The sequence below is a fragment of the Miniopterus schreibersii genome (genome assembly GCF_964146895.1).
Source record: "Miniopterus schreibersii genome assembly, chromosome: 4".
In the NCBI taxonomy this organism is placed as follows: Eukaryota; Metazoa; Chordata; class Mammalia; order Chiroptera; family Miniopteridae; genus Miniopterus; species Miniopterus schreibersii.
The window spans coordinates 64526933-64581028 of record NC_138105.1 but is presented as its reverse complement, the minus strand read 5'-3'; the positions used below and the strand labels follow the sequence as shown (position 1 = coordinate 64581028).

The following is a 54096-nucleotide window of genomic DNA, read 5'->3' as shown; positions in this document are numbered from 1 at the left end:
GGGAGATGGTGGCCTCTTCCCAGGCCTGAAAGCAGTGTAGCTTTCTCTCTGGGGGTACAGGGAGCCATGAAAGAGAATGTTATTTAATTTATAATAATTATTCCCATTCTATACGGTCTGTGGTCTTCAAAAGCTAAGGAGCCCTGGCTGTGGGGGGAGCTTTGGACCTACAAAGAGACAGATCGCTGAGAATCAAAAGGCCTGGTCTGGCCTTAGTCCTGTTCAAACTCAGGGTCAACGTTACAGATGAGGAAACTGAGACCTAGCGAGTCAGAGGTACTGCGCAGGTCCCACGCGGGGCTCTCTGAGGCTGAAACAGAGCTGGCCTTGGCTTCCCTGCCCATGAAATGGGTCTGATTCGTCCCCTCCGAGACTGGGAAGCCCGCTCCAAACACCCAGCACCTGGGCCAGTCCCAGGAACGCATACACGACGTAGCCCGAGAGGCCGCGCGGGCGCCCACGCAAACCTGAGAATAAAACTGCAAAGCCCACCCCCGCCGTTTCTCTCGGCCTCTCTCCCACTCTCGCTCTCCGAGAGTCCCGCCTCTTTCTTCTCAGTCCGCAGAGAGAGGGCGTGGCCACTTCACGAATGGCCGGTGACACGGCCACTCACGCTCTCGCTCCCTCCGATTGGCCGTCACCGCTCCGCCTTATCTTTCCATCTCAGGGTCCTTTCCCGCTTGCGTCATGCATACTAAGCACTCCACCCACCTGCGCCTCCGCGTTAGAATATAGTCCCTGTCCGCTCACCGCACCGTCTGCTGACCGAGCCGCAGTGCGTCCCCACCCCAAGACTCCGGGCTCCGCAACGCCGCAGCCGCCTCCTGCGAGCGTGCGGGACGGCGAGCCGGGAGAGGCAGCCCGTTCGGGCGGTGGTGGCGGAGGGATTCGCGGCGTTTCGGCACGGGGCGGACCGTAGGCGGGCCCTGGAGTGGGCGTGGTCGGCGCGCGGGCGGGGGACGGAACATGTCTCCCGCCGCAGGAAGATGAGGCAGCGGCGGCGCCCGCAGACGTAGCGGGCCGGGCAGAGCCAACTGGACGCGGCGGCGGGCACCGCGTACTCCACTCACGCCGCCTCCGCTAGTGCCCTGACCGCGCACGGGCACGCGGGGAGGGGCTCAAGCCACGCGCCGCCCACGCGCGACCCTCGGGGCCGGCGGGCGCCCCTTTGTCCGGGGGGGCCGTACGTGCGCCGCTCCCCGTGAGCTGCTGGCCCGGCCGCGCCGAGCAGGTAACAGCGCCGGGACCCGGGCCCGCGCGGCCTCGGGATTCCCGCGTCTTTGTGCAAAGTTGCTTCGGGCCTCCCCGCGCTGCGGGGGCCGAAAAGTTGGGGCGGGAGCGGCGCTCGGGGGTGCGTCCCCCCCCCCTCCGGCCCCTGAGGGCCGGGTGCTGGGCGGCGGCCGGGAGTCATTGTTCTCCAACTTCGCGCGCCGGGGACGTTGGGGCGGACGACGTGGAGGGTCCGACGCACGCGAGGCCCGCGCGCACCCCCTCATCGGCCGGGCTGGCTACTTCGGGAAACTTTGCGGACCCCAGGGAGGGGACGCGGGGAGCGCCCGAAGGGCCGCCCAACTTTGTGGCCAGGGCCCCGGCCCAGATGCGAGGGCTTCAGGGTGCCCCCTCCCCTGGGAGGGGCACGGCGGGGCACTGGAGTTTGGAGGGGGAGCGCGGGAGGGAGGGAGAGTCCTTTTGTCTGAGCGGGGAAGGTGCGGCCTCGCGAACTGAGGCTCCCTCAGGTTGAGGGCCGGGGGGCTGGGGGGTGCGGAGGGAACATCTGCTCCGCGTTAATGCGGGAGAGGCGGCTGCGGCGGCTCCGGGTTGCGAACAGAGGGGCTGTGGCGCCCCAAGCTTCAAAGGGCTCCTGGGCCGCGCCGCCGGCACCGGCTGCCGGGGGTGGGCGGTTGGTTTCCCGGGCTTCCCCCTCGAAGGAAGACGTCGCGTGCCCCCTTTCTTTCGAAGAGGTTCCAAATACTTTCCGAGTCCCTAAAAGTTCTTGTGATACCCAAAAGTCTTAGCTCCCTGTAAAAGCCTGTTTCGGTCCCCTCTCCAGTCTGTCTTAAAATCGGTTTCAGCTATCCCACAAAAAATTGCGGTTTCATACTCAAAAAAGTCAGTTTCACACGGCCTCCCCAAAAGAAAAAAGTTAGCGGCGAAGGGGGTGCGCAGGGGCAGCTGTTTCACACCCTGTCTCTAGTTGACAGACAAAGCGGAGAGTTCACCATCACTGAAATTGGGTCTCCCTCGGCCTGGGAACCCCTTCTCCCCGCAGCTTCCACGGAGTCCCTGTGGCCACCCCGCCCCCACCTGGGGACCCGGGGAGGAAGCCATAGGGGTGTCGTTTGTCTACAGGACAACGAAGACTTGCTCTGCGCCCTTCTGGGGGGGGGGGATGGAGTCTGGCAGGTGGGTCCCCCACCCCCGTTCTAGAATGGAGCCCCTGGGACCATGCGGAGGACCCTGGTCTAGGAACTAGCTTTCCCCAGGGGTAGGAGGCAGGGGATGCTTTCAAAGTTGCTTAAAAATAATTCCCGGATACATCATGACAATAAAACAACCTAGTATTGTTTTTTGTTGGGGGAGGAGGAGGAGGGGAGCTTTGAGGTCCCAGGTCCCTTCAATCATGAAGAGGGCAGGGGGACTTGCCTTGAGGATTTCTTTTTGTTTGAACTTGGGGGTGACTGAGGCTTCAACGTGTTGACAGCTGCTTGGGGGGGGCCTGAGTCACCCCTCCCCCTTCCCTGTCGGGCAGGGTTAACTTGGGGGTGGCAGGAGAGGGGCCCAGTAAGTGGAGAAGGGACTATTCCCCTTCTGCTTCCAGTTTAAAATTTGTGGCTTGAGTCTCTAGTGGTCTTGAGTCCCTGGTGGTCGCTGAGGGAATTAGGAAATCTACATTTGCTTACTCCCCCTCTCCCTCATTGTTCAAACTCCAAGGGCTCTGGGCAGGGGTCTCTCCAGGGGCCAGAATCCTGGCATTCTGGCTGCCCTGCCCCACCCCCCACGGTCAGGAAGGGACTTAGTTTAGGAGGACCCAGACCCTCAGGGTGGTTAGAGGGGCTTTTTGAACAGCTCCCCCATTCCCCATCTGTCTACTTAAGCTACAGTCACTCAAATTTTTTCCCTTCCCTCCCTGTTTCTCCTTATGTGTCTGTCCCTGCTCTGCCCTGCTTTTACCACCACCATCCACTACCACACAGGGCTGTCTCTAGGACTGAGGCACCACCTTTGCCCCTGAGCCCACCATTGCAGCTGGAGAATGAACCAGCCGCAGAGGATGGCGCCCGTGGGCACGGACAAAGAGCTCAGTGACCTCCTGGACTTCAGCATGGTAAGCCAGGCTCTGCCCATCTCAGACACCCCTGGTACCCTCAGGATTCCTGGGAAAGAAGCACCGACTGAAACACCCTCAATAGCCAAGCCTCATACATCTTTGGATGGAGGGGTTCCTAATTGGGCCCGAGGAATTGGGGTGTCCTTCTGATGGGCAGGCTGATACCCCATGGCATTGTACATAATCAGGGCCCTTGTCAGCTTCCAAAGGCACCTGTCGCCCAGGCATTTGCTCAGGCACAGAGTGGGTCCAGTCTACCACTGTACAGGTGGGAAAACAGGCCCAGAGGGGGGGCTGTCCAGAGACTCCAATGTCTCCAAGGGGAGGCTTAGCTGTGGGTACACAGTGGCCTTGGCCTCCTGACCTGTAAAATGGGTGTGACCAAGGTTATTTGCTACATCATAGATTAAAAAAAATAAGTTGGGGGTATCCGTGGTCTAACTAGTTATTTAGCCACATGATGGCTAGTGCAGTCAGGTGACAGGAGGGGAGAACTCATAAAGAGTGTGGCAATCTGTGGGCAGTACTCAACCACCACTACTATTACTGCCGTTGTTACTGTTGGGGAGAGGCAGGCCCCATGGGGGAAGGTGAGGACCCTTATACTTTAGGTGGTTTGATCCACCCTTAACTGTCCATTTCCCTGCCAGGCAGGTGGAGGTTCAGAGAGGGTGCTGGCTTCCAGAGGTCACACAGCTCAGGCCCAGTGAGGTCAGAAGCCAGAGCAGAGCTCCCTTGGGTGCTGGGAGCTGGAGTACACCTTGGACCAGGAGCCTTGACTTACTCATCTGTGCAGTGGGCCACCTGTGGTGGGCCTTGGGGTGATCAGCATTTCCTCAGCAACCCAGTGTGGACAGTTCCCTAAGTCCTGCCCATCCCCCTACCCAGGCACCATTTTGGTTTGAAACAGGTTGGGGGAGGACGCTTTCGGTCTGAATTTAACCCTCCATTGGTACGAGGCCCAAGCCACTGAGGTCTGTCGAAAACAAGTCCCCAAACTGAAATATTAGCCATCCTGTGGAAAAACAGTCCTTGAGACAGTGGGCCACAGCTCAGGAAGGGCCAGGCTTGTATTTTTAAGCCCTGCTTTATTTTTGCCTCCCTGGCTGAGTAAGCAGGGGTACAGCTCACTTGTTTTTTTGTTAAACTGACAAGTCACAGACTACTGGGCCAGAACCGACCTGCTTGGGGATGGGGGAACACAGGTTTAGAGCTGGCCCTTTGCCTCCACCATCTGAGAGCCCTGAACCACTTGTCCACCTCCCCCTTCTGTTCAGAGGGTCTGAATGTCCCCCTCCCCAGCTGAAAACCAGCAATCCATTTCACAGATGAGGAAACAGCCTGAGAGGGTGAGGTCTCTCTTCTCTCAGAGAAACTCAGAGCTTGATTTTTCATTTTCCCTCCTTGTTACAGGAGAGTGGCCTGGCCAAGTCACTGAGCACAGAGGCAGCCTCCCATTTTAGCTCACATTCTTCCTTTTGTCCCTGCATAGCACCCCGTCTCACCTGCCCCAGAGAAACTGAGTTCATTTGTTTCTTTGGAACACCTTGTTTTTAGACTGAAACAAATGTAAAGGGAAGCAGCATAGGGTTCTCAAAAGTAGGAAAAGCAGCGGTCAAAATTAAATACAAAGAAACAAAGGAAACCAGAGTTAAATTGGCTCTGAGCTCCTTGGGTTAGAAAAGGAAGGTGTTGAAGGCATTTCGGCTCTGAGCCATGTTCCCTGCATGGGCCGGAGATGGTTCCTTTGCCTGATGAGGGGCTGGGAGGACAAGGGGGTCTGGTAGCACTTGCCCTGTGACCTGACTGAGTGCTCCTCTGAGCCAGGCATGTGTACTGAGGCTCCCGTGTGCCCAAGACACCCGTGTGCTTTGGGGTTTCATAACATCCCATGTGGTCAGAGCCCCAAGTCCATTTCCCAGAAGAGAATACCAAGGCTCTGGGGGTGTGGGGCCTATCTGGGCTGACGATGAGGCCTACAGCACCCAAAGGACACGGCCCATTGCCCTCTGGCGAGTGCCACGTCAGAGCCTCTAGTACTCTAGGGAACAAAACAAAGACAAGTCCCAGGGGCTTGGCTGCTAACCTTCAGGCATGGGAATCCTGTTGGTTCTGGTCTTAGCTCAAGCCAGCTCCTCCCCCAATGTAGGCCTCAGTTTCCCCAATAGGAGAGGGGCCCATCTTGGAGAATAGGGCTCTGGGGAGGCTCGCTCAGTTGAGGGAGCGCAGCCACACACACACATCCCCCTCAAGAGGGGTGCAGACCCCATGAGAACCCATTGCCATCTCTCCCATGAGCCTATGCTCTTAACTTCTGCCAGGACCAGTTGAGCATGTGGCCTTAGTTTCTCCTGTAGGATGGGGCATGGGAGGCAGGACTTCACTTCCTGGGCCCTTCCCAGGGTTCATGGTGCCCACTGGAGAATCATACCTAAAGGTGGGAGCTGCACGCCCACATTCTGCCTGGCCTGTGAAGGTTTAGGGAAGCCATCAGCCACTCCTCAACAAGCCACTGGCCTCAATTCCAGCTACTTTTAATCACTTGAGCCCCAAACAGAATTTGTAAAACCCAGATCTATGGGGCATGGCAGAGAGGTGTTTTGTTTTCTGTGGCAAAGAGTTTGTTGATGTTGGATTTTCCCGTTAATACTGCTAAACTGTTTAGCCTGTAGGGACTTAACATCCACGGTTTGGGTGCTGAGGGTGGTGCCCAGGGAACCACCCAACCACGGGAGGTACAGCCTTTCCTTGATCCTTCCAGCTTCCCACCTCTCTGAGCCTCAGTTTCCTCCTCTGAAGGGTAGGCATCAGTGGTCACCGTGTGGTGAGGGCTGTCCAGGCAGCTGCTGAGCACAGAGCCCAGAATGTGGCGGACACTTCACCTAGGTCATGCTCTCTGTCCCTGTGTCGGGGCCTGGCTGTCCTTCCCATGTCCCTGCCACTCAAGTCAGGGATGCCCACAGGTGACTACAGGCTTGTCAGGAAAGGTCCGTGCACATGGTGACCAGCGAGACTGGAATGGCTAGGCGGGATCTACCCATTAGATGTAAATGGTCTTTTCAAAGCCGAAACTTAAAACTTTGTATCACGTGTAAGAGCAGATAAATTGTATCAAGTACCCAAATAGTCCATCCAAAAAGTTATAAACCTGGAGTCCTGTAAACAGCCAGTTTTAACTTCTAAATATTGTTGCCAGTGGAACAAAAATTGTTGCTTGTGTTGTCAGAGGGGCCTTGGTTGAGGGCTTTGCCAGGAGAGCCTTTCTCTGCTCAGGCTCTGTGCAGTGAGGGGATCCCTGGCTGCCTTTTCCTGCTTGGGCTCTCTGATGGGACAGGACCCGTGGGCAGGGCTGCAGCCCACCTCACTCACCTCTCTTTGCCTCCCCACAGATGTTCCCCCTGCCAGTGACCAATGGGAAAGGCCGGCCCACCTCCCTGGCTGGCGCCCAGTTTGGAAGCTCAGGTAAGACCCCGCTGCCTTGAGGCTGCAACTTTGCACAGAAAGATGAGCTTGTTAGAGGGTGGGCTGGAGCAGAGCAGAACGGGGTACAGCAGCAGACCTGGAAGGTGGAGTGGGACTGAAGCTGAATGTAGGCTCGTGGACAGGGTGCTAGAGGAGGAGGTGTTGGGGAGGGTGGCGCCCAAGTCCAGCAGCTGGATGGGGCCTGGGGGCAGTGAGCCTGAGAACCAGCTGCTGTCATGGTCTCATGACCTGTGTTGAGTGTAACGAAGGGAGCCTGGAGGTCAGCATAGTATTCTCTGTCTGTCCTGCACCTGGAACCTGGGCCCCTGGTCTGGGGATGGGAAGCATCTGTGTCACTCACTAGGGGGTCGTGTGTGAGATAGGGACTTGAGCCTCTGAGGTCTTCTTGGCCCCAATGGGGCCCTGGGTCTCTATTCCATCCCCAAAGGGAAACTGAGGTCCAGAAGGGGCAGGATGTGGAACCTCAGCCCTTGAGAGATCTTGCCCATCCTGCAAGCCTTGGGAGAGGCCCAGCTCCTGGCCCTTACTGTATACAGGAGGATTCAGAGGGTTACTGGGACTTCGGGCATTTAAACTGGGTACATCCAGACAAACCTGTATGAGTTGGTCACTCCACCTGGCACTGAGTGCTGATGACATGACAAAACCAGGCCTGCTGGGGATGGTCTCTAAGGAGAAGTTTGAGCAGAGACAGGCCAGGGGCACAGCATGTGCAAAGGCCCTGGGGCAGGACCTTGCTTGGCATTTAGCATGTGGGAGAAACAGGGAGGAAGTTTGTGTGGCTGGAGCAGAGTGAACATAAGGGGGGGAGAGGGAGGAGGTGAGGACAGGGAGGGTATGGGGGCAAGTGGTGCAGGGCCTTGTATGCTGTGGTGAGGATTTGGGCTTTCACTCGGAGGGAGGTGGGAGCCCTGGAGGGCTGTGAGCAGACGGTTGCCATGTGCATGTTGGGGAGTCCACTCTGGCTATTGGGAGGATTTGGGGGGAGCCTTTGGGGAGGCTGGCTGTTTCAGTCTCCAGCACCTCCGCACTCTGTGTGGACTTTGGCATCTTTCTGGGGTTCTAGGATTAGTGCCGTGCCATTCTGCATCTCTGGGATCCAGGACAGAAGGTTTTGTCTTAGAGTCGTATTTGCATTCCACTGGGATATCCAATGAACTCTGGCTGGAGGAAGAGGGGGTTTTGAGGCGGTGGTTTATGTTCATGCCACCACCCCAGAGGGAGGAACATTGTGTTGCCACCCCCATTGCCCTGTGCTGGCCTTCCTCTCTGCCTGAGGAAGTGGCAGCAGGGCCAGCCAGAGTCCTCCTCGAGGTACGGAAATCCCCACATCCCTTCCTTCTGAAATAGCCCCCAGGAGCTAGGATGCTGCCACTTCCCTACCTCAGGCAGAGGATCAGGCCCTGGGGGCTTCATGGAGGAGGTGGCACAGATGTGCCTTCATCTTCCCCTAGGCCTCTGCCCTGAGCTATCTTCCCTAATTTGGTGTCCACGCACAAGGCCAGCAGCCCTTACTAGCCAGAGCCATAGTCCAGGGTATAAGGGTCCTCTCCGGGAACCGTTGTAAATATTTGCAGATTGATTTTCCATGGTTTCTGCAGCCCCTGCCCTCCCTCTAGCTCTGCCCTGACCGCTTTGGACAGAGAGGGTCTTGTTTACCCCCCTCTTTCATCAGTAAGTGGGTCACCCTCCTTCCAGACAGACCATGTCAGCTTAAGGGGAACACCACCATTTATCAAGACTTTGCAAATGCTAGTGGGTCCCCCATCCACAATCTCCCCCTCACCCCTCTTTCTAAGTCCGGGTGTGGCATTTTCCTGGTGTTGACTAAGTTAACTTGCTTCTGTTAAATTTGTTCCAAAAGGTCACTTCCTGTCAGAAAACCAGCAGCCTGGCCCTAAGTAGGAGGTGTCTCTGAAAGTAACTGAAATAGTAGCTGAGTGGCATGTTGGGGTCTGTGGGCAGCCTTGACCATGGTTGCCTGGGCCATCTTTGCTTTTAAAAAATGGTGTCAGAGAGGCATTAACGACCAACTAATGCCAGGCCAAGGCTTTCTAGTTGTTCTCTGGATTGGAAGACATTTAAAACAAGAATAATTTTTCCAGTCTTTCCCTTTTGGGAAACCCTGAGGCACAGGTCTCTAAGTGGCAGTGCATCCTCTGCCGAAGACTGCAGAGTTCAAGGCTACGTGAGACATCAGGGAATGTTCATTGTTGGACCAAAGGAAGTGACTCTGTTTTTAATATCTCCACAGTTTTCTTGGTTTGTGTAAACCTAACACATGCTCAGGTGAAAAATCTAACACTTAGGAGAGGTGGCTTCCACGTTGCATCTTTGTAAGGACCCTGCACGTGTGTGATTGTCCTCCAGGGAAGTCACTAGGCTGACCATGGACGTGTATTCACAGTGAAATGTCCTCGCCATTTAACCAGCACTGGATCTTCTAAAATCTCTTCCCATTTAAATGTGTGAAAAGGAGCATGTTATTTCAGTGGGTGCTTATTTAATAACTAGTGATACCTTTTCAAAAGCTGATGGGCCATATGAGTTCTTTTTGATGAATTTCCCATTTACTATCTTGAGCCCCCTTTTTCTTTTCTTTTTTTTGGGGGGGTGGGAGTTGATCAACTTCTCAGTTTTGGCTAACGTTTTGTTTTGAAATCATCATGGATTCATAGGATGTTGTGAAGAAATGTTCAGAGAGGTCCCGTGTTCTCCCCCAAGTCCTCCAGACATCCTGCATGTCTTTAATATAATATGGAATTAGGAAGGTGACCTTGGTACAGTACCTCATTTATTCAGGGCTCACCAGTACGTGTGTTTGCATGTGTGTGTATAGTTCTGTGCAATTTGTCCCACATTTAACGCTATTAAGTCAACACCACAGTTGAGACACCAAGCTGTTCCATCACCCCACTCACTCTCTCCTGCTGCCCCTTCATAGTCACTTGCACCCAGCGACCACTGATTTACTGTTCTCCATTTCCACATTTTGTCCTGTTGAGAATGTTATATACACAGACCTACACAGCTTGTCACCTTCCAAAGTTGGCTTTCTCTACTCAGCATAATTTCTTGGAGATCTGTCCCAGGTGTTAGCTGTTTCAATGGTTGGTTCCTTTTTTCGCTGCTTAATAAACATTTTAACAAAAGGGATCATAACACTTACCAACAATTACTTATGTCACCATTTCTTGAGCACTGAATGCCAGGTACCCAAATTGGTTCATTGATTGTGAGTCCTCTGTCCTTGTAGGTCGGTGAAATAGGTTCTATTGTCATCCCCATTTTACTTATGGAAAAGCTAAAACTCGAGTTTAGTAACCATCCCAGCTGCCTCCCCATAGTGTCCTGTAGCCCCACCCTATGCTGATCTTTTTCATTTGCAAGGACTTTTATATAGGAAGGATGCTTATCTTTTGTGATTTATGTTGCAGCTGTTTTTCCCCAACTTATCAACTATTGTTAATAATGGAGGTTTTTCATTTGTCTTGGAGGTTTACTGGCCTGTTTATTTTTATCCTCGTCTGAGGATATGCTTTTATTGATTTTAGAGACAGAGGAAAGGGGGGGAGAGAGAGAGAAACATCAGTCGATTCCTCCCATATGCGCCCCGACCCGCAACCTAGGTATGTGCCCTGGCTAGGAATCAAACCGCAAACCTTTTTGGTGTAGGGGACAATGCTCCAACCAATTGAGCCACCCGGCCAAGTCTGGTTTAATTTTTATGTTATCAAGTCTTTTTCATTTATGATGTGTTCTAGACTTGGTGCAATTTCTGAAAAATCCTTAAGAACTGGATGATAGTCCATTCTGCAGTGCAGATGTGACAGACATGAATGTGTCTACTACTCATTACATCAGGTTGAAGAATATATAGGAAAGATGCTGGAGGGCACGAAAGCATACTTTCACTGTCGTTTGCAGAGCAAAGAGATAAATTAGTGGGGGACAGGAACCTTAACGGTGATCAAGGCTGAGCTAAACCATCTCCGGCCAGTGCACGCATCAGGCTATCCCATGGGTCTGCTCAGAGCACACACATCCCTGTACTCTGGACCCAGAGAAAAAGCTGGGATAGGGCCTGTAAGAGCTTCTGAGCAGTTCTGAGGACACCTCCAGTTAGATGCACTTATCCTTTAAAGCCATACCCTGTACTTAGGGTCCGTGCTCCTTTTATAAATATCAACCACATACTGGGCAGAATGAAAACCCCTAACATTAAAAAGAGAGAGAGAGAGAAAACCCTAGCCAGTTTGGCTCTGTGGTTAGAGTGTTGGCTCGAGGACTGGAGGGTACCAGGTTCGAGTCTAGCCAAGGGCACATACCTCCGTTGCAGGCTCAGTCCCCAGCTCTGGTGGGCCCATGAGTAGGAGGCAACCAATTAATATTATCTCACACTTAATAATAATCTCACACTTTCATCTCTCTCTCTCTCTCTCTCTCTCTTTCTCTTTCTCTTTCCCCCATCCACTCTCTCTCTGAAAAGCAATGGAAAAAAATATCCTTGGGTGAGGATTTTTAAAAAAAATTTAAAAATGCCCCACCAGTGTGGCATATCGAACGGATTCCTGCGATCTTCTGGAGATCGAGGTTCAATTCCCGGTCAGGGCACATGCTCGGGTTTTGGGCTCGATCCCCAGCAGGGGGCGTGCAGGAGGCAGCCTGTCAATGACTCATCATTGATGTTTCTATCTCTCTCTCCCTTCCTCTCTGAAGTCCATAAAGACATATTTTAAGAGAGAGATTGAGATTGGTTGCAGGCTCAATCCCTGGCCCTGGTCCAGGCTCATGCAGGAGGCAACCAATCCACGTGTGTCTCTCACATCAGTATTTCTCCCCCATTCCCTTCCTCTCTCCCACTCTCTCTGAAAAGCAATGGAAAAAAATATCCTCGGGTGAGACCAAAGTATAAGCTATGGTTTTTGAGAACAATGCAGTAAATCTAGAAATAAACACCAAAAAGTAATAAGAAATAAGCCTGACCACTTGGAAAGATAAAAATTCCTTTTTACCCACCTCTTGGGTTAAGGGGGAAATTAAAACAGCTAAGACAGAATAGACAGAAATCAGCAGTAATGAAAACACATTGAAACAGTGAGGCGCAACTGTGCTGTACTTGAGGAAGAAGCATAACCTTTGATGTTCTCGTTAGAGCAGATAGAGTGAAAAGATGGATTAAGCATTTAAGTTAGAAAGTTCTAGAACAGGATAAATTTAAGGAAATCTTTCTTGGTGGTTTGAAATGCCTTAAAGAATTTCCTAAATTCCAATTACCCATGAATTTTTTTTTCATTTTCTTACCTTTCTGTTACTACCACAGCACTACCAAGTGTTAATACTGGAGCTTTATGGTGTTCTTCTAGGCCTATCTCAGATGTTCTTTTTCATGTTATTTTCCCCCATATTTTCAGAGACACTGATTCTTTCCATGATTCCCCCACCCCAAAAAAACCTTTTGGGATTTTGAAGTGTTAAATACATAGATAAGTTTGGGAAGAACCATTTGCCTTCCCATTGTAAGAACCTGGTATCTTCTCCATTTATTTAAGTTTTCTTTTTGATTCTTAGTAAAGATAAACTTTGAAGATTGAAGTATAAAGCACTTAGTAATTTTATATAGTTTTTAAAAATTTTGGTCATGTACTTTTCCAATGAGTGTTATTTCTAGGTATTCTGATGATTTCTGTGCTGTGGTTTGGGATCTTTTTCGTCATGTTTTCCACCTGGTCACCTCCTGCCGTCCCTTAATTATTTGCATTTTCCCCTTGGTTCAGGTCACCCATCCTAAGACACTTAGCCTCCCCCATCCTAGTGCAGATGCCATGTCCCTTCTTGCATTGGCTGGTGTTTCTAGAACCATACAACATGTGCTGGTTGTTCATTGTAAGCAGGACCAAGCATGACATTGGCTGTCAATTAGAGATTGACCTTTCTCTGTTTATCTGGTTAAGGGCGTTTCCTTCCTGTCCAATATGACCACCCACAACAAATGTCTCAGAATGGCCCCCAGTTTTCCTTCTTCACCAGTCATGATGTTATCCTCTAATGAATGGTGGTTGTAACCGCCGGGCACTCCTTGAATTTTGTGCATGGCCTGCGTTCTTGGTTATCTAGATCTATTTTGCATTTTGCTTGTGTTTCTAAGTCTGTTGGCCTGTGACTTGAGGCACTGCTATGTTTCTGAGCTAATCTCCAACAAGTGGTACCTTGTTCTGCACTTGGGAAAACGGCCCTGTTTGCCTCCCATTGCTTACAGTCAGCCTGTTGAAATTTTTTGTTCACTCCTCTTGTTCATGTTACCATTTTCTTAGGCAAAAAAATAATTCACTTCAGGCACATTTAAAAATGGCTAGCATTGCATTCTTTCATCACATATAAAATCACCTGTCCTTGTAGTGTCAGGAGGTAGTGTCTGTGTGTGTGTTTTTCTGTTCTTTTGTCCTTGATTCCACCCCTTATCCTTTATCTGTTATTGATCTTCCAGTCTGCTTCATTGTTGAAGCAATATTTATCAATCAACTGCTTTTTCTCTTACCTCTTCTTCCTTGATTCCTCTTGTTTTTAAAGTTTTTATTTCATTGATTTTTAAGTCAAAGGCCACGTTTGTTTGCTTCTGTTCTCTCTCGTTTAGTAACCAGTCCAGGATGTTACTTTTCCCTTTGAGGACCACTTCATTCGTATCCCATGGTTTCAATAATGCATCTTTTCCTTATGTTTCAGAGATAATTGATAATTTAAAAATGTTTTCTCTTTGATTCTTCATTTTGGACATTTCAGATTTCGCGGTTGGAAGTGGAGTATCTGTCCCTGGATTGGCAAATTTCTGTTCTAGGTCACTAATGCAGAAATTGATGCAGTATGAGTGCTGCAACTGTCCAGATGGTACAGAGCATTCCTGCTCTCACTGAAATGGAGCCACTTTGTCATGAGCACCTGAGGGACAGTTGGACATGGAGCCATGAGGTCTTTGTTTCCACCTGACCATATTTAGGGTTTTAATTTGTTTGACATCAAGAGAGCAGCTTGTCTCCCCTCTTGTGTTTGTTGGTCTCTGAGTGTTCCCTGGGCTCCTTATTTATTTATTTACATGCTGGGTTATCGGCACATGAAACTCGGGTCAGTGGGGCTTTCTTTGTGAGTCTAGCCTGTCACCTGTGAAAAGCCATCATCTCTATTCTAGCGAGTACTTCTTAAAAGTCAAACTTTTAGATGAATATTACAACCTCTTGGTTTCATGCTTTGGTCCATCTTTGTGCAGCTGATTCTCTCTAGTCTTTGGATCTGCTTGTTCCAGAATGTCTTCTGTAGGTGTTGTGGCTTTAGTTTTCAAGAAATTAGTTATGAGGCTTACGTTTTCAGCCCTTCCTCCATACTTTCAGGTTTGGTTTTCCTGTCTTTCTACCTCCTCCTGTAGTTGTGTATGTCTGGCGTGTGCTGTCTGGAATTGGTTTTGAAAGGTCCGTGCTGGTTCGCACCTTGCTGGTAGTTATTTTCATGGCTTTAAAGAGCCTGTTGAAACTTCCCATTTCTGCCACTTTCAACCCCAGAAGTGAGGTCATATGTCCCTTCTGCAGGAAAGTGGAGGAATGAGCATCTGCATCTCTTCCCCGCCCAGATATTTAGTATAAATTGCCACTTTTTAAAAACATTGTTCCTCTTCATCGATGAGTTATATCTGTGTCCTGTTCAGAAAAACATGTTCTTGTATTGACTCTGCTGCTTGTTATGAGACCTTAAGCAAATGACTAAGTGTCTTCATGCCTCAGTTTCTTATCTGTCAAATTGGGATGTTAGCAGCCACTGCAAGGATCCGGTGGGATAAACCATGAGAAATGTCCAGAACAGCGTGGCACCTTCAGGCCCCTGATCCTATTCTTGATTCAATGGCATCTTCACTTCAGGGCTAATGGGATGGGATCACCCTCCCCAGGTCCGCTCATCATATCCTCCTGATTTGCACATTTGTGTTTGGCCCCTCCCAGTGTAGTGCGTGTCTTAAGGGATGATTTCCAGCAAGGGAACATGGTGATATTTGCCTTGCACAGGACAGTTGGGAGTAGAATTCCTCGGCCACCCACCTTCCCACCTCCACCTTGAAGGTTGTGTGCTTTTGTTTGCCCATGACATTGATTGAATGCACATGTTTATCTTAACCTTTTGTACTTTTTCATTCATTTTGGGGGGTTGCCAATGAGCCCTTGCGGTCTCCGACTCAGAAATGCTTGGTCAGCTGTCTTTCACTCTAGTTTTGGGGTGTTTTTTCTGTTCCCTTCGGGGATTCCAGCTCTCCAGTGTCAAGTCCCATGTTGAGTCTCATTTAGATCTTCATGTCCATCATCTTAGAATCCCTTCCTTCTCCCGTGTTTGGGGGCATTTCCAGAACTTCCCCTTCTCTTCATTGATCACCTTTTCTGTACTGTCTGTTCTGCATTTGCTTTCTCTACTGCTGCTTTATTATATTATTTTATTTTACTATATTTTAGAGAGAGGAAGGGAGAGAGACAGAGACATTGATGTGAGAGAAGAACACATACCTCCCGCACATGCCCGCAGCTGGGAATTGAACCTGCCACCTTTTGGTATACGAGACAACGCTCCAACCAACCGAGCCATACCATCCAGGGCTCTGGTGCTTTTTTAAATCTGTGAATTTATTGCATGAACTTCTTTTCTTAGTTTTTCCTGCTTCCTCTCTTTCTCTCTCTGAAATCTCATCTTTCTTCCAGAGAACCACATGCTCTGTAATTTCCTTGGGGTGATGTGGAAGTTGCTATCTTAGATATTCTGTTTCCTGGGATAAATCCTAAATCCATGATTTATCCATGGATTGGGTTCTGTGTTTGTTTCCCTCTCGTATCTGTTTCATGTAGGGAGGTCATAGGTTGGCCTCTGAGCTCATTTGGGGGTGGGGGGTGCAGACCCTCCCATCCCCACCCTTGGATACCTCATGGGCTCCTCTTGAGACTGGAGCAGGAGGTAGTCTTTCTGTTACTACTTTGGCCACAGATCTGAAATTCACAGGAGGAAGGGAGTGGGCCAACTTCTACAGCTGGGGGACCCTGTTTCTCTGTGAATTATTCTGTATTTGTGGGACCCCCTAATCAGAGGGACAGCTCTGCCCACTAGGGAAGCCCCAGGATTGGAGGTTGCTGACCTGGGAGTTCAGGAAAGGTTGGGTTGGGGGCCGCCTTCTCTTAACGGTGGAATGTAGCCTTCACTCACCTTCTCTCCAGCCTCAGATCTGCTTGCCTGGGTGAGGTATCACAGGGCCCCACCTTCCTGCCCCCTATTTCGGGGGCACATACAACGTTATAAACAGAGCAGGTAATAAAAAGGGTGAAATTTAAACAATGAGTGAATTTGGATTTGGGGCACATCCTGGCATTCTCTCTGCAGCTTTCCTCCAAGTATAAAACAGTAAACCACCTCCACAGGCACACCCCACTAACCCCTACCCCACCCACTAGTGGTAAGTGCCCACAGCCCCACCCAAAAGGAAGGGCTGTCCCCAAATTCAAACCCATGTGGCTCTCACCACCACCCCTGTGAGACCCCATGCACCACAGGCCAGACGTAGGCAGGGCAGTCAGTCAAGTGGCCACCATGGATTCTTGGGGATTTTTATTTTAGAGAAAAGCCAGAGGGAGAGCAGATGGGCTCAGGTTGCGTCAGCCACCTGATAAAATCCAAAAAGAAAATAATTACTTGAGCGCTAGCCGAATAGTTGCTCTTAAGGCATTGTTAATTTTTCTCAGATGTGATCATTGTCCATGGTGGTTATTTTTATTACTGTTATTACTATTTTAGGTTATATCTTTCGGGCCCGCCTGTGCCATACAGCAGCCGTTAGCCATATAGGACAATATAAATTTGCATTAATTAAAATCACAGAGTTGGAGTTCTTTACCAGCTGCATGTAGCTACTGAATGGGACAAATGTGATTGTGGCAGAAAGTCCTGTTGGAGGCAGTTAAGCTATTTGTGGGTGCAACGAAGATGTGGAAAACAAATGTGGAGGCTGTTTTGGGGGGCCAGTCCTGTTCAGGGAATTCTGGGGTCGCAGAGAGGGCCCTGGGCTGGGAGGAGACCTGCAGGGTGACTTCCCTGAAGGTTCTGAAGAACCAGCAGGTATGGGACCATCAGGACAGAGCTGGGCAGAGGCAGAGGTCTGCTCATGTGTCGTGGGGGTCAGGAAGGAGCCTGGTCTCTGCCCTGAGAGCAGTGGGGACCCATGACAGGAGATAGAGGGAGGGAGGAGAGCCAAGTTTTGCTTCTGAAAGCTCAGTTGGACTGCCTAGGGTGAAGTGTGGTTGGGAACCTGGGAAGGCACTGCTAAAGGGATGCAGCTGGTCCCAGCCAGTGGGTTAGAGACCAAGATGAGGGAAAGGGGACAACTCCTGAGTAAGCGGACGCTTACAGAGCTGGACTGCAGGTTGAAGCCCCCAGGCTAGGCTGATATCCTTCTGGTACCTATAGGGGTTTGGGCTGGGGACAGTGGATGAGGCCATATCCAGGGCCTCGTGACCATGTGGGTTTTGTCCCACGCGGTAACCTTGCTCCTTGTACTGAATTCTGGTGCTGTGGCTTCTTTATGCAAAGGATTCAGCTCCTGGAATTTTCTCACTCACCAGGACCAATTGATCTTCTCCATAAAGGGCCAGGCGATACGTGTGTGGAGGCCAGAAAGCCTCTTTGGCCACTCATCTACTCTGCTCTTTTAAGCAAAGGCCACCATAGACAGTAGGGGTCAAATGGGTGTGTCCGTGTGCCAATAAAACTTTATAAAAGTAGTTGGGGGCCAGACTTGGTTAAGGGCTGTGGTTTGCTGATCCTGCCCCAGAGGAATCCAGCATAGGACACAGGCCACTTGGACCAAGCCATTGTTCACTGACTGTCTTGTGGAGGCTACTCGCCCAGTTCATCAGGCAAGGGCCAGCCCTCAGTCATACTATGGGATGGTCACTCCACTGGGACACCAGCTGTGCCACTTGCTCTGCGGCAGTCATTGTTATCCCTGAAGCAACCTCGGCTGGTGGGTAGTCACTTCCAGCTGACTCGAACTGAAACTGAAGCTCTGGGGGTAGGCAGCACCCATGGGCCCCACATGCCCTCTGCTCATCTCTGTCTCCCTCTTCCTGAGGCAGCTGGGCTGGATCTGAGTGATCATTTTTCCCCAACACCCTCACTAGTATGTCATCTCCAGCATTTTTTTTTTTAAGAGAGAAATCAAAAAATTACACTCTGGCAGCAATGTCTTACTCTTTTTCTTTTTTCTTTTTCTTTTTCTTTTTTAATATATCTTTATTGATTTCAGAGAGAGGAAGGGAGAGACAGAGATAGATAGAAACATCAAGGAGCCCGGCCCGGTGTGGCTCAGCAGTTGAGCGTCGACCTAGGATCCAGGAGATAGGGGTTCGATTCCCGGTCAGGGCACAAGCCCGGGTTGTGGGCTAGACAGTCAATCAATGATTCTCTCCTCATTGATGTTTCTTTCTCTCTCTCTCTCCCCCGTCTTCCCTCTCTCTGAAATCAATAAAGATATGTTTTAAAAAAAAAAAAAAAAAAATTTGATGATGTCATTGATTGGCTGCCTCCTGCACGCCCACGCCCCCTGCTGGGAATCAAGCACACAACCCGGGCATGTGCCCTGACCAGGAATCGAACTGTGATGTCCTGGATCTTAGGTCGATGCTGAACCTCTGAGCCATGCCTGGCTGGGCATACAATATCTTATTCTATTGGTATCTTTTAATTAGAATATGAACAAGAGATGGGTTGTTAAAATGCATAGTTAATCTGTATGGGGGTTAATAACTATTAATAGAAGTAATGGGGGAGGAAGGGGCTGTCCCTATTATTGTCATTTATAGAAGGGGATGTGGGGGCTGGGAGAGCGACTTTTTCCAGAAAGGGCAGAGCAGCACCCTATTTCCTCAGTTCTTGGGCCCATGGCGGGGGAGTCCCTAGGCCCCAGGAGTTCCCTTTACCACTCCCAGGCCTTCAGGAGTGGGGGCTGCTACAGAGGATGAGGGAACAACAGGCAAGTGCACATAGAGGGAAACTGAGGCTCCGCGGGTGCTGGCACTTTACTCAAGGTTACCTCTGCCTCACTGGCTGCTCTGCTCTCCTTCCCAGAGCCCAGGTGGCCCAGGACCTTTTGGTACAGTTACCCCAGACATGGAAGAGCACAGAAATGGATTCCTGGAGACTACAGGAGCCCCCTTACTTGGTCTTCCACCTGCTGAGTCAGCCCCCCACACACACCATAATTACGTTGGAAATTTTTTATTAGAAAACAAAATCTAAATGAGATGTATGAATATTCATTAGGATGAGGATTAATATGCATCATCATGCAAATTAGACTGCAATTAAACACCAGTTCTCTGGGGGAAATGGTTAACAGTGCCACCAAAATAGAAGGATGCAATTTGAAGGAAGGAGGGGAGGGCAGGAGGCAGGATTTGGGATGGGGTGCATGGGAACTCCAGCATGTGGAGTTGGAGGTGGATGGGGAGTGGGATTGTACAGGTGGCCGCCTCCTCCTATGTCCTCTCCTCCCCAGTTCTGCCAAGTGGGCTTGTTCATAACACCATTTACAGAGGAGGGGAACTGAGGCACAGAGAGGGAAGGGCCTGGGACTGCTCCCCTTCTACTAGTCCAGGCCATGTGCTCTGTGATCCCTGATGGATGGGGTGGGAGCCTGGGCCCAGGAAGATTCTGAGTCTAGGGCGGGTGCTTGGTGCCTGGGAAAGTGTCCGGGAAGATAAGAGCCCCACCCTGCACTACCCCTTGAGACCAGGGTCCTCTCCCCACTCTGGTTAACCCGGGCTACACCTTGGGCCTCTAGCCTCTCAGCCTGGCACACAGGTGGCAAGAGCCTCGGTTTGTCCCTAATAGGGATTGGGTTCCACCCCAGGCGGGCTGCCAGCCTGTGCCTAGTGGGTAGTCAGTGGCAGCTGCTGCTACTTCAACAAAGGGATGCCCACCTCCTAAATTGGCGGGGATGGGCAAGGGGAGATTCGCACTTTCCCAAGATCCAAGCTGATCACTCATGACCTGTTTGCTTATGCCTTTGTGAGCCTTTCTCACAGCGTCAGGAGAGAATGAGCCTGACCCAAGACGCCCCAGCCAGTGTGCTTAGGGCTGGGCCAGAGGGAGGGGCCTTAGGCTAGGGGAAGGATGCTCAGTGTGAGTGAGGGCTCTCCTCAGGGTAGGCATGGTGGATAGGGTTTTGATGAATGGGTAGGAGTTTGCCAGCAGTGACAGCTGGTGCAATTGTTTATTGAGCTACAGACTTGGAAATATGCTAAGTGCCTGGGTGTCTGGGGCACTTGCCACTCACAGTGGTGTCAGTACAGGCAGAGCTAGAGTTGGGTGAGGCTGGATAGGCTCCAGGGCCCATTTGAATTGGGATGGGCCCAGAAACCATGCTGAGTTGAATGAGGGCTCTCCCCTGGGGTGATGAGGAAGAGAGCTAGAGCTGACTTTAGAGCTGGGCAGGGGTAAGGGTGACCCTCTCTCTTCCTGTCCTGCAGGTCTGGATGACCGGCCCAGCTCAGGCTCCTGGGGCACTGGCGACCAGAACAGCTCCTCCTTCGACCCCAGCCGGGTGAGAAGCTGCTGCCGGGCCTGAGACCCTGGGTTTCCCTTTTCCAGGGGAGAGGGGCATATAAGGAAACTAAGTCTCAGAGAGGGGAAGGTCGGGCACCAACCTAGTCTGCAGGGACTTTGGGCTTAGTTATGTTGGTTAAAGTTGTGACTCAGGTACTTATAAGCATACCTGCCTCCCAAGCCTGTTTCCCCAGCTGTAAAATGGGGTGCGCCAACACCCCTCATGCCCACCTGTCTCTCTGCAGACCTACAGTGAAAGCGCTCACTTCAGCGAGTCCCATGGCAGCCTCTCTTCGTCTACATTCCTGGGACCAGGGCTTGGAGGTGAGTGTCCTTGGAGCACAGCCCCTTCCCTCAACACCCACATAGGGTCCCTGGGGCGTTGTGAGTGCACTTAGTGGTAACACTTTAGGGATGTTAACCTGGAGCAGAGGGTGCAGGTAGATATGGCCTTGACCCCGCTCCACCCCCAGGTCAGTGGGGGCTGGCCAAGTCCCCACCAGGAAGTGGACTTGGACATCCTGGTGACTCAGGCAGTTGGAGCCTGCTCTTGCTGACTATGAGAATCAGGGCTCGATGAGCCTATGCTCGAGTTTCACTCACTAGGCCTGGTTGAGGCCATCCCCTCTCTGGCCTTGCCTTCCTCACCCATGCGATAGGGATGTTCACAGAACCTTTCTCGTAGTGGGTAGTGAGGCCTTGCCCAGAGTTCTAGGTCCCACAGGCACCTCTGCCCCCTTATCTTGCAGATGAGCAGAGACCTAGCCAGAAGGGACCTGTCCAGGAGTCTGTGGCTGGTCACAGGCTGGCCAGGGCTCCGTCCACTGGGACTGTTGGCCTTGATTGTTCTCTGTGCCATCCCTCTCGCTAGGGGACCATGGCATGTGCCCTGCTGAGCTCTGGCACCCCCTTTCCAGTTCTGAGGAAGCCTTGGGATGACTATAAAACTATCTTCTCTGGAGGGTTGGATGCTATTGCCCTGAGTCAGCTCCCACCTCGGAGCTTGGACTATAAGTGGGGTTTTCGTTCACTGCCTGGGGAGTCCTGAGACAGCATCCTTCACACAAAAGCCACATGGAATCTGCTCATCTCAATACCATTGTTAGCAGTTTATAGGCTAAGATGGCTGCTGGGGGGGTGGATGTGTGGACTGTGGGACCCTTGATGTGACTGACCAGTTGGTGGGGAAACTGAGCCTGGAGGCCTTTGTGCTGAACCCCGAGGGGACAGCACCTGCCAGACCCCATGGGTCATGTGTTGCTTGCTAGGTGCACAGTAGGGCTGAAAAGGCTAGTGTGGCCTGAGGAATCATAGCAGGGGGACAGCATCCATGCACCCACTTTGCACAGCTAGAGTCTGCGCCCATTTCCCAGACCAGGAAATAAGGCCCAGCCCACGTGGCCCAGGGTGGCCTCTGCACCTGCAGCTGTTCCCTTCTGCTGTTCCTTCCTCCCGCCTCTTCCTGGTGCAGGCAGTTCCCACACTGAGCCTGGTCAGCAGGGCCAGCGTTCTAGGTCTGTGGCTGGGCCAGCTGTGGCCCAGGCCAGACCCAGTGGGGAGGGAGGTTGGTGCAGCCTTGGTATCCCTGGGCCAGTTTCTCACCCCTGGACCAGGCTGGAAGGGGTTGGTGTGGCTCACAGGCCTGGTGGCAGCCATGGCAGGATGGTGGGTGGTGAGGGCCCAGCTCCCCAAGGAGTCAGTCCAGTTTGTTCTTATGCAGCCTCCAGCCCAGTCTGGCTCCCTATGAGATCCTGGTAGTTTTACTCTCTGCTATTTGTTCTTTTCCCGCCCTCATGCCCTGATATAGCCCAGGTCCAGCACTTAGATTAGGTGTCTGATGTATGCCAATGGGGCTCATGGCCCCAACAGGGTCTTCTCCCAGAGCCTCAGCTTCTCCTACCTCTCTCACCTCACCTCTTTGGAAACCTATATTTGGCACTTGCTCTATGCAGAGCCTAAGCCGTGGCAGCCCTGACGAGCAGGGAGAGCCAAGGGTCTGGGAGGTGAAGCTGCTTCCCCAGGCAGAGCCTAAAACCCTCCCTGGGCCTGCCATCTTTGCTCCCACACCCACCCTGGGAAGAAAGAAGCACTGGCATTCCCCCCTCCCCATTCATTCACTGCATTGAGACTGGGCCTCTTAACTGCCAGGTCTGTTTACTCATGCCTAAGATGACCCAATGTCACCTGCCCTGAGGGGGCACTGGGGGTGTGGGTGGGAAGCATGGCCCCTCTCTGTACCCCGGCAGCCTTTGTTCTAGGAGTCTAGTTGAAATTGTACTTTTAAAGTAAAGAAAACGAGATCTTTCCCTTAGTAGTTGGAGAATAATTAGAATTAATCGGCTGAGCATTCTTATTCCTCACTCATGTTGAGATTGGCACCCAATTTAAGGCAGAAACAAACTTAAATGTCTCAGCTGTTGATTGATCCAGCCACCTGGTTCAGGCAAGGCTGGATCCAGGCATCTGTACAGTGTCCACACTGGTGGCTGTCAGGCAAGCAGTGTTCTTGCAACCCAAGTTGTCACCTGCCCACACAGTAGAGGGCCCCTTTTCACCAAGTCACTTCAGTCAGCATTCCCAGGGATGTCATAAACTAACCCCTGGCAGGGACCTGGGCACTAAACCTCACACACACAAGGCACCACTACCACCACCCCCCCATCCTGCCCCTGGGAGCCCAGCACCCTGGGGAGTCGACATCTCATGACCTTGCACAGAGGAGATAAGATTCAGAGGGCAGGGGGGTCTGAGCTCGGCACTGACCCACTTCAGAAACCGGTGGGGCGGGGGGTGCAGGTTGGTGAACTTCCATAAACCTCTGTGGGTCATCAGGAAAGGAATGATATTTGGCCACATCTTCACTTGTCTATCAGGCCAGTGAGGAGACCAGCATCCCACCTTGGTTCTCCCAGTGTTGTGCACTTGTGGAACCTCTGCTGTATGCAGGCATGAGCCTGGTGCTTGGGATGCGACCTCCCTGGGGTTGGCTCTGAGTGACTCATTTTCCCCCTCTCCAGGCAAAGGTGGCGAGCGGAGTGCATATACTGCCTTCGGGAGAGATGCAGGTGTTGGGGGCTTGACTCAGGTGAGACCATGTCTATGGGGTGGGCATTCATGTCTATGCGATGCCCTTCTTCAGGCTGGAAGGGCATCGCAGGTGAGCAGGGACTGGCCAGAGTGTGAAGGGGACCCAGTGGAGGCTACAGTCACCGCTCCACCCACTCCTTTCCCTCCCACCTTTTAAAATTTTAAAGAGATTGGTAACAGTTTCTTCCCCTGATCTGCACAACAGTCCCTCGCTGAACCAAATGCTGGTCATTATTCCAGCAGCAGCTAAAATAGGACTGGGTCCCAGGGCAGCCTGAGCTGGCCAGGAGTGGATGAGGGAAGGGGAAGGCAGGGGAGGCCACAGCCCCATGGCCCCCCAACCTGGGGGCCACTGTTCATAGCTGGAGGGGCTCAGAGAGACACCTGCCCACCCCTGAGTGCACACAGAAAAACAGGCCAGCCCAGCAGCCTTGGGGCCCTGCCCCTGTGCGGTGGCCACCAGGGAGGCCCCCCCCCCCCCTCGGGCACCCAGCCCAGGCAAAACTCACTCATGCCCACCCCAGCTGACAGCACTGACTGGCCACAGTGGTCCCATGTGGCCTCTTGTTCAGGTCACCCCTTGGGCATCCTCCCACACACACACCTAAGGGTTTCGTTCCTGTCCCCTCCTATGCCTCCTGAATCTCAGGGTGCAGCTGTGCCTTATCCCAGGTGACACCACTTGTGTACATACCAGGCCTGACCCAGAGTGGCAGCAGTCCTGGCTATTGAGCACCAACTGTGTACCAGGCCCTGTGCCAAAGGCAGAGCCCATAAGGCCCATTGTTCCCCAGGACTCCCCCTGAGCCGACATGCCCATTTTACAGATGGGAAAGATCAGACAGAGCAGCCACTCACATGGAGCCTCAAACCTCAGTCACTCTTACTCCCAAGGGTAGAAAACTCATTTTAAATGCTGCAGAATTAAACCGTCTACCTTTAAAAAAAGACATGCACAAACTAAACCAGATTTCACTGATGCCCAGATGCATATGTTTGCACCTTCTGCATTCCCGGAACACAGTCTCTTTTCAGATTTGCTGGCAACTGTTTTTCTTAAAAGTAATGCTGAGCTGTCAGGAGAGAAATGTCTCAAGCAAGGGTCACTGTCATCCCTTGGATGGCCGGGTTGGTTGCTAGACACCAGCCTAGTGCCTGTTGATGACCTTCATCCCCCTTCCTAGGCTGGCTTCCTGCCCAGTGAGCTGGCCCTCAGCAGCCCTGGGCCACTGTCCCCCTCAGGCATTAAGAGTGGATCCCAGTATTACTCTTCCTACCCCAGCCATGCTCGACGGAGAGCGGCGGACAGCGGTCTAGGTGAGTGGGTCTGCCAGCAGGGCTGGTGGGCCCAGAGGTGGGGGCAGGGAGGGGATCAGTCCCCTAGGCCTTGGCCAGACTGGGATGATCATATGGATAGAAGGATGGGTGGTAAACCAAGAAAGAAACAGTAGATTCTTGTTATTTGTAGAGGTTCTGTCCTATCAAGTCACCATGAACACCTATTCCTTGCTCCTGGGGAAATGCAAGGATACATTCCTTTCAGTCTCTGGTCAACCGATCAATACATAACTTTGTGTCACATGTGTTTCTGTCTAAAGACACCTTATTCACATAAATCGTTGATTCGTTAGCACAGAACTGGCTAGCTGTGCTGTAACTCAGGCCTGAATATAGCTGATCTAACACATATTTTTCATGTCCCAGTTTCTGCTCTCAGAGACACTAGCCAGCACCATGGCACAATTGCACGCATGGGAAGTATTTTAAGCAGCAAAACATCCCACAAAAAGCATGTAAATTAGGGCTCTCGATAGATCTCGAGAAAAGGACCCTGGTTTATAGTGTGAGCTGGAACTAGAAGGCAGAGTGCCACCTGGTTCCCCCTCAGTGGGCACATGTAAGGTGTCCACCCAGGTTTCCCTACTCTGTGCCTGACTGTGAGTGGCCTCTAACAAACTGCACATATGATTTGGGGGAAGTAACTTCAGCAGATTTGCAAGTCTGTGATCTGTGAATAAAGAAGATCAACTGTGGGAGTTGGGGTGGGGACAGAATGGGGGACTTTGGAGCAGGGCCCTGGCTCAAGTATCCATTGACTCCCCACTTCCAGGACTCCTTGCTGCAGACCCCCCCATGATTCTTGCACATTGTCAGTCCCCCTACACATAAACCCAAACCCTTATTTAAATTAAAAGGAAGCTCAAGGGTCTCCTCTCCAAGGTGCAGGGGTAGGCTGTCTCCTGATACCCCCAGTGATACGCATGTCCCTGGGCCTTGAAGGACACTGGGTGGAACAGGAGCCAGGCTCAATGTGGCAGCTCACTCCTTTTACTCCTAATAGACACGCAGCCCAAGAAAGTCCGGAAGGTGCCGCCAGGTCTTCCATCCTCGGTGAGTTGTGGGATGGAGCAGGGACCCCACAGACCACATGCCTCTCTTGCCCTCCAGGCTTGGGGTCCGTTCCTGCTGGAGGCCACACAATGCATCATTGGAAACACTAGGCTGTGTGTGCTGCGGCGGCCAGGAACACGTAGATCCACATCACCTCCTCAGTGTGGGCATGTGGGTCCTGAGGCAAAATCCCCAGCTAGATTGTCCAGTCAGCTGGGCTTTTGCCTCAAGACCTCAGCTCTGACCAGAGACTACCTCCCAGGGAGTTTGGGAAGTTCTTTCTGGGATCTAGTCTCAATCTTTCTTGCTTTAAGAAATCATGTCCTGTGATGTCTTAGAAAGGGCGTGGGTCCTGGGAGGGGGAGCAGGTGGGAGCACCCTGGCAGCCAGTTAGTAGGTCCCCCCCGTACCCTGTCCACCCAGGTTTGAGCCACCTTGTATCCCCAGCCTGCTGTTTGGAGGTTGGCAGGGTACCAGGCCCAACAGATGGTCCTGGGACACTTGAGATTTAATCTCGGGAAGAAAAGGCAATTTGCCTGTTTTCTCAGTTTGGCTCTGTAGCAGCCTTCAGGAGCCCCTGGGCCCAGGGAGTCAGGCAGAGCCTCCACAGGCTGACCCAGCCAACTCTAGGCCATAGACTCGGGAGTTAGTGTCAAAAGTTGACATTCCACAGCTAGGAGGTGCAGTCAGGCTCACACAGTCTTTTTTTTTTTTTAATATATCTATTGATTTCATAGAGAGGAAAGGAGAGGGAGAGAGAGATAGAAACATCAATGATGAGAGAGTCATTGATCGAGCCCGCAACCCGGGCATGTGCCCTGTCCGGGAATCGAACCCCGATCGCCTGGATCCTAGGTCGATGCTCAACCGCTGAGCCACGCCCGGCCAGGCAGGCTCACACAGTCTTAAGACTTGACTCCTGGTGTCATTTACAATGTCATCAACTCCCCATTTTCCTCACCTAAATCCGCACCCCAGTTTCCTAGAGCTGAGAGCCCCCTTTGTTCTACTGTAGTGTTGGGGCAGACAGTACCAGTTGATCCCAGCACTTTCTCCTGCGCCCTGCCTCAGTTCCAGGCAGTGCGCACAGATCAGAGTTGGCAGTGATCCTACAAGACTTTGCTATCTCTCTGCTCTGGGGTACCCTGGGTGGAATATTAGTTCAGGGCCCTGTCTCTGAGGCCTCCGGGTCTTGCATATTCAGGGCTGAGGCCAAGGCACGTTTCAGCACTGAGGGAACAAGGAAGAAGGAAGGGCTGGGGGCACCACAGTTGAGCTTTAGTGGATCAAAAGGAGTTTGCTGGATTAAGGAGGGAAAAGGAATTCTGTGCAAGAGGTCCAGCTTAGAGAAATGGGGTGGTGGGGTAGACTGCTGTCCAGCTGGAGGACAGGACTGGGGAAGGGGCCAGCCAAGAGCTAGAGGGAATGAGTTAGTCCTGCCCCTCCTACCTGACAGTACGCATCTACCTGCCCACAGGTGTACCCACCCAGCTCAGGTGATGACTATGGCAGGGACACCACCCCCTACCCATCTGCCAAGACCCCCAGCAGCACCTACCCAGCTCCCTTCTATATGGCAGGTATGTGGGGGCTCACCCAAGATGACTGGGACAGGTCCTGGGTCCCTCTGCCTGCCATTTCACTATCTTCCCCTTCTCTGCAGATGGCAGCCTGCACCCCTCGACCGAGCTCTGGAGCCCTGCAGGCCAGGCGGGCTTCGGGCCCATGCTGGGTGGGAGCTCATCCCCCCTCCCCCTCCCGCCAGGTGGCGGCAGTTCCGTGGGCAGTGGTAGTGGTGGTGGGTTTGGCAGCCTGCACCAGCACGAGCGCATGGTAGGCCCCTTGGGATGGGGTGGGGGCGTGCATTTGGGTAGCACCCCCTCCGACCCCATCTCACCCCCCTTTAACCCCATCCCACCACAGGGCTACCAACTGCACAGTGCAGAGGTGAATGGTGGGCTCCCAGCTGTGTCCACTTTCTCAGCCCCCACAGCCACCTATGGCAGTGTTGCCAGCCACACGCCCCCCGTCAGTGGGGCCGACAGCCTCATGGGTATGGTCCCCTCTGATGTGCTCCTTGCTATTAACAATGTCCTCCCTTTCCTGGGATCAGCTCAGGGGCTCCTTGGCCCTGTGGCCCCATTTCTGATATTTGAAAATGGCTTATTACCTAGAAATCCTTTCTATTTAACTCTCTCCTGCCTTTTGTGCTATGTTGCTATGTTTTTAATGATACTTACATTTTAAACCCCACACACACGAAAAAGAAAAAAATGGCTCTTCAAGGAGTGGATTCCCCCACTTTACATTTGGGGAAACTGTGGCTCAGATTGGGGAATCTTTCACTCCAGGACCCATGGTCTGCCTGTCCCCAGACCCTCCATGGAGGCAGGTGGCGAGACATCAGGCAGAAACCAGGCCAGAATTAGGGGCTGTCCAGTCCTGGGCTTGGGCATCCGTGCCCAGTAGCTGAGTATAGAAGGGAACTCCCCATCATCTGGGGCATCCAAGCTAAGCCCAGGTACTGGGGGCACCAAATCCCTGAGGTTAGGTCTTACCTCTGTGCACCCACAGGCTCCCGAGGGACCACAGCTGGCAGTTCTGGGGACGCCCTTGGGAAGGCGCTGGCCTCGGTGAGGCTCAGGGCAGGGGGTGGGGTGGGGTGGGTGGGGGTACCAAGGGTGGCTGGGCCGTGACTGTGAGAGGCCAGCCTCTGACTGGCTATCTGGTGGCCCTGTCCTCATCCCCATTGCAGATTTACTCTCCGGATCACTCAAGCAATAACTTCTCGTCTAGTCCCTCGACCCCAGTGGGTTCCCCACAGGGGCTGGCAGGTCTGTACAGGGTTGGGGGGTGGGGGGTTGCTGCATCTGCTGCCTTCAATCTAGAGCAGGTGGGAAGGGGTCAGTCTGCACCATGGGTTAGGGAACTGGCCTTAACTCCACCTGCCTTGAAGTTTATGTTCTTATGAGGATCCAGGAAGGCTTCCAGGAGGAAACTTCTAAGCCAGGATTCTTAGGTCACAACACAAGCAAAGGCCAGGAGGCAGTACCCAGCAGGTTGTGCTTATGAGCATGAGGGGCACAAGGAATTCAGTTAGGACCAGGGCAGGGGCACCCAGAACCAGAGCAGCCAACCTGAGACACTCACCTGGGTGTTTGTCCACCCAACAGATACTAGTTAGGCACCAATTGTATGCCCCATGCTTGCTCTGCCAAAGGGGTCAGGTCTTTCTGTTCCCTACTTCCTACAAGGATGTACCTGGGAGCGTCAGGGAGGGGGGTGTGAAGGAGTGAGAGCAGAGATTTCTGGAAGACCTGTGTGGTGCAGTAGGACTGGGAGGAGCCGACCTCTGGGGCACCTACTGTGTGCCTCTGAGCCAGCAAACTTCCTTGTGTGGGAGGAGGGGTTCTTGGTTCTGCATATGGGGAAACTGAGGCTAGGAGATGCACAACCATGAGTGTTTGCTTACTGCCTAGACCTGGCTGGACTCATGGCCCAGAATAGCTCTGGATGCGGGCACTCCCGTGTGGCCAGCCTGGGTATCATAGACAACTTAGTTTTCTCTCCCCTGCCTTCCAAATTCTTTCCTCCCTCCTTCCTCACTCCCTCTCTGGGTCAGGCTGCACCAATACCCTGCTTCAGTTCCTCTCCCCACCCCAATTCGTGTTTCTCCTACCCTTTCCAGGAACATCACAGTGGCCCCGAGCAGGAGCCCCCGGTGCCTTATCGCCCAACTATGATGGGGGTCTCCATAGTCTGGTGAGCTTCCTACGTGTCTGGGTGTGCCCTTGTGGGAGCATCCTGGGGGTGGGGAGGGGTTTGTGGACAGACTCCGGATGCATGTGGATAGGCACAGAGATGCCTATTCCTGGTGCAGGGGAGGGAGCCCATGGGGGATGGCTCAGCATGTCTACTGTGGCCATGTTTCATGTGACTTTGAAACTGAGTCCCATAAGAGCCATTAGTTCTCATGTGACCAGTGGAATTTACATTAGGACTTAGATGCCCTTTTGACAAGAATGAACTTTGTAGTTAATTTGTTGGGAATAAGGTCCAGCACTATCTCCGTGGCACATACAGGCACATGTTTCAGGCCACACCACACTGGTCTAGGTGGGGGTACTGGAAGTCAGGCCACTCACCTGCCCATGCTCACAGCAGAACAAGATGGAAGACCACCTGGATGAGGCCATCCATGTGCTCCGCAGCCACGCCGTGGGTACCTCGGGGGACATTCATGGGTTACTGCCCAGCCATGGAACACTGGCCTCGAGCTTTGCCAGCCCTGTCATGCCTCTGGGCGGGCGGCACACCAGCTTGGTGAGTGCTGGGCAAGGAAGGGGCCAGGCAGGTGGTTGGTGGGAGCCTGACCAGTCCTGACTCACCCACTCCTGTTCCACAGGTTGGAGGCAGCCACTCAGAGGACAGCCTCTCGGCCAGTGGCAGCCTTATGCACAACCATGTGGCCCTCCCCAACCAGCCGACCACCCTCCCTGACCTCTCGCGGCCACCTGACTCCTACAGTGGTAAGTTCCAGCATCATGCCTGGGCAGGGCAGCCAGCACCTCAGAGTAACTTGTGCTCTGGCTCCTTCTCTGGGGTTCAGTCACTGGGCATCACTTCCTCTGCAAAACAGGGATGACAGAGAGGGTCTGTGACAGACTAAACAGCCAGACTGGGCTGAGTGTTTGCTCACTGCTTGGCTAGAGCTTGAGGAAACTAAGGAAACTGAGGCACAGTGGCAACTAGGGAAGCCCTGTCAGCATGGGTGGAGGCCAGGGAGGTGTGGTTATTGTCACAGGCACCTGGAGTCCTAGAAAGGCTGACAAAGTCACCGCTCAGCTCCTTCTAGAAGCAAGATGGAGCCCAACCGTCTCTGGTCTTGGCATTGGTGCAGGTGATGCTGCAGTCATCAAGGCCCCTGTCTTATTTACTCATCCATCAGTTAATGAACTGAACTCACCCAACAGGCATGTATTCAGTGCCAAGTGTGTGCCTGGTGTTTCTCTAGGCTCTGGGGAATAAAACAGGAAGTCCAACAGGAAGAGCCACCCCCCAACCACCCCAGGGAGGGGGGAGGAGACAGATGGGTACGAGAAAGTGGGGAGGGCAGGTGTGGATTGTTTTTTGTTTTTTAAAAAATTATTTTTTTTTACTTCAAAAATTTTATTTTTAATTTAAATTAGTTTTAATTTTCAATTACAGTTGCCATACAATATTATATTAGTCAGGTGTACACCCCAGTGATTAGACATTATATAGCTTACTAAGTGATCATCCCGATAAATCTAGGTAGTAGCCACCTGACACCATACATAGATATTACAATATTATTGACTATTTCCTGTGACTGTTCTGTAACAACCAGTTTGTACTTCTTAATCCCTTCACCTTTTTCACATTAACCCCCAACTCCCCCCATCTGGCAACTGTCAAAATGTTCTTGACGTTTATGAGTCTGTCTCTGTTCTGCTTCTTCATTTGTTTTTAAAGATTCATTTTATTGATAGAAATGTATTTATTGCTATTTTATTCATATTTTTTTACCCTTTTTCCCCCCCTTCTTCTGAAGGAAGACCCGTTAACATTTCATACCATACTAGTTCCGTAGTGATGAACTTTAGATTTCCCTTGTCTGGGAAGCTCTTTATGTCCTTTGATTCTATATGGTTTTGCTAAGTAGAGTTACCTTGGGTATAGGTTCTTGCTTTTCATCTCTTTGAATATTTTTGCCAATCCCTTCTGACCTGCAAAGTTTCTGTTGAGAAATCAGCCGACAGTCTTATGGAAGCTCCCTCATAGGTAACTAACTGCTTTTCTCTTGCTGCTTTTAAGATTCTTTGTCTTTAACCGTTTGCATTTTAATTATGTGTCTTGGTGTGGGCCTCTTTGTGTTCCTCTTGTTTAGGATTCTCAGTGCTTCCTGGACTTGCATATCTGTTTCCTTCACCAAGTTAGGGAAGTTTCCTGTCATTAATTTTTCAAATAGGTTTTCAAGTTCTTGATCTCTGTCTTCTCCTTCTGGCATCCCCATGATGTGAATGTTGGTATGGTTGAAGTTGTCCCAGAGGCTCCTTCAACTGTCTTCATTTTTTTGGATTCTTTTTTCTTTTAGCTGTTCTGATTGGGTGTTTTTTGCTTCCTCATATTCCAAAAGGCTGCTTCGATTCTCGGCATCCTCTACTCTGTTGTTGATTCCCTGTAAATTATTGTTCACTTCAGTTAGTGTATTCTTCATTTCTGACTGTTCCTTTATGTTGTTGATGTTCTCACTAAGTTCCTTAAAGTTCTCACAAAGATCTGTGAGCATCCTTATAACCATTGTTTTGACCTTTGTATCTGGTAGTTTGCTTGTTTCCTTTTCATTTACTTTTTTTTCTGGAGAGTTCTTCTGTTCTTTTATTTGCTACATGTTTCTTTGTCTCCACATTTTTGCTGCTTCCCTGTGTTTGTTTCTTTGTATTAGGTAGAGCTGCTTTTTATCCCAGGTTTGGTAGAGTGACCTGTTGAAGTGTAGGTATCCTGTAGGGGTCCAGTGGCACAGCCTCCCTGATCACCCAAGCTGGGCACTCCAGTTGTGCAACCCCTCCTCCTGTGGACTATGTAGACCCTCCTGTTGTAGTTGAGCCTTGATTGCTGTTAGCACATCAATGGGAGGGATTTACCCCCCAGGCCAATCCAATGAAATGATTGGCTGCCACCATGTACCACTGTGGATGATGATCAGCTGTGCAGGGGCCCTCCCCACAGAGCAGGACTTCCTTAAGCAGGCTCAGGTGCCCACTGAGTCTCCCCTTCAGTGTCGTTGTGGAGGTGGTTGGGTGATGTTTTGACATGGTCTGAAGCTGTCCACCAGGTGCACTGGCTCTGGGGCCTCCTGGGAAATTCAGGCCTGCACTCAGAAGTCAGGCTGCTGTACCCCTGCAGCTGTTCAAGACAAATTTCCCAGACCCAAGGTTGGTCTGGGACCAGCTCTCGCTCCTGCAGACAAGGTGGGACCTGAACCACAACCCTTTACAAATTAGCCATAGCTGTGCCCAGGTTCGAAGGACAAAGAATTTTATTGATTTTTAGAGAGGGAGGATGGGGGGTGGAGAGAAGCGAAGGAAGGATTGATCAATCGATCGACTGACATGAGAGCCAAACACCAATCGGCTTCCTCCCGCCTGCCCCCCACTGAAGATTAAGCCCGAAACCCGGGCACATGCCCTTGACTGGGAGTTGAACCAGCATCCTTTTGGTGCATGGGATGATGCCCAACCAACTGAGCTATACCAGCCAGGGCTGGGTTGTAGTTTTAAAGATAGTGAGGGTGGCAGGGTTGTGACATAGGAGCAGAGCCAGGGAAGAGCAAAAGCAGGGGAAGAGGGGGAACCTGTGCAAAGAACCTGCAACAGGACCAAGCCTGGAGCAGAGTGACTGAGGGGAGAGGGAGAAGGTGAGGGCAGGGAGGGTACAGGGGAAGGTCATGTGGGGCCGTGTAGGCCACACAAAAGTGTTGGGCTTTTACCCTGAGGGAGATTGGATCCGAGGGCTATGGGCAGAAGAGGGACAGGACCAGACTGGGGTGCCCTCTGGTGGCTTTGGGGAGGACAGGCTAGGGAAAGGCTAAGGCAGGATCTCAAGTGCTCACTGGTGCCCTTTGGTGGCTGCTGCTGGGAGGACAGACTAAAGGGACAATGGTGGGAGCCAGGGACCGGGGTAGAGAGTACTGCTCTGTTCCAGGATGGGTAGTGGGGGCAGATGCTGGGGCCTGGCCAGGGTGCAGTAGGTGGATTTTGGATATTCTGAAGGCAGAGCCAACAGGACTTGCTGATGTGGAGGTGATGATAGGATTTGGGTCTGGAGTTCAGGGTGAGGCCTAGGTGTCATCACACATGATGGAGTTCAAAGGTAAGAGCCTAGATGAGGTGATAGGCAGTGTTTAGACAGAGCAGAGCCTAGGCCTGAACATCAGGCCAGATGGGGACAGGCAGCCAAGGGAGGCAGAGGAGGTTGGACTGTGTCAGACACCAAAGTGAGGACTCAGGCTACACTGACTAGGGGTCAGAGGGACCTGGGCAGGGGCAGTACCAGTGGAGTCCGGGGGCGTTACTGTCCAGAGAGCAGAAGTGGGAGGGGACAAGGTCTAGAGGGCTTAAGACTAAAGAGGTGCCCGGCTGGGTGTGGCTCAATGGTTGAGCATCGACCTAGGATCCAGGTGATTAGGGTTAGATTCCTGGTCAGGGCACATGCCTGGGTTGCGGGCTCAATCCCCGGTCGGGGGCATGCAGGAGGCAGCCAATCAATGACTCTCTTATCATTGATGTTTCTGTCTCTCTCTCCCCCTCTCTGAAATCAATAAAGATATATTTAAAAAAAAAAAAATTAAAAAAAAAAAAAGACTAAAGAGGTAACATGTTTGAAGGTGCTGGGGCCAGTGAGGGGATGCCTTTGGTGAGGAGGACAGCTGTCCACTTGGTGGGGAGGACTGTGGCAGGGCTCACAAGCACCTGCCAGGGATCGGGGACCTGGGTCTTATGGCCAGACCCAGGATCAGTTAACGCTGATGATGCTATAGCAGGGGAGATCGAGGCCCAGCAAAGGTCCAGGGACTCCCCACCAGGCAATGGCCAATCCTGACCTCCACCTACCTACCCCACCCTTGTATCAGACTTGTGAAAAATACACATCATGTGACACTAATGTGATACTGGTATGTGACAAGGCTGCCTAATGTTCCAAGCACCCTGGGAACCCACCATGCAACCCAAATTAGAGCAGGCACCCTCATGCCTGCCTAGGGACCTTCCCCATCCTGTCCCACCCCCAAAAGCCAACCTGGCTTTTAGGAAAAAGTCAGTGCTTTCATGTCTTAATTTTGTTACTCCATACCCAGAGTCTCACCCACGGGGCACTGGGCAGTGTCTGGGAACATCTGTGGTCCTCACGACTAGGGGTGCTCCTAGCATTGGGTGGGTGGGGGCCAAGGATACTTCTCACCAGCCCGCAGAGAATGACCTGGACTGCCCCACAGAGAATGACCTGGCCCCAGTGTTAACATTGCTGAGGGGGAACCCTGAGCTTTTATCCACAGATTCTTCCCCCTTCCCTTCTCTATGGCTCATCCATTGAAGAACCCTGGGCTATTTCCTGTGGCTGGCATTTTGCCATTTGTACCTCAGTATAGCTGCATTCAGTGTAACTGTTTCCTCTGAAACCATGTATTCTGTTTACATGGTTTTTGTACTTTGAAAAATAAACATCCTACCAATGTTCCTCTGCATCTGTTTGCTTGCTCACTTTGAGTATGAGGTCTGCCACCCTACAAGTGCCTGAGGACAGGCCCAGGCCCTACCTAGGACGATAGGTCACTTCCCACTCTGCTTCCATCAGGTGCTTTCTGGAATATGTCTCCTGGTGCATGTGTGTAAGAATTCTCAGGTGTGGTTCCAAGTATGGAATTTCCGGGTACACCACCTATTCCATATAACACCCAGTTGTTTGCAAAGTGGTCATAACGACATACTGTCATAAGCAATACTTAGAATTGTCAGGTCTCTCCATTCAGTTGACTTAATGGGTGTGGCATGTAGCTCATAGTCCTCATTTGAAATTTTCTTTTTTATTTTGATTTTTAGAGAGAGGGAGGGAAAGAAAGAAGCATTGATTTGTTCCACTTATTTATGTATTCATAGGTTGATTCTTGTATATGCCCTGACCAGGGATCAGGACCTGAAGCCTTGGCATATCAGGACAATGTTCTAATTGAGCTATCCAACCAGGGCCTCATTTGAAATTTCTTAACTTCTTTATTAAAAATTTTTTTTTTCTTTCATTTCAGAGAGAGGGAGAGAGAGACAGAAACATCAATGACGAGAGAAAGTCACTGATTGGCTGCCTCCTGCATGCCCCCACTGGGGATCGAGCCCACCACCTGGGCACGTGCCTCCCCTGGGAATCAAACTGTCACCTCCTGGTCCATGGGTTGACGCCCAACCACTGAGCCATGGTGGGCGGGCAAAATTTCTAAATTTCTTGATGTAATAATGCAGATTTCCACATAGCCACGTCCGTTTTTGGTTCTACGAAATACCTGCTCTGTGCTTTGCCTGTTTCCCTGTTGAGTAGTCTGTCGTTTTCTCAATGATTGTAGGAGTCCTTTACATATTGTGGAAATACAGCCTTTGTTGATTTATACATAACGAGTATCTTCTATCTTGTGGCATATCTTACTTTCTTTGGTATCCTAGTGATCAGAAATTCTCAGTTATAGTACAAATTTATCAGTTCCTTTTTTGAGAACAGCTCTTTAGTGTTTCACGAATTATTTCTCTGCCTCTAGGCCACACTGAAACTCCCATGCATTTCCTTCTAAAGGTTTCAACTTTTCCATTTCAGAACTTTGTAATTAGGTTCCTGTGCGGGGTGTAAGGTAGGTGGTTTTTCCCTACCTTTGCAAATGAAGGCCAGAAGAGCTCTCGCCCCTCACAAGAGGGTCAAAGGGGATTTGCAGAGTGGCCCTGGAGGTGGCAGTACCTTAACCCCCAACCCCTTACAGGACTTGGTCACAGGGGCACCGCCTCAGGTACCAGTGAGATCAAGCGGGAAGAGAAAGAGGATGAGGAGAATGTATCGGTGGCTGACAACTCAGAGGAAGAGAAGAAGGAGCTGAAGGCCCCCCGGATCCGGACCAGGTGCCAGCCCCTCCTCGGCCCCTGCCCCACCCATCAGGACTCAAGCATATGCACACAGTGCTCACACCAGCGGCGCTCACACCGCGAGGCATCCGGCGGGCCCTGCGCCTGTTCCCCATCTCACTGTCTCCCTCTGGCCCCCCGGCCCCTCCCACCCCCGTAGCCCAGAGGAGGACGAGGACGACCTTCTCCCCCCAGAGCAGAAGGCTGAGCGGGAGAAGGAGCGCCGGGTGGCCAATAACGCGAGAGAGCGGCTGCGGGTCCGAGACATCAATGAGGCCTTTAAGGAGCTGGGGCGCATGTGCCAGCTGCACCTCAACAGTGAGAAGCCCCAGACCAAACTGCTCATCCTGCACCAGGCCGTGTCGGTCATCCTGAACCTGGAGCAGCAGGTGCGAGGTCAGTGGGGGCGCCGCTCCCCTCCCGTCGCCTCTGCCCGCGCTCTCTCCTTCCCCCTCCTGGAGCCCACCTCTCCTGCAGTGACTGCCCCCCCTGCAGTGACTGGCCTCTCATAATGACCTCCTCCTTGCAGTGACCACACCCCTGCACCTGCAGTGACCATCATCTTCCCGGTCACTGCCTCACCTGCCCCTCTGGGCCCCCCCACACACACTGTCCTCCCACCTTGAACCAGCTGCCTTTTGCCTAGCCCTGCCCTAGTGTCCCCCTCTGGAGTGGGAGGATGAGGCTCTGGACCCCTAGTCCTACAGACCTGGGCATTTTGGCTCAAAACTGTATCCTGGACCCTAGGGACCCCTGCCACCCTGGCCCTTCCATCTCAGGAAAGCCCCAGAGCCTGGCCAGCAGTGGCCAGTGTCCCCTTGGGCCCAGAGGCCATCACTGTCACTCTAAGCAGACACCTCGTGGGACCCCATCAAACCCCATCTGCAGGTGGGGTTTAACCCCCTTTCCCAGGGCTGGGTGAGGATATGGAAATTGCCCTGCCCCCACCCTGTCCCTATCCCAGGTGAATCCCTCCCCCCACCCAGCTGCTTCCTTAACTCCTCCCCCTCCTGCGCACCCATTAACCCTTTTTCTCCTGCAGCACTGTCGCTTGTACTGGAGCTGGGGCTCTGGCCCATCCTGCACTGTCCCCTCAGCTCTCAGGTTTCCGCATCTGCACTTGGTGTGGGCGTCATGCCGTGTCATGCTGTGTTCCCTGTGTCCACCTCTCTGCTCTCTGACTCTTGCGCTCTTCCCCCAACCGGCCTGTCCATCTCTGCTTCTACCGGCAGCCCCTCCTTACCTCGCACTTGCTGCCCGAGCACAGGATGGCTAGCAGTGACCTCAGGCCCTTTCTTCTCCCAATGCCCCCTGTGGAGACTTGAGGGATGAAAGGGGACCGAGGAGCACCAGCCTCTGGGCCTGGCTGTCAGTTTGGTCTGCGCGCTTGTCCTGGGCTCCGGGGCCAGCAGGCAGGGTGAGGGCAACAGGCCCCCCAGCACAGGAACAGGGTCCAGGTTCTTGCATCTCGGGCACATGCCACATGCCGGGCCTTCATTTGTCTTCATTTTATTGCCACAGCTGAATGTAGCAGGTGTCCTGATTTCAATTAGCCCCCGTCCTACCTAGAAAGAAACAGGCACAGAATGAGGTCACTTATCCAAAGCCACACGGCCTCACAGCTACTAGGGCCTGGGCTGGGTGTGGACCACCGGGTGGGCAGATACCTGAGCTCCCATTCCAGATTCTTGTGTGGGCAACAGGCTCAATTCAGTGCCCAGCACACACAGTGCTCCATAAAGTGGAGCCCCCACTGAAAACCTAAGAGTGGAAGCCACAGGTCCAGGGAGCTAAGGCTCCCATCCCAGAGTCTGGCCTGTGGGCAGGGTTCACGGTGAACACCCCAGGCCCAGCTATCAGGGCAGCCAGAGTCCAGTGTGGGAGTCTTAGAGGGTGTGAGGTGGTTGGTTCCTTGTGGGTATGTGTGTCCTAGACCATTTCCTAGCCCCAGAGTCTCCCCCAGACCTTTGCCTACTGAGGTAGTCTCAGCCCCTCCCACCTAGCTGGTCAAGCCAGGCAGGCCCAGCCCTCCCTCACCCAGCAGGTGACTGCTCTGAATGGGAAAGGTCATCATCCCAGGAGGGGCACCAGGCCTCCCCTGCCTTCCTGGTCAGTCCTGGGGCATGTGGGATGGACAAGGAATAGATGGAAATCAAGGTCCACCTCCATTCCTACGAAACGTCCTTGGAACAGTTAGGCCTTGGTCATGTCCCTTGAACATGATCACACACGCATAGCCTTGCCTAGAACTGGTCACAGATAGGCATACAGCCTATGGTTTCCAGTCCAGGAATACGTTTTCATGGACATGAGCATGCACACACCAGGTACACGCACTTACACTATGGTACCCACCCACAAACACAAGCCACAGACCTACCCCCTGCAGTGCTGCTGTCACACACATGCACATGCAGCCAATGGGTGTCCTCTCCACAACCCTGCTCATCCACCTGCCCACTGTTCAGCTGCCCCCTTGCCCCCGCACATAACTAACAGAGGCCCTGGTGCTGTGACCCAGCAGTACGGAGGAGGTGCTATCCCTGGAGGAGAAAGACCTGAGGGACCGGGAGAGGCGTATGGCCAATAACGCGCGGGAGCGGGTGCGTGTGCGGGACATTAACGAGGCCTTCCGGGAGCTGGGGCGCATGTGCCAGATGCACCTCAAGTCGGACAAGGCACAGACCAAACTGCTCATCCTGCAGCAGGCCGTGCAGGTCATCCTGGGCCTGGAGCAGCAGGTGCGAGGTAGGCGCCCAGGCCAGGAGTCCCCACCCTTAACCCCTTCCCACCTGCATGCCAATGGTGCTTCACTGGAGACAGTGTGCACTAGCTCCTGGGCTCTGTCCATGTCTCAAACTCTGTTGTCCCCCAGAACACCCAATCTGTTCTTTACAATTTACAACCCCCCCAGCCCAGCGCAGCCTTCTCAGGGAACGGGAGGACAAGTCAAGAAATGGAGGCAGCCACACATGTGAGGGCCTTTGCCTCTCCCTCTGGCTCTCTGCCATGCTCCCCACATCCTTGTCACCTCATGTTCTCCCTCTCTGGGAACCATCTCCCACAGTGTTCTCCCTCTACCACCAGAACGTAACCTCAACCCCAAAGCAGCCTGCTTGAAGCGACGAGAAGAGGAAAAGGTGTCAGGCGTGGTTGGAGACCCCCAGATGGTGCTTTCAGCTGCCCACCCGGGCCTGAGCGAGGCCCACAACCCTGCTGGGCATATGTGAAAGGTACGCCACCGAGGGATAAGTGACCTGACCTCAGTCTAACCTGGAATGGTCACGAGGTGTCGGGTCCATCCTCAACGTGGGCCAGCTGGTCCACAAACACCTGTGGTCAGCGTTGAGCCAACACCTAAGGAGGCTTCAAGTGATGGGGACCCTGGAGGTGACAGTGGGGTCCAGGAGCCTCCCAGGGACCCTGCTGTCCCCACCCCCAGGCCTCAGCCACCCCCACGCCCTGGAACTTGCCTGATGGATCCTGAAACTGCATCTCGGCCTTGCTACATAAGCCTTGGCTGGAAGGAGCTTTCTTTTTTCTTTGTTCTGTTTTTTGGCAAAAACTGGAACACAAACAAGAAATATACACTTTGTCAGAAAAAAAAGTATGCCTTAAGTATAAAAAATGGAAGAGTTAAAACATATCACTCGCTGGAGAGAGACGCTGTGAAAAACTGGCTTGTTCTTCAGAAGCCACCAGCAAATTGTGCCTATGCCTGATTTTTTTTTTTTTTTTTTTTAAGAAAAATAAAAATGCTAGTTATGAGATTTTTTTTTTAATGTAGAAGAAGATTAGTAAAGAAGATGCCTTTGGTCTTTTTTTTTTTTTTTTTTTTAGCTTTTTGTTTTTTGCATATGTTTTGTAAGCAACAAATGTTTTTGTATAAAAGTTTCGTGTCTCTTGTATTTCTGCTGCTGTTTCTAGAACTAAGCATTGCATTTCACGATCAACCAGATTAAAAGTTGTATTTAAAAGACCCCACTGTAAACCTGAGGTCCCCCACCCCTGTCCCAGGAGCCCAGCCACGGGACATGGGGAGAACAAGTATGGGTGGGTGTCATTTTTTTAGATGTTGGGGTTTTGTTTTCTTGCTTTGCAGTAAAGTGGTATGTGGGCCTTTCCCTGATGGGGGCCTCCCCACCTCATCCTCTCCCCCTCCAGGAGAAAGACCCTGGTCTCTCAGGAGGGAAGGAGGTGCAACTCAGGCAGCACCCTCCCAGGTGAAAACGCCAAAGGTCCCCCTCCAAATGTCACTCTGGTCCCCCAGACATTTCCCAACAGTTTGCAGGCCCCCCTATCCCTACCTGAGACCCCACAAGCTGCTATCCCTGGAGCCCACAGACCTCCAAAGTGGGGAGTTTTGTTGTAGCCCACGTTCCAGAGCACAAGGACCACACTGCTGGAGCACGATGCTGTAGAATCTCTCCAGACTCCCTATCCTTCATTCCTTTGACCTGGGGACCCAAGCCCTTCTCTGCACTTTGGCAGTGGGGCTGTGGCTCAAGGCCTACCCAGAAAACTCGCACTCCCCGCCCACCCCACCAAGTGGCTGTCCTGATGTGGAGAGGCCAAAGATGGGCATGGACAGAGCACGGAGAAGGTACAGGGTCCCTGTGCCCAGAAAAGTCCCAAGGCTATACACCTGCCCAAATTACTGCCCAGCTGCAAAACCAAGAGGATGGGTCACCCTCAGGCTTGTGGGTCCCGTGTCCCAGGCCTCTCCAAGTCCCCTCTGGTCTTACACATCATCAGAGGGAACAACTCATCCCAGGCTTCCCAGAACTGTTCCATGTTTACACTGACCATCTGTGTCCCTGGATCCCCTGCAGTTCCCAGGGAAACAGGGATGGTTGGTTGACCTACATGTCACCCAGGTACAAACTCAGGCCTGCTGGGGTTTTGGTTTTCTTACCTTTACCTGCCCCCACCAAATAGAGGAACCCCAAGCTGGCTACATTCACTCCACCGAACATCTCAGTGTCTCTCCCCAAGACTCCACTCTCACTCCCTAATGCTGAGGAGCAGAGTTACCTGTGGGAAGCTCAAGAGAACCCTACAGCCAGCACCAGGCAGGACATTTAGGCTTGAGGCTGGGGCTACCTCCTGACTCCTTCCCTCCCCTGGGGTCATCTTTCCCAATCCCATCAGGACAGCGAGGCGCCATCAGCTTGCTGGGGGGAACTCTGCCTGTTGACTCCCCTGGTCTTTTGGGTCCTGTCTCTCTTGGGGAACCTCCCACAGTTTCCCTCTTATTCTGCTTTTGGTTTTGCCCCTTGGTCCAGACAGGGGCTGAGGACCCCAGACCCCTGGAGGCCTGCAGACTTTTGAACTGTGTCTTACATACAGAATTTAAATCCCCACCTGAGGATATTTTTTTCCATTGCTTTTCAGAGAGATAGGGGGAGAGAAACATTGATGTGAGAGAGAGACATTGGTTGGTTGCCTCCCACACTCACCGCAGCCGAGCCTGCAACTGAGGTATGTGCCCTTGGCTGGAATCGAACCTGGGACCCTTCAATCTGTAGGCTGATGCTCTTACCACCAAGACAAACCAGCTAGGGCTACATGTAGAGTTTATATAAAGATGAACCCAGTAAGGGAAGAAGTAGCACTGGGGGATGGGGGAAATTACAGTTAAGGGGGATTGTGCTCTGAGTGCCTCAAGATAACTGGTTTTTAATTTTTTAAGAATAATTTTATACAAGTGTCCACAAAGCTGGCTGGATTCTTTAGAAATTTTAAATGAGCCCCTTTAAAGTCAATATAGAGACCTGTCCTGTACATAACAGCACTGTAGCAATAAACGTGACATGACAATGCTCAGCTCTCTTCCAATTTCTCAGCGGCTGTGTGCTTGGCGATGAAGGGGGAGGCAGGAAAGTGGCACCCTGAACTCGGGGGCCCCTGGCTTCAAATATGAGGAAACAGCTTGTTGAGTGGCCTGAGCTTGCATCCTGTAAAGATGGTAATGGGGGTGTGGGGGTGTTGTGGGGGACGGGGGGTGCAGCTTAAACCCACTGGAATTAATTATCTCATCCCTGAGGCCTGAAGTCGAAGGTCAAGGTGTCACAGGGCCATGCTTCCTCTAGAGTCTTCAGGCCCCTAGGCTTGTTGCCGTCTCTGTCTTCTCGTGGCTTTTTTCTCTCCCATGTGTCTGTGTCCAAATTTCCCTCCTACAAAGACAGCTGTCACTTCATCAGGGCTACCCTACTTTGGTACAGTCTTGATGACATCTGCAAAAACCCTCTTTCCAAATAAGATCCTGTTCACTGGTACTGGGGGTCAGGCCTTAACATGTATTTTGGGAGGGGTGCACAATTCAGCCACAATAGGGATCTGACTGGAGTGGGGTAAGCGAGGCCAGCAAAGCCACTGACTGACCAGGAAAGATGCCCACTGATTCCTCCTAGAACTAAAGCTTCATGTTAGGCAGCAGCCTGCACTTGTAATAGGGGCTCCTGGTGACTTGGGACCGGGACAGGCTCACATGGAAAAGCCGCTTCTGGAGATGCTGCCTATTAATTTTTTAAAATAAATAATGCAATACACCGAAGTCTATGGAATTGTGCACATTGAATGGGTGAACAGCACAGTATGTGAATTCTGTCTCAACAAAGGTGTTTAAAAATACATCTTAAAGGTACCTAAATCCTCACCGAATGAGGCATCCCCCCTCTGTCCCAGCAAGAGTTGGCCCTGTGGAAATTTCTGGAAGGAGAACCTGCTTGGCTCAGCTCAGAGAAATCCTGTGGGCAGGGGATGTGGGACGGAAACAATGAGGATATGTCCGTGTCTTGACAGTAGTGATGTCAGTGTGTGGTTCACTGGGATCCTGTTGCACACCTTCGTCAGGGCCCCAGGGCAGCCCTTCCCAGCTCTCAGGAAGCAGCCACACACGGCCAGGGCCTGATGAGAACCCGCTGAGGCTGGCCTGGAGCAGCCCTGTCACCCTTGGGCCAGGGAAGGAAGGGACGTGCCAGACTAAGATAGGGAGACCCACTTCACTCCATGGTGGGTGTCCTCAGAGGTCATACTGTGCTGCAACAAGTGATGGTGGCACCTGGAACCTATGAACAGGGCCTTACAGGTAGACCTCAGAAATATGGCAGGTTCATTTCCAGACCACCGCAATAAAGCAAGCTGTAACCATTTTGTTGATGGAGAGTCTTCCCTTCAGTTTGTAAAAATGCAACATCTGGGGCCTAAAAAGATGCCAGGTCTGGCAGCCACGTGCCCTTCTCAGACACAGAAGCCTCTGAAGCCTTGCTGTACCTGCCCAGAGACCAAGAAGGAGAGTGATGTGTGCATCATTGAGAAAGGAGAAGAGTACTATGGGCACCTAATTAAGACCCACAAGGATTGCATGAGAGCCCTGGGATTTAAGATATGAAATGCTGGTCTGCTCTGTGAATAATTCCTGAAAAATGAAGATAACTTCCCAGAGGAAATGAAGAAACAAAAGCTTATGGCCCAGGAGTAAATTCAACATTCAACATAAAAGAAATGCAATAAAAGTAAAAAAAAAAAAAAAAAAAAAAGCCCAGCCAGCGTGGCTCAAAGGTCAGACATCCACCTATGAACCTATGATTCAGGAGATCGAGGTTCAATTCCCCGTGAGAGCACATGCCTGGGTTGTGGGCTCAATCCCCAGCAAGGGGGTGTGCAGGAGGCAGCTGATCAATGACTCTCATCGTTGATGTTTCTCTCCCCCTCTCCCTATCTCTGAAATCAATAAAAAATATATTTAAAACAGTGGGGGTAAAAAGAATGAAGATGATTTAATAATTTGGGGAATTCCCTGGTCAAACAAAAAGTATGCATTATCTGTGAAGTGTGATAAAGTAGGTTCTTCCTGCCTTTGAAAACAGGCTTTGCATATGTAATCAAGGAAAGGATCTGAGATGAAGTCATTTTACATTATCAGGGGGAGCCCCAAATCAATGACAGTGTCCCTGTAAGAGAACAGGAGAGAGAGAGATACACAAGAGACAGAAGCCACGGAACAAAGGAGGTGGAGACTGCAGTGATGTGGCCACAAACCCAGGGACACTGGAACCCCCAGAAGCTGGAACAGGTAGGAAGGACCCTCCCCTGGGGCCTCCAGAGGGAGCACAGCCCAGCACTGTGACACCTTGATCTTGGACTTCTGGCTCCAGAACTGGGAGACGTTAAATTCCTGTAATTTCAAGCCAGCTGGTGAATAGTCAGTTATGGCAGCATGGGAAATGAATATAGTGAGTGTCCTTTTTAAAATGATAAAACAGCCTGGCCAGTGTGGTTCGGCTGGCTGTCGTCCCATGCACCAGGAGGCTGCCGGTTAAATTCCCAGTCAGGGCACATGCCCAGAGTTTCGGGCTTGATCCCCAGTAGAGGGGTGCATCAAGCAGCCCATTGATGTTTCTATCTCTCCCTCTCCCTCTTTCTGAAATTAATTTTTTTAAACATTTTTAAAAATTTGTTTTAATAAAATGGTAAAACATACAAACACCACAGGACTCTCATGTGACTGGTGGATGGCTGCAGCTACTTCAAAAAACAGTGATGGCACACCTGAAAGTAGAGTAATGTCATACATCAATTATACATCAATTTTTTTTAAAAAAGTTTGGCAGTTTCTTCAACAGTTAAATATATGCTTCCCTGTGAGCCAGCCCCTCCATTCCCAGGCACCTACTCAAAAGAAACCAAGATACACGTTCTACCTGGGCATGATCATCCATCGCAGCTTCATTTGTAATAGAAAAAAACTGGAAACAACCAGGGTGTCCTTCACGTGAGTGAACACACAGGTCCACGCACGGCACAGAATACGACAGCAACGGAAAGAACAAACTGCTGACAGACACAACAGCTGGATGACTCAGAATACTTATGCTTCATGGAAGAGGCCAGACATCAAAGAAAATATACTATATGACTCCCTTTATATAAAAGTCTAGAAGATGCAGACTAATTAATAGCAGCAAAGAGCAGATGAGTAGTGGCTGGAACTGAGAGGGGGCAGGGAAGGTGTTCATCATATCAGTGGTGGTGATGGTTGCATGGACATGCACATGTCCAAATACCAACTTGTGTATTTGTTTTAAATATGTGCATTTTGTATGTCAGATATACATCAATAATGTTGTAAAACTCTAAAAAGAAACCACAGATGCATGGACAAACACAATGTGTCCATCCAGAAACTAGAATATTACTCAGCCATGAAAAGGAGTGAAGCACTTGTAGTAACTATGGATGGTGCCATGTGGATACTAGACTTACTGGGGGGAAATAACTTCATAAATTATATGAATGTCTAACCGCTATGCTATACACCTGAAACTAATGTAATACTGAGTATCAACTATAATTGAAAAAAGGAGTGAAGTACTGACACTTGCTACAACATGGATGAAGCTTGAAAACATGACGCTCAGTGAGAGAAGCCAGATAAAGCCATAAAGTGTGATCCCATTTATGTGAAATGTCCAGAACAGGCAAATCCAGAGACAGGAAGTGGATTCATGGTTGTCAGGGACTGGGGAAGGATGGGTAGTGACTGCTGATGGGGATGGGGATGGGGATGGGACTTCTTTTAGGAGAGATGAAATGTTTTGGAACTAGACAGAAGTGGTAGTTGCACAACCTTGTGAATGCATGGAATGCCACTGCACTGTACACTTTAATGATTAATTATATGTTATGTGAATTTCTCATCAGTAAAAACAAAAAAGGAGTTCATTTTACCCACCTAGGGGCAGATAGGAACCCACAGGAAATCCAAGAGGCCTGGGCAGAGGGTCAGCAGGGTGAGAGGGAGGTCAGAAGTTCCTGCTACCCACCATCTCCTCTGGTCACAGAATCCTAGTTATTCTCTTTTGGGGATCCTCTTCTTCCCGTTTCAGCCCATGTCCTCATATAAGAAGGGCTGACTCTGCCCTGTTTCCACAGCAGGCTAACAAGAACCAGCTTTGGGACATTGTCTGCAATTATTGGGAAAGAGGTACCATCTTCTTGCAAGGGCTGCTGGAAAATGAACCCAGAGTTTGCAGGCAATGCTGCCCAGAAAGAGTTTGCCAGATAATGAGGGTGACACAGAGGAAAGGGCTGAGAGATGAAAAAAGAGATTCATGATATTGCTAAACTCCTGAATCCAGCCATCCCTGAAGCTATACAGCATGCCATTAAACTTCTCTTACACTGGTTTTTGCTCTTTCCTTATCACCTAAAAGGAAAAGGATTCTGCCTTGTGAGCTGGAATATATTATACAGAAGGAGCAATGGAGGTAGGGCTTTAGGAACTGCTAGATCCAGGACCTGAAGCCCCAGGCCTCCATGCCATGAATGCTAGTCTTTTCAGGCAGCTTTAGTCTGTCTTTCTCCTTGTTCTCAACAATCATTATAATAACCCCTATTTCCCACTGTTTTAGTTTCCATCAAGGACAGAGGCTTTTTCAGGTTCTCTCTTATACTAAACTCAAAAACTCTGGCAACTGAAAAGAATGAGAAACCAGATCATAATCACTACATACTATTGCTGGCTCCCAAACCGGGGCTGGGAGCCCGGGGCAGGGGCAGGTGAGGACACAGGGAGTAGATCTCAGGAGGCCACGGCTGGGTTTGGTAACACACCCACGGCGTCCTGAGCTTACCTCCAGGCCTGCTGCCTCCGACGCTGGGCCCGAGCGAGCCTGGGCAGCGGTCAGCAGAGAAGTGGAGGGCCTGGTCTGGAGGCGCATCTATCAGGGGACTTGAGTGTCCTCGGCGCCTGGGTCTCGCCGCCCTCCGCCGCTGGGAAAAGGAAACACCCGCTCACAAACGAAAACGTGCAGAAAATTTCCAACAGACAACCGCGAGGAACAAACAGGTTCGGGGAAGTTCTGCCCTTTGGCCAAGGCTCCAATGACAGCTGGTCAGTAACAGCCCGACTCCTCTAGAAGTGGGTTCACATCGCACCCTGTCCCTGTGGGCGACCCAGGACAAGTCCCCTCCTAGCTTGGTCTCAGTTCCGTTCATTGTAAATAAAGTCTGGCACGTAGTAAAAACACGAAGCCACCAGCCAAATGTCGTGGGCTGTCCTTAGCAGCCAGAGGCCGCGCAGCTGAGAGCCACTGGGACAGCCGGCGCCGAGACTGAACCGGAGGACCTGCGTGACGGATTTACAAGGCTGCCTACTCTCGCCCACATCTCAACGTCATCCGCCCCGCCCCGGAAGTAACTTAATACATTCCGGGTCTGCGCGCGCATGTCACGTGGTCGGCCCGCCCCGGACCGGTCATCTCTGCGCGCCTACGCAGTGCGTCCTGGCCTGGCGAAACCGGGGTCACCCTGAGCTGCAGACCGCGACGCGATGCTGAGCAAGTTCCTGGGCCCGCGCTACCGCGAACTGGCCAAGAACTGGTGAGGTCCCGGCCTCCACCCTCGGCACCCCGAACCCGCCCTCCCTAGTCTGCCGCGCCGCCGTTGTGCCCCAACCAGTGCGCGGACCGCCGCCCTCTGGCCCCGTAGCGGAACCGTTCTGAGCCTCAATTTCCCTCTCCAGCTGGGGGCTGCGACGGTGCCCACCCGAAGGCCCCCCCCCCCAGTCCCCGCCCAGCACCCTCGACTCAGCTCTTCCGGCCTGAAAACTGATCCTGTATGCTCCCGGCTTTGTTTTTGACTTTTTAAATGACCTTGTACAGGGAGCGTGAAGCCCACGGCTGCCCCTGCCCCCATGTGGGAGGCGGATGGGGTTGGGGAGACAGCCTAAGGAGTTAAGAAAAAGGGTTCTACACTTGGCAGTCCCCGAGTTCAGGCAGGAGTGGAAGCTTGCCTCTGGACAGTGGCTCTGGCAGGGACCTTGAGGTGGACACTGATAGTGGTGATTGACAGCTGAGGTGACCCGGGCCCAGGATGGTGAAGGCTGTCCCTGGCGCGTCCAGTGAGAAGCACCAGCGCCCATGCAGTCCCTCCGCCTTATGGCTCCGGCTTCCCCAAGCTCAGCTCACTTGGTTCGTTCTCATCTGGGCTTGGTCAAGGAGCAACAAATACACCCAGGCTTTCAGTTAGTAAACATTTATTGAGCACCCACTATATTCTAGCACGTAGCACTGCTAGGTGCCAGAACACAGCAATAAATGGAAGCTTTGTGGCTGATGTTCTGTCAGTAAACAAGAAAAAGTAAACGAGATCTATGGTATAAGACTGTACTCAGGGGAGTGACTCACCCTCTCTCAGCCTTTTCTCACCCCTAATAGAGACCCCGATACTCATGCCTCATTCAATCCTAGGCTGTTACAGAGGATGGCCAGTCACTGTAAACTGTATGCACACATTAGCTGCATGCACACATTAGCTGCTGTTATGGTACTTACAAGCTTGGGTTTGTTTTTGTTTTTTGAGAAGGGAGAGGGGGAGAGATAAACATCCTTGATAAGAATCATTGATCCGCTGCCTCCTGCATGCCCCTTACTGGGGATGAAGTCTGCAATCTCGGCATGTGCCCTGACCAGGATTTCCTAGATCATAGGTTGATGCTCAACCGCTGAGCCACACTGGCTGGGCTGTTTGTTTTTTTAGTAGCAAATTCCCCAAATAAAATCTTAGGCAGATCACAATATGAAAGCAGATAAGAGTGTAGTCACTTCGGGGTCTTCTGCCTGTGTCCACCCTGCAGGATCATCAGCAGGATGTGTTCACATGCTGGGCAGGGGTCAGTGCATGGTGGGTACTTGATATTATGGAAGCTGGGGATGGGGGAGGGACCCGCATGTGCTACCAGGAGGATGAGACCCCAGCAGGGCCTGACCCCCACTGTCCTCTCACAGGATTCCCACAGCAGGCATGTGGGGTGCTGTGGGCACCGTGGGGCTAGTGTGGGCCACTGACTGGCGGCTGATTCTGGACTGGGTGCCCTACATCAATGGCAAGTTTAAGAAGGACAACTAATTAAACTGACCTTCCTCAGACCCCTCTGGTAAGTTTAGCGGCTATCAGCAGGTGAACCCCATGATTCCCCCATGACAGAGGAGTGAACTTCCACAAGGTGGATTCCCATGCTTCCAGGCCTAGGGCAGCAACGCTGGGAGGTTCACTTGGACTGTTCACCCTGGAGAATCCTGCCTGCGGTCGGAGCTCTTGGTTAGGCTCTTCAGGTACCTCCTGCGCATTGGCACAGAGCTGCCAGCTGGCAGCCTCAGTTTGTGGGATAAGGGAATGGGCACTGCTCCTCAGTGCTCAATCCTGGAGAATGACCATGCACCCTGCTTCCCATTTCAATCTGCCCAACCCTGAGCAGGACAGAGGGATGCCCATTTTACATATGGGGACAGTGAAGGCTGTGGGCCACAGTAATGACCCTTCAGAACTTGTCCATTAGTCCCCAGCATGTCCATCAATGTGCCATGTTTAGCTTGCTGCCCACATGACAGTCCAGAGTGTGCATGGCTTTACCCCATATCACAGATGAGGACCTGAGGCCCTGGCCATGCAGCTCCTAGATGTTACAGCTAGATCTGGTTTTGGAACCTGGCTGCACCATCTGTTCCTTCTCACGGCTCAATGCCTCTTTTTCCCATAAGAACTGGAGTCAAGAGCCTTCTGCTTACCCTCTGTTGTTCCCCCTCCAGGTGACTGGTGGTACTGATAGCTTCCATCTCAGGACCTGCTGCATCTGGAACAACCCCAGCCTTCAGCATAGATCTCAAGGAGATCCACAGTGTGACTTAGGACTTTCCATGTTTATGAAAATAACTTTGATGTATGAATGCATTAAACCTTCCTCTGAAACCTGCTGTGGCTGGACGTGATGATGCCGGAGACTTGGTAACCTGGTGGCTTGGGTGATCGAGGGGTCCTTTCCGCTACAAAATTTTGCAATTTCTCCCAGTGGCTGGCAGAAATTTGTTATTTAAGGTATTTAATGGATAATCCCTGCAAAGTGTATTTATCTACTGCTACCTTAAGAAATTACCCCATGATGCCCGGCCAGTGTGGCTCAGTTGGTTGAGCATTGTCCTATTCACTGGATCAGTTCCTGGTCAGGACACATGTCCAGGGTGTGGGCTTGATTACCGAGTGGGGGACATGTGAGAGGTGGCTGATCAATGTTTTGTGTGTTTTTTTGTTGTTGCTTTTTTCTTTTTCTTTTTTAGAGAGAGAGGAAGGGAAGGGGGAGGGAGAGAGAGAGAGAAACATTGATTCAATGCCTCCTGCACACCCCCTACTGGGGATCAAGCCTGAAACCCAGGCATATGCCCTGATCATGGATAGAACCAGCAACCTCTTGGTGCATGGTACTATGCTCAACCAACTAAGCCACATCGGCTGGGCAATAAAAACATTTTAAAAAAAGAAAAGAAATAAATTACCCCATGACAACCATTATTCTCAGTTTCTGTGGGCCGAGAATTTACGAGTAACTTGGGGCTAGAGGAGCCACTTCCAGGGTGGCTCCCTCATGTGGCTGTTGGCACAACCAGGCTTCAGCTTCTCTCCACGTGGCTTATCCACAGCCCTGCTTGGGCATCCTCACAATGCGGCTGCTAGCTTCCCTGCCCTCCCCACCACCTGCCTCCCGGTGAGTGGTTCCAGAATGAGCAAGCAGAAGAAGCCACATGTCTTTTATGAGCTACCCTCGGAAGTCTTACTCCATTCCTTTATTCTCACTGCACATTCCATTTATTAGGACCACATCCCTGAGTCCAGCCCACATTCAAGGGGAGGAGAATTAAGCTCAGTGTTTTCAAAGGAGAATATTAGAATTTAAAGCTGTGTTAAACCATCACATGAAGGACAGAAACAACCAAGGTACACAAGGATAGGGCGCAGTCCACTTCCTCCCTGGTGCCCCTGCCCAATTCTCTCTATCTCTTGCCAAGTTCTTGAAAATTCTAGAATCATTCTATACAGATATACCATATTTGTGGAAATAGCTGTTATATTAGTCTGTGTAGGTTATCATAACAAAACATCACAAACTGCATGGCTTAAACAACAAAATTTAGATATCTAAAGTAGTTTTCATTTTCTCTCAGTTCTGGAAGCTGAAAGTCTGACATGAAGGTTCCAACAGGGTTAGTTTCTGTAAGGACCCAATTCCTGGCTTGCAGACAACAGCCTTCTCACTGTGTCCTCACACAGCCTTACCTTGATGCCTGAGAAAAGAAGAGAGAGCAAATGGGCCCTCTGGTGTCTCTTAGAACAGTACTAATCCCAGGGAACCAGGGCCCCACCCTTCGGATATCATTTAACCTCATTACATCCTTCGAGGTCCCATCTCCAGACAGCCACACAGGCTCAGAGCTTCAACATACGAATTTTGGGAGTGGGGGCACATATTCAGTCCATATCAGCCTTATATTCTTAACACTAGTGGCATTTTCTACACACCTTTCCTCAAGTACTTTGTTCAGCTAAGGCTTATTTCCTGGAGTCCAGGCCACTTAAGAAAACACAGTAGCCTGGCTGGCGTGGCTCTGTGGTTGAGCATCAACCTATGATCCAGGAGATCATGGTTCTATTCCGAGTCAGGACACATACCTGGGTTACAGGGTCGACCCCCAGTGGGAGGCATGCAGGAAGCAGCCAATCAATGGTTCATCATTGATGTTTCTCTCCCTCTCCCTCTCTGAAATAGACATTTAAAAATAATTTTTAAAAAAAGAAAACAAAACAGTATCCTCAGGTTTTTTTAATAGTTAGATTGATATTTCTCAATGCAATGCTTACTATAGAATTAACAAAGCCAGAACATTTTCAGAAGGCATGCATTTCACTTCCAGTTTAGAGAACCTTAGTAATAAGTCATGTCCAAACTACATATTAAAATGTTTATAAAAACCAAGCTTTAACATTTATTTTATACCTAGCTTTCCACTTCTGTGCAGATAAGGAATGAGTTTGCACATAAGTGTAAATAGTGCAAAAATGTGGCAGTGGAGAAAAGTCACAGGTGTGCTAGATATCGAGTACAGGATTGTGAGAAAGCAATGGAAAATCAAAATAGGAAAATAGAAGTAAAACTATATGGTCAGAATTAGGAAGGGTGAAGAATGATAATGTCCTTGTTACTACAGAAGTTAAGTTAGTGGCACATATAGCACTTAACATTAATTTTTTTAATCCTTACCCGAGGTCATGTTTTTCATTGATTCTAAAGAAAGGAGGGGAGAGGGGGAGAGAGAGAGTCCATGTGAGAGAGAAACATCAATCTGTTGCCTCCTATACATGCCCCTACTGGGGATCCAACCCAAAACCTGGGTATGTGCCTTGACTAGGACTCAAACCCAAGACCCTTTGGTGCACAGGACGATGCTCCAACTGAGCCACACCAGCCAGGGCAGCATTCTGTTTTTTGGTGTTTTGTTTGGTTTTTGTTTTTTAATTTATATATATATATATATATATATATCTTTATTGATTTTAGAGAGAGGAAGGAAAAGGGAGAGAGAGACAGAAACATCAATGATGAGAAAGTCATTGATCAGCTGCCTCCTGCACGTCCCCTGCTGGGGATTGAGCCCGCTACCCGGGCATGTGCCCTGACCCGGAATCGAACCCTGATCTCCTGGATCCTAGGTCGATGCTCAACCGCTGAGCCACGCCTGGCTGGGCTGTTTGTGTGTTTTTAATCCTCACCCAAGGATACTTTTTCCATTGCTTTTCAGAGTGAGGGGAAGAGAGAGAGAAACATCAATGCAAGAGAGACACATCAATTGGTTGCCTTCCACCCTTGTGCCAGCCAGGGCCAGGGATTGAGCCTGCAACCGAGGTACATGCCCTTGGTCAGAACTGAACTCAGGAGACTTCAAACCGAGGGCCCAAACGCTAGAGCAGCATTCTCAGTTTTTAACAGCTGCCTGGTACTAACATTTATTAACCAGTCAGCCAGGGATGTTCATTTCCAGTGATTTGCCATTATAATAATATTTGCAGTGTTCTTTTAGACATATATGAACATGTCTGTCACTTAAATACATGGTGAATTGTGAGATAAATGAGTATTCTTAAATTTTTGTTAACAATATTTAATGCATGCAGCGTAGACAGTGCTGTGCCAAGCCATATTGCAGCCTGAAGCGAAAGGAAACACGCCCCAATTCCCATATTTTTATGTCTTTTTGTAACAGTTAATGGTTTTAATAAAAATATATCTGAGGAGTGTCACCAGCATCATAGAGTAAGAAGACCCGTTTGTCCCTCCCTTTAAAGTCAGACAACTGTTAACTCAACAGAAGGACCCTTCTCAGCACCCAGATATGCCTGAGAGATTGCACATGGGGACATCTGAAATTGGCGCACATGGGGACATCTGAAATTGGCGCATCAGAACTAGTAGGGGAGTGGGACAAGGAAGGAAAGAAACAGGACCACAAGATGCAGGCCAATGCCCGCCACAGCCCTGCTAACAAGGTAAGTAGCTGTGGGAGAGTCAGGCTGCAGCCCCCACTTGGTGGCCTGGGGGGTTGGCGGGGCAGAAGCCACATTCTGGCCTGAATAGCCAGCACCTAGTGCAGCTAAACCCCCCCAGAGATGTGGCACAAT

At 51.3% G+C, this 54096-nt stretch overlaps 2 protein-coding genes across 9 annotated transcripts; both read left to right on the top strand.

Moving 5' to 3' along the window:
• The first annotated feature begins 928 nt into the window (after positions 1-928).
• Positions 929-40325, top strand: TCF3 (transcription factor 3). Of its 8 annotated transcripts, XR_013998806.1 has the most exons (20): positions 929-1231; positions 3195-3325; positions 6718-6790; positions 20353-20426; positions 20674-20752; positions 23446-23513; positions 24700-24832; positions 25857-25906; positions 27384-27486; positions 27570-27739; positions 27830-27959; positions 28481-28539; positions 28662-28740; positions 29595-29668; positions 30071-30229; positions 30312-30435; positions 36450-36585; positions 36749-36984; positions 39110-39336; positions 39676-40185. XR_013998806.1 is itself a non-coding variant. In XM_081137403.1 (19 exons), exons 2-19 carry the CDS (start codon positions 3254-3256, stop codon positions 39816-39818), a joined length of 1953 nt encoding a protein of 650 aa, XP_080993529.1. In that variant the 5' UTR covers positions 929-1231; positions 3195-3253; the 3' UTR covers positions 39819-40325. The 8 variants fall into 8 exon arrangements, 7 of the variants coding, with proteins under 7 accessions (XP_080993529.1, XP_080993527.1, XP_080993530.1 ...); XM_081137403.1 differs by lacking the exon at positions 36749-36984 and having other exon boundaries at positions 39676-40325; XM_081137401.1 differs by lacking the exon at positions 39110-39336 and having other exon boundaries at positions 39676-40325.
• Positions 40326-47815: 7490 nt separating this feature from the next.
• Positions 47816-50340, top strand: UQCR11 (ubiquinol-cytochrome c reductase, complex III subunit XI). The gene is made up of 3 exons (XM_081137399.1): positions 47816-47973; positions 49380-49528; positions 50181-50340. Exons 1-2 carry the CDS (start codon positions 47924-47926, stop codon positions 49498-49500), a joined length of 171 nt encoding a protein of 56 aa, XP_080993525.1. The 5' UTR covers positions 47816-47923; the 3' UTR covers positions 49501-49528; positions 50181-50340.
• Positions 50341-54096: the final 3756 nt, after the last annotated feature.

What these genes read in the sequence shown, in the direction of transcription:
- TCF3 (XM_081137400.1), top strand. Translation starts at nt 3,254, where the DNA reads ATGAACCAGCCGCAGAGGATGGCGCCCGTGGGCACGGACAAAGAGCTC. An exon ending in CCTCCTTCGACCCCAGCCGG is followed by an intron (nt 20,427 to 20,673) that starts GTGAGAAGCTGC and finishes GTCTCTCTGCAG; the next exon opens with ACCTACAGTGAAAGCGCTCA. An exon ending in GCGGGCGGCACACCAGCTTG is followed by an intron (nt 30,230 to 30,311) that starts GTGAGTGCTGGG and finishes CCTGTTCCACAG; the next exon opens with GTTGGAGGCAGCCACTCAGA.
- UQCR11 (XM_081137399.1), top strand. Translation starts at nt 47,924, where the DNA reads ATGCTGAGCAAGTTCCTGGGCCCGCGCTACCGCGAACTGGCCAAGAAC. An exon ending in CGCGAACTGGCCAAGAACTG is followed by an intron (nt 47,974 to 49,379) that starts GTGAGGTCCCGG and finishes GTCCTCTCACAG; the next exon opens with GATTCCCACAGCAGGCATGT.